At 44.2% G+C, this 69,961-nt stretch overlaps 5 protein-coding genes across 9 annotated transcripts in view; 2 read left to right on the top strand and 3 right to left on the bottom strand.

The window, feature by feature from the left end:
* LOC129815582 (prolyl 3-hydroxylase 1-like) overlaps positions 1 to 2,290 on the bottom strand; it is a 12,796-nt gene extending 10,506 nt beyond the window's left edge. Inside the window, exons 1-2 of the mRNA XM_055869524.1 lie at positions 1,738 to 2,290; positions 500 to 652 (exon numbers count right to left, since the gene is read on the bottom strand). Of these exons, the coding sequence (XP_055725499.1) occupies positions 500 to 652; positions 1,738 to 2,202 (618 nt within the window). The 5' untranslated portion in view covers positions 2,203 to 2,290. The remainder of the gene's footprint in view (positions 1 to 499; positions 653 to 1,737) is intronic.
* A 3,732-nt stretch (positions 2,291 to 6,022) lies between these two features.
* On the top strand, positions 6,023 to 10,604 carry LOC129815581 (adaptin ear-binding coat-associated protein 2-like). Of its 2 annotated transcripts, none has more exons than XM_055869522.1 (8): positions 6,023 to 6,187; positions 7,833 to 7,933; positions 8,082 to 8,186; positions 8,372 to 8,453; positions 8,572 to 8,680; positions 8,799 to 8,940; positions 9,061 to 9,145; positions 9,412 to 10,604. In XM_055869522.1, the coding sequence occupies exons 1-8, from the start codon at positions 6,087 to 6,089 to the stop codon at positions 9,449 to 9,451; spliced, it is 765 nt and encodes a 254-aa protein (XP_055725497.1). In that variant the 5' UTR covers positions 6,023 to 6,086; the 3' UTR covers positions 9,452 to 10,604. The 2 variants fall into 2 exon arrangements, with proteins under 2 accessions (XP_055725497.1, XP_055725498.1); XM_055869523.1 differs by lacking the exon at positions 6,023 to 6,187 and adding an exon at positions 6,374 to 6,890.
* Positions 10,605 to 18,046: 7,442 nt separating this feature from the next.
* Positions 18,047 to 44,394, top strand: LOC129815579 (rootletin-like). Of its 3 annotated transcripts, XM_055869516.1 has the most exons (38): positions 18,047 to 18,390; positions 18,807 to 18,933; positions 19,065 to 19,210; positions 25,878 to 26,069; positions 26,238 to 26,261; positions 26,471 to 26,554; positions 26,679 to 26,779; positions 26,875 to 27,040; positions 27,145 to 27,251; positions 27,379 to 27,606; positions 27,844 to 27,934; positions 28,022 to 28,108; positions 28,205 to 28,417; positions 28,665 to 28,864; positions 29,136 to 29,318; positions 29,427 to 29,571; positions 29,737 to 29,883; positions 30,110 to 30,340; positions 30,526 to 30,719; positions 30,793 to 30,920; positions 31,219 to 31,388; positions 31,680 to 31,859; positions 32,009 to 32,143; positions 32,268 to 32,411; positions 32,499 to 32,737; positions 32,899 to 33,058; positions 33,262 to 33,429; positions 33,594 to 34,029; positions 34,174 to 34,340; positions 34,593 to 34,713; positions 34,899 to 35,062; positions 36,013 to 36,228; positions 36,390 to 36,614; positions 36,748 to 36,897; positions 37,066 to 37,266; positions 38,529 to 38,660; positions 42,688 to 42,861; positions 42,939 to 44,394. In XM_055869516.1, the coding sequence occupies exons 1-38, from the start codon at positions 18,337 to 18,339 to the stop codon at positions 43,020 to 43,022; spliced, it is 6,114 nt and encodes a 2,037-aa protein (XP_055725491.1). In that variant the 5' UTR covers positions 18,047 to 18,336; the 3' UTR covers positions 43,023 to 44,394. The 3 variants fall into 3 exon arrangements, with proteins under 3 accessions (XP_055725491.1, XP_055725492.1, XP_055725493.1); XM_055869517.1 differs by lacking the exon at positions 26,238 to 26,261; XM_055869518.1 differs by lacking the exon at positions 37,066 to 37,266.
* A 104-nt stretch (positions 44,395 to 44,498) lies between these two features.
* LOC129815580 (microfibrillar-associated protein 2-like) lies at positions 44,499 to 50,853 on the bottom strand. Of its 2 annotated transcripts, XM_055869520.1 has the most exons (9): positions 50,587 to 50,850; positions 48,767 to 48,827; positions 48,528 to 48,578; positions 46,428 to 46,454; positions 46,201 to 46,284; positions 46,023 to 46,058; positions 45,787 to 45,874; positions 45,617 to 45,690; positions 44,499 to 45,446 (listed from the first exon to the last, which is right to left on the bottom strand). In XM_055869520.1, the coding sequence occupies exons 2-9, from the start codon at positions 48,795 to 48,797 to the stop codon at positions 45,343 to 45,345; spliced, it is 495 nt and encodes a 164-aa protein (XP_055725495.1). In that variant the 5' UTR covers positions 48,798 to 48,827; positions 50,587 to 50,850; the 3' UTR covers positions 44,499 to 45,342. The 2 variants fall into 2 exon arrangements, with proteins under 2 accessions (XP_055725495.1, XP_055725496.1); XM_055869521.1 differs by lacking the exon at positions 46,428 to 46,454 and having other exon boundaries at positions 50,587 to 50,853.
* Positions 50,854 to 51,200: 347 nt separating this feature from the next.
* LOC129815578 (succinate dehydrogenase [ubiquinone] iron-sulfur subunit, mitochondrial-like) lies at positions 51,201 to 68,291 on the bottom strand. The gene is made up of 8 exons (XM_055869515.1): positions 68,143 to 68,291; positions 56,056 to 56,189; positions 54,795 to 54,880; positions 54,278 to 54,414; positions 54,053 to 54,169; positions 53,854 to 53,955; positions 53,589 to 53,711; positions 51,201 to 53,475 (listed from the first exon to the last, which is right to left on the bottom strand). Exons 1-8 carry the CDS (start codon positions 68,212 to 68,214, stop codon positions 53,395 to 53,397), a joined length of 852 nt encoding a protein of 283 aa, XP_055725490.1. The 5' UTR covers positions 68,215 to 68,291; the 3' UTR covers positions 51,201 to 53,394.
* Between the last annotated feature and the right edge of the window lie 1,670 nt (positions 68,292 to 69,961).

Raw genomic sequence — 69,961 nt, 5'->3', positions numbered from 1 at the left:
TGTTTGTTTTCGTGTTTCGTCTTTGTGTTAATAAATCATTATGTATGCACAACCCGCTGCACCTTGGTCGAATCACTACTCCTCCTCTTCGTATGAAGAGGAGGAGGAACGCCGTTACAGGTGCATTGTTACTGTTACAACGGGTGCATTGTTACTGTTATAACGGGTGCATTGTTACTGTTATAACGGGTGCATTGTTACTGTTATAACGGGTGCATTGTTACTGTTATAACGGGTGCATTGTTACTGTTATAACAGGTGCATTGTTACTGTTATAACGGGTGCATTGTTACTGTCATAACGGGTGCATTGTTACTGTTATAACTGGTGCATTGTTACTGTTATAACGGGTGCATTGTTACTGTTATAACAGGTGCATTGTTACTGTTATAACGGGTGCATTGTTACTGTTATAACGGGTGCATTGTTACTGTTATAACGGGTGCATTGTTACTGTTATAACGGGTGCATTACTAGGGACGAGTGGTGTCAGTCTCACCATGTGCGGCCGGGACTCCAGGTCTTTGAAGTCCTCCTGCTGTACTCCGGCCATCATCCTGTAATAGTCCAGGTTCTGCTTCATCTCCATGTGGTCTGGGTTGGCCAGGAAAAACGTGTTTGCCGCCGCCACAGCTTTATCCAGCTTGTTGATCTACACAGGTAAGAGAGATACTTAGTACAACAAAACAATGACACTACATCATATGAATAACTCTCACACAACAAGCAAACAAAGAGAAGTAGCACATTGAGACTCCAAAGGCTTCCCTAAATGCTCAGAAGTCTTCTGTCATCTGGCTAGGAGCCAGGACCTCCTGGAATGATGTAACAAATGTGTGAGCTGCAATCACCAGCATGCTGTTTCAGGCAACTAGTCATTATCCTATAGGCTTACTATAGTATACACGAATCTCAGTGGAGGCTGCTGAGGGGATGATGGCATATAATAATGGCTGGAACAGAGCGAATGGAATGGCATCAAACTTTGAAAACATGTGTTTGATACCATTCCACTGATTCCGCTCCAGTCATTACCACAAGCCCGTTCTCCCCAATTAAGGTGCCACCAACCTCTTTTACAGATTTTTGTGTTTCTGTTTGTAAACCAGTACATATTTTGCTCATATCTATTGGCATTAGTAAATAGGCAACATGGATAAACAATTTATGACCTGCAACTCTCAGGAACTGCAGGCCTTATAGGTTGCATGTGTTTACTTTATTTAACTAGCTACTCTTACTACAATGTAGTAACCCGTTTATAAACAGACGTTTAAACGAAGTTTGGTTTAGGCCTATCCTGTTAATGTATAGGCCTATTCTAACAATAGCTAAAGAAACTCTTGAATGGCACGTATATAGCATGCAGAAGCTGAACGTAAGTGGTCTGTCTACATAGCTAGACTCCACCTAGAGACGTGGCACGGCCGGCTGGGGGGTTGGGGAAAGCTGAGCAGAGCACGTAGCCTACAGTTAACGAATTGCTTGAGGGAAGTTTGAATAAAATTGGACAAAATAAAGTGACATTACCTTTATTTTGTCATGGAAGTGTGATAAATGTGCACCGAGATTCAAACAACATGAACATGTTGTGGAATAAGATATGATGCTGGAGCATCTTACTCCACAACATGGGATAATGTCTGTGTGGAAGATACATTGTTGCAAGTATATGCAATATATAAAAATGTATAATGCATAACTTTATAGGGCCAATATGGTCAACTCTTTTTATACCTTGAAGTACGCGACTTGCAGGTAATTGTAGGGTGTTCTTTTCTTAAACTCAAGGTCCACATCTTCAGTGACTTTATGGATAGTTGGTGGTCCAATTTTCTCACTTTCGCAGGTATTTACACAATCAGCCCTTTTCATAATTTTCTGGAAAAAGCCAAGATCTTCCACGGAGCCAGCGCCTGGTACTGGCACAACCATGCTAGATAAAGGCTCCCCGAAAGCGCTCTGGTTGGCACAAGTTATCCGACAATGCGCCTTCACCCTGCGGATCGCAGCCTTGTTCCGAAGCGCTCTCTCCATGTTCAGAATGACCGTCATCCAGTCCCCCTTGTAGTAGGCTTCCACCGCCGTGTCGAACAGCAGATCATAAGGTTCCAGAATAACATTACTACTGAGCTGCACGTCCGAAAGGCAATATGGGATGAGGCAAACGCCTAAAATCGCTACTACAAAACGCCACAGCATTCTGGAAAATGGGACCTCTGCGTGGAAAGGAGCAGTCGTCTGCAGAGAAGTGACCTGGAAGTTTAGCCGGGGCCTGCAAACTTCTGTCGGTGGGTGGGGTTAACTGGGAGTCGCTGAGACGAACAGCCGCTGTGAGGTGCACCACCGTCTCACGACTCACAGTGCCGCTGTGGCCCAGTTCACTCTCTCCTCACAGGCCGGCCAGACAACATCAAGGTCCAATATAAAAATATATCAATAAGTATATAGGTCATATTTAGTTGTTAAATTGTCTATTTGAGTATGATAACATCCCAGAAAGACATGTGTCTCATAAATATTTTTTCTAAGATGTTATCACACTCTAAATAGCCTAGTCCATTTAACAATAGACCAACCAAGAGCTCTCTGATATAAAAAAAAACAACATATTTGGAGTCAGCAGGTGTTACAAAGGTTCTAGAGTCAGATCATGACCATTTTCTCTGAGACACAGAAGATATAGTATATACAGTAAAGCTTCATTCTATAGCTAGAGGACTCCTGATATCCCCAGGAGTGATAAGTATAATTGTTGTCTTTATCTGTTGTTGTCTGCATGTTGAATAGTACTGTCTTTTTTTTGCTAACTAGGGACCCCCGAATGTTGCTGGCCAGGACTCACTAGCCGTGTCTGAAAGGACCTCAGCCACCTGAGCCACGGCCTGTTCCCCCCGCTACCATCTAGAAGGCGGACACAGTACAAGTGCATCAAAGCTGAGACCGGGAGACTGGAAAACTGCTTCTATCTCCAGGCCATCAGACTTTTAAATAGACACCACTAGCCAGGCTCCGCCCAGTGCCCTGCCCTGAACCTTAGTCAGTGTTACTAGCCAGATATCACCCGGTACTCTACCCTGCACCTTAGAGACTGCTGCCCTATGTACATAGTCATTGAAAACTGGTCACTTTAATAATGTTTACATACTGTTTTACATACTTCATATATACAGTGCATTAGGGAATTATTCAGACCCCTTTACTTTTTCCACATTTTGTTATGTTACAGCCTTATTCTAAAATGGATACAATTATTTTTTTCATCATCAATCTACACACAATACCCCATAATGACAAAGCAAAAACAGGTTTTTAGACATTTTTACAAATGTATTACAAATTGAAAACAGAAACACCTTATTTACATGTGTATTCAGACCCTTCGCTATGACACTCTAAATTGAGCTCAGGTGCATCCTGTTTCCATTGATCATGCTTGAGATGTTTCTACAACTTGACTTGATTGGAGTCCACCTGTGGTAAATTCCATTTATTGGACATGATTTGGAAAGGCACACACATGTCTATATAAGGTCCCACAGTTGACAGTGCATGTCAGAGCAAAAACATGTCAGGCAGGTACCAAGATCGCCTGCATAACGCTCCGGAGGAGGTAAGCGGGGTTTTCGGGGAGCCAAGGTAGGTTGGACAAATCCACTAGTAGTAGAAAGGTTACTGGGAGGTCTCAGATGTGGCGTGCTGCCTATGACCTAATTCACGGATTTGCTCCATTATAGCCTTAAACCCTTGGTCATGGCGTTCCGTCAGGGAACGAAGCCCTTCCAAATGGTCTCGCAGTTGCTCCTCATGCCTCTCAACGGTGGCTCCCTACAGGGAGACAGCGTGATGGAGCTGCTCCAAGTCTGCTGGGTCTGTCATGGCCAGTTCGTACTATAATAAGATTAGAGAACCTTCTAGAAGGACAACCATCTCTGCAGCACTCCACCAGTCAGGCCTTTATGGTAGAGTAGCCAGACAGAAGCCACTCCTCAGTAAAAGGCACATGACAGCCTGCCTGGAATTTGCCAAAAGGCACCTAAAGGACTCTCAAGCCATGAGAAACAAAATTCTCTGGTCTGATGAAAACAAGATTGAACTCTTTGGCCTGAATGCCAAGTGTCACATCTGGAGGAAACCTGGCACCATCCCTACGAGAAGCATGGTGGAGGCAGCATCATGTTGTGGGAAAGTTTTTCAGCAGCAGGAACTGGGATACTAATCAGAATCGAGGGAGAGATGAACAGAGCAAAGTACAGAACGTGCTCCAGAGTGCTCAGGACCTCAGACTGGGGCTAAGGTTCACCTTCCAACAGGACAATGACCCTAAGCAAAGTCAACGCAGGAGTGGCTTTGGGACAAGTCTCTGCATGTCCTTGAGTGGCCCAGCCAGAGCCCGGACTTGAACCCGATTGAACATCTCTGAAGAGACCTGAAAATAGCTGTGCAGCAATGCTCCACATCCAACCTGTCAGAGCTTGAGAGGATCTGCAGAGAATAATGGGAAAAACTCTCCAAATACATGTGTGCCAAGCTTAAGCTTGTATCGTCATACCCAAGAACCTGAGTACTGAGTAAAGGGTCGGAATACTTATGTAACTGTGATATTTAAGTTTTTTTGTTTTTAATACATTTTCAAAAAATAATAACCTGTTTTTGCTTTCTCATTATGAGTTATTGTATGTAGATTGGTGAGGGAAAAAATGATTTAATCAATTTTAGAATAAGGCTGTAACGTAACAAAATGTGGAAAAAGTCAAGGGGTCTGAATACTTTCCGAATGCACTGTATATACTGTATACTAGTCAAGGCTCATCCTATTACACTCATTGTCAAGAGTGTGCAAAGCTGTCATCAAGGCAAAAGGTAGCTACTTTGAAGAATCTCAAATATAAAATAAATTTTGATTTGTTTAACACTTTTTATATTACCACTCTATGGAAAAATGAGACTCTCATGAACATGATTATTCTATTACCCCCACAAGCATCATTGGACTCTGAAGTTGATTCTGCCAACTTCTGTCTGTAGCGTCGGAACCGTTTGAGCTAAACACTAATAATAACTCTGGAAAGGTGAGACTCACGAACACGTACATGTTGCTACCAGTTAAACATTTTTTTTAAGTATACACTGAGTGTATAAAACATTAGGAACACCTGCTCTTTCCATGACATAGAACGACCAGGTGAAAGCTATGATCCCGTATTGATGCCACTTCAATCCGAGTAAATGAAGGGGAGGAGGGAGACAAGTCAAAGGATTTTTAAGCCTTGAGAATATTGAGACAGGGATTGTGTATGTGTGCCATTCAGAGGGTGAATGGGCAGGACAAATGATGTAAGTGCCTTTGAACGGGGTATGGTAGTAAGTGCCAGGCGCACGGGTTTGAGTGTCTCAAGAACTGCAACGCTGCTGGGTTTTTCACGCTCAACAGTTTCCCATGTATATCTAGAAAGGTCTACCACCCAAAATACATCCAGTCAATTTAACACAACTATGGGGGAAAACATGGCATGACAGGCCTGATGGAAACAACTTTTTTCCGGCTAACGTTCCATATGACAAAACAAAATATGCTAGACAATGTGGGATCTATTTGTGTCGGTAAAATTAATTATGCGAGAAATCTCGGGGCAATAACCATCATATCGAAGTAAACTTGGAGTCACGCAATGAAATGTTGTGTGGTACTCCCACTACGACTCGTCGGGAAAGCATTCAGTTTATTAAACTACATATTAAATAAATTATAATGAACTTCACAGGGTGGTGAAAGTGCAAGGTGATGAGCATGATGCGCCTTTCCAATAAATATCGAGGGTCTTATTCTTGTGACATGATAACACATCTCTGGTGTGAAAAGTCGCATATTGTTTTTATACGTATTTTAGAGTATTCGCCATGAAAATATTTCGCCAATTATTGGGTGGAAACGTAGCTTGTGTCATAGACAACTTTTATGGTGCTTGTCTTGGAAAGCTACTGTAGTAATCATCCTCTCCAAGAGAGTCGCTCTTGAGCTGTACAGGGCAGTCTGGTTCACCCTCCCCCATGGCAGTTAGAAGTTTGGAAGTTAACTTGCCAAAATGGCACTGGCAGACGACAGCGGTTACGAGTCAGTGATCTGTGTAAAGCCAGAGGTTCATGTGTACAAGATCCCACCCCGCGCCACTAACCGTGGATATCGGTGAGTTTTTTATCAGGCCCGCACTTTTGTTAAACTTTCTAGCTTACTACTCAAATGTCAACCTGAAGAAGTGGAGAGGATCCATCAAGGTTGTTGCTAGCTAACGTTAGCTAGACATGATTCAGTTATTGAATGCATAACATGGCGAGAAGATGATTACTTTGGGAATAACGTTTTTATTAATTTAGCTAGTTAACTTTCAGTGTGTTATAATGTGACACTGTTAGGATCTCTAGCTGATAGCTTCTAATGCTAGCCAGGTGAGTTACTACTAGTGAGCTAGCTAGGTAAGATAACAGTTAAAATAAGCATGTCAGCATTCTTTTCAAGCGGTGTGCAATGTTAAACACATCTGCTGTGTCAAATTATTTTCCAGGAAACGTTAGCAGGAGGCACGGGACATTCTACGGTGGCTCAAACGTTCAGTCAGTCATTGTACAGTTATGTCACAGAACAATGAGAGATATTTCACCGGATGTATAAATTTGAAGCATCCGCTTGGCGTTTCCACTCACTACATGGTAGTATATGTTAGTGAACTACTTGCTATATGGTAGTGAAAGGAAGCCAAGTGACCGGCAATGGGAGAAGATGAAAATGGATTTTGGCCGACATTCGGGACATTTTCTCATCGATTATATATTTGATTTCAATACAGTTTTCTGTTCCCAAAACTAGAACCAGTTACGAACAGTGGGCTAAGGTTTGTAGTCTTTCCCTAAGTTATTGCGTACTATACATTGTAGGAGTTCCCTAACGGAAATATGCAAATGTCCTGCTAGAACGCGCCGATAGGATCTCGCCAGCTCTTGCTTTGCTCTGCCCACTATTACTCATTTGTTCCCGTTTGACACGGCGGGCTGTGGTCTATTTATAAACGTATTTGGTTATGTACTGTAGCTTGCTAACATTAGAGGAAAAGTGTATCTAGAAAATCGATCCTGGTTCTTATGTAAAGATATGTAGCTAATACCATTTTATAGCTAGATCCAGGCTGCATCACATCCGGTCGTGATTGGGAGTCCCATAGGGCGGCACACAATTGGCTCAGCGTCGTCCGGGTTTGGCCGTGGTAGGCAGTCATTGTAAATAAGAATTTGTTCTTAATTAACTGACTTGCCTTTTTAAATAAAGGATAATCAAAATATATTGTAATGAAACAGGCAGGGTGCGGGTCTCGAACCCTCGACCTCCTAGCCCGAGGTCCGGCGCGCTATCAACTGTGCCGCAAAAGCGGCAGAGTCGATTTCCGCGCTTATAAACCCAGGGTCGTTACACTATATTATATTATCTAGAGAGTACACAACCAAAATGCTAATAATTGTAGTAGTCTGGTGGGGTGAAGGGTTATTTCTAATAAGAGAAATAAGGATATATCTGTACTTATGTCAATAATTGTATGCTCTTATATATCCAATATAAAAAATAATGCTTCTTCGGGCAACAAAAAAATATACAATTACTCCTGATTTGCTGGGTGAGTGTGATGTGATGTAGCATAAGACTTATTCTGTTGCATAATTTGAGATTGCACTAATTATTGCATTACACAGTTTGATTATGGGTGTTTATGTAGTAGGCCCAATAGCCCTGTAACATAGCGGAATCATGACATGCAGGTATGGTGCTTCTCTTTGTTTTTCAGAGCAGCTGACTGGAAGCTGGATGAGCCAGCATGGACCGGCAGGATGAAAATAATATCCATAGGAAAGCTTGCCTATATCAAGCTAGAGGACAAAAACTCAGGTAGGTTAACTACTAGATGTCCGACGGTCATGGCTACATCTGCCAGTACTGCTGTTGCGCTCATGTCTGTACTGGCTGTCACCTTGTCTGCTTCTGATGCATGCCATCATATCCAACTTTGAGGCAAACTGAATTCTGTATTTCTTAGGAGAGTTGTTTGCCCAAGCCCCAGTGGAGCAGTATCCTGGATGTGTGGTGGAGGCAGTCACAGATTCCAGCAGATATTTTGTGGTGCGGATAGAGGACGGCAGTGGTAAGGTGCCTTCACATCAGAAAGACAGCAGCAGAAATGCATCACCATGCAAACTGATATGCTATGCTGAAAATATATTTTAGCGGAAAACAGTACAGTCTGGTATGGAAGGTTACTTGCAGATTAGTCATTTAAATACAGTATGCTTGTACATCTGTCTTCTCATGCACTTCTGTTTTATATAGGACGACATGCATTTATCGGCCTGGGGTTTGCTGATCGTGGCGACTCCTTTGACTTCAATGTGGCTCTTCAAGACCACTTCAAGTGAGTCAACCTCTCATACCTGTCCTCCTTGGTCTGGTATCAATGTCCATTTTCAATATAGATCTTCACATTGGAGCATGAAATAAAATCAAACATATCTCTGTGTCCTTTTCTACAGGTGGGTAAAACAGGAAGGTGAGCTGGCGAAAGAGGAAGCGTCTCAGAGCACAGCACCCAAACTGGACCTAGGCTTTAAAGAGGGCCAGACGATCAAGATCAGCATTGGGGTGAGCATTTGAGGTTACAGAAATAGATGGGAAACATGTTGAAAGGAGAGGAGAAACAAAATGGGATGTGAAGAAAAAGTGAGGAAGACATTTAAAATGTAATTTTTCTTTGTCTTAGAACATAAAGAAGAAGGATCCAGGTGCCAAGTCTCGGCCCATGGGTAGTGGCCTTCTCCTTCCTCCACCAATGGCTAAGGGTGCAGTCCTTGTAGCCCCTCCTGGAGGCCAGCAATCACCGCCACCGACACACTCCAACACAGGTAACCTTTTTAGGCTATAGAGTTCAATGATCAAAATGTCCCATTATCACTGCCCTTTCACATCTTAACATGGATAACCTCCCTACATTCTAAATAATCTCTTTGTTTTTACTCCACCAGCTTCTCTTTTAGATTTCGGAGGCCGGGTCCCTGCCGCCCAGCCTACTGCAGACCTGTGGGGAGACTTCACAGCGGCTGGCGCCAGGTCAGTCTTAGAAGAGCTAATGGTTTAGACCAAAGAAGTTGGCAGGCCTTCGGAATGGTGTTGTGGCAAGGGAAACTGACTAGGGATCACAGGGTTACTAGCTCAAATCCCTGATGGGTTCAAGTCTCTCCCCCTTGAGTGAAGCTTTTCAACAGTTTGGTGATTATAGTGGTGTCTATATTAGCATTTTATTGTCATCCTTCCATGTTATTGACATTCTCACATTTGTCAATATCCTCATCCTCTGCATCTTCCCTTCTCCACAGCTCCAGTCAAGACACTGCTAAAGGATGGGTGCAGTTTTAGCTGTGAGATGGACCACATACACACACCCTCTCACACACTCAGGCTCCTTACATTCCCTGGACAGAATGATTGTGGCAACAGAAATGAGAGGTGGGGAGCTCTGTCAACTGACAGGTTGCTTGACACATGATGCTGTACGTTACCTAATACATTTTGCATACCAGATGTATAGATTCAAACTATCAAGTCAATGATTGACCAGCACATTATTTTTAGACACAAAGACAATATTACTATTTTTAGATATTTTAACTATGCAGTCAGAAGTGACACTTCATTTTGTTGTTGAAGTATTGATACCTATTTTGCTGTCACTCTGACCAGGTGAAAAGTATGTGCATTCCATGTTAATAACACCTTAAGGTGGCAGTCCGCTCATTATCTTTATATGTCCATCCCTCAAAATGTCTAAATTTTTACAAAAATATTGATGTCAACCTTTCCCCTTATCTCTGACCCATCACCTCATACTACTAACTCATGCCTTCATCATCTCATTGAATCATCCAACGTTTGGTGTAAAGTTTAGTATTTGTATGCCTTTTTTATTTGTGTTGGTGAGGATTTGTTTTCTTTTGTATGTTTTATGTTCAAGTATAACTTGTGTCCCTCACTTATTTGAGAGAAAATGAAGGACAGGTGTGTGTCTTTTCACAAGGTTGGGAGTTGACTCTGCTTCAATGTTGCTCCCCACCCTCCTTTAAACTGGCCTCTTGGTTAAGATAAAGTATATTATCTGTTCCGATCAGTCTGATATCTGATATCTTGGGCCTTTAAGTATAGCAACCAGATCATACCAATGTCTAGTTTGGATTTTGGTAAATATGAGGTAGGTCAGAGAAAGGCAACATTGACAGTGTTTTAGAAGTTAAGTAGAATTCTGGTAGATGTGTGTGATGAGTTTAGTATTTTTTGTTATTTGTTTACATATCATAAATCTTTAGAAACATTTTCTGTCCTTTTTGATGAGTTTCTCTGTCATTTATTTTACCCTAGGAGTGCCTTTTCAGCGAAATAGGGGAAGTTATTGAGGTTTTGGCTTTAATTTGCAACAAATATTTTGCTCCAAGTGACTTACGCAAATCAAAATCACCTGTATAAAATGTAAAGCAAAATTTTTACTGTAAATAAACCATTCGTCGTTCAGTTCTTTTATGTTTGCATTGTCAGGTTAATTCCCACTACACAGGCAATGCAGCAGTGGTATGCTTCTTTAACACGTAGTTAGTTTGACTTTAGCCATGGTCTCCATGACTGGTGTTTGTCTGAAGTATGACATACACAAGCCTCCACAACTGTTTTGCTTCAGTGAACAAGAGGGAACTATGCCAGTGTGTCATCTGACACCAGAATTCAGGATTATGATTGTCTTATTAAGGTGTCAAGACTGCCTGGACTAAAACTTGTCTGTCACAGTGGTAACTTTGGAGAAGGTGCAAGGGAGCGTAGAGTATTAAAAAATTAACTCATTTTATTTCCCGTTCTGCTATATTGCAACATACACAGTTCAAAAGTTTGGGGTCACTTAAATGTCTGTTTTGAAAGAAGAGCCCCCCCCCCCAAAAAATAAGTCCATTAAAATAACATCAAATTAATCAGATACAGTGTAGACATTGATAATGTTATAAAAATGGTAGATTTTTTTATGGAATAGCTACATAATTACAGCCCATTATCAGCAACCATCACTCCTCACTAATCTCGCAGCAGTTGGCCAGTCTGTTTTCAGGAAATCTCCTCACACCTAGTATGTTACGGAGTCAGTTGAGTTTGGCTCTTAACATCCATTCCTTTTGGGGATTGTGTGTGGAATTTCCTGAAATATATTCTGATATCCATACAATATTATTACTAAATTCACATTGCCCTGACAACACGACTACTTTATAATTATACCTCATACAGTATTAATGGGGTGTTATACAGATGATCTGTTCTATAAGACAAATCTGTGTTTCCACTTCTGTCTAGACAGGGAGAAGATCATCCATGCTACTGCAATAAACACAATTCTTGCTTGGCTTCGGTTGATGCCCATTCCACCTGTATGATGTGCCTAGGCTTAGAGCATACCATTCAGTCTGTGGATTCCCCCTTCAGCAGCATTTATTGTGCTACTTTTGGCACATGCCTAAGTGAAGCATAATTAGCTATGATGGAGACAAACTCTAGAGGCTCTGGGAGCGGCCTCAAGTGTAAACAGCCCTCAGCGGCGGGCCCGCCCACCAAGCAGTCCAAGAAAGACGGGACCTACTCTGGATGAGTTGGAGGCCCAGGCAGCCTCTGTCTTAGCAGCTCCGCTCTCTCAGCCCGAAAGGCTCAGCTGAAAACTTAAGACAGGATCTTGATGCTGTCTCCATCCTTGCTGGTAATGACCTAAACGAAGACACCTCTGAGGCCCGTTCTGGATCAGCAAACTATGGCTCAGAGAGAGCTGAGAGTGAAACGCCCTGTTCACCAGCTGATATGCAGGAGCTCCTCAATAGGGTTCTGAATGCTCCGGATGTTAAACCAGACCCTAACAGCAGTCTGGGCAGAGTACATTCCTCAGTGCCCCAAGTTCTCCAATGAACTGTGTCAAACTTGGGCTAAGGTGAACTCAAGGTTCCATCTCTCAAGCCAGTGCAAGCCTTTGACCTTCATGGCTTCCCCCGAGGTGTTGGGACTGGACCGGTACTCTGTTATGGACGCAATTGTTGTGGCCATGGTCCTCCCACACAACGAGATCATTGGTAGGTCTCCCCGCTGTCCTTCAGGACCTCAGGCTACTGACGACCACTTAAAAGAACACCTTCCTAAACTTGGCCATAGTTGCTTGCCTCCATGAATGTCATCTCATCACGTAGACAGCTTTGGCTCTCACAGACATAGATGTCAACTTCCGTGAAGAAACTCCAGGCCAAGTTTTTGTGTGGATGCCATTTTGAATCAAACGGCGAAACTGCGGAAGGACAGAGACCAAGCAGTTTTATCATCGGTCCCCCTGCCCCACGTTACCCTAGCCAGAGACCATTGCAGTCTAGACCTCCGCTCTCCCCTGCCTTGAAAGGCTGTGGGAGGCACTTGTGAAGTCCCCCTGGGTGTTGGATACAGTACTACAGGGGTACAAACTCCAGTTCCGATGCCAGCCACCACCTTTCAGATGGGTTTGGTCAACTACAACAGCCGACCCCCTGAAAGAGAAGCTCTCCAACCTGAGTTTGCCTCCCAGCTGGAGAAGAATGCAATCAGACAAATCAAACCAAGAGAACAGCACAGTGGGTTCCATCTTGGACTTGAGGCCTCTCAACCGGTGCTTGAAAACCCTCCTCTCAGTCCCACATCCTATCAGCCCAGGCCAGTGGTTCCCCACGGTTGACCTAAAAGATACCTACTTCCACGTACCGATCCACCCAGCTCACAGTAAGTTCCTGTGCTTTGCATTCAACGGCATAGCGTACAAGTACCAAGTGTAACCTTTTATGCTTCTCCCTGGCACCAAGAACATTCACAAAATGGATGTATTCCGCTCTAGCACCCCTAAGATCACAAGGGATGATAGTACTAAATTACCTAGACGATTGGCTAATCTGCGCTCAGTCACGAGAACAGTAGACACATCTCTACTGAAGCACATCTCAGAGCTAGGCCTCAGGTTGAACATGCAAAAAAAACACCTGGTCCCCACAGAAACTGATGTTCATGGGCATGCGGGTCGACTCGTCTCTAATGAGGGCTCACCTCACTGAAGAGCGAGATCGAAAATTGTAGATCACACCAGTCCTTTTGTCCAAGACCAGAAGGGGACTGGTCTTCAGTGTCAGAGACTGATGCGTCCCTTCGCCGCAGCCTCTCTTTTGTCCCTATTGGGTATTCTACACTTGATACCCCTGCAGGAATTCCAAGGAACACAGGTATTGTCTCTTGACTGTGTCTAAGGAATGCATGCGAGCACTGGCAAGATGGCAATCCCTGAAATTCCTTTCATGCAGGATATGCCTGGGCAGAATCCATCGGCGCGAACTGGTTCAAACAGTTCATCACAATACTGTCACTCCTAGCGGGGACAGCATGGGAACTACCAACTGTCACAGGCGGAGGACACATTGTGGCATCCGAATTCCTGCAGCTTAGTGCCTGGCTGCTGAACAGCAAAAATGGTCTGGTTTAGATATTGAGCCCTCTGTTAACATCGTAGAGTGCCAGGGCGCGTCCACCATGTCAACCTATGGCACGAGGTGGCGTGTGTTCTGCCAGTGGTGTGGGGAGCAGAGGGTTGCTCCAGAATCATGCAGCATAAAAACTGTGCTCCAGTTCTTGAGGTTGTTGTTTGATGTTGGCAGGGCTGCATACACACTTAAGGAACAGTATATGCAGCAGCCATTTCAGCATGTCATGATGAAGATCAGGACGGTCCGCTTGGTAGCCATCGGCTCATGGCAAGATTTCTTAAGGGAGTCCGTCGATTACGCCTCTCAAGAGCCTACTCAGTTCCCAAATGGGATTTGGATCTGGTTCTTGGGAGTATAATCCAGACCTACCTTTAAACCATTAGAAGCTATAGACTTGAAACATCACTCTCTTAAGATTGCGTTTCTGGTGGCCATCGCTTCTACCAAGAGTGTTGGCGAGATCCATCTGTTATTAGTTAATGATGAGTGTTATCGTCTTATTCAAATCAAATTTATTGGTCACATACACATATTTAGCAGATGTTATTGTAGGTGTAGTGAAATTCTTGGGTTCCTAGCTCCAACAGTGCAGGAGTATCTAACAATTCACAACAATACACAAATCTAAAAGTAAAAGAATGGAATTAAGAAATATATAAATATTAGGACGAGCAATGTCGGAGTGGCATTGACTAAAATACAGTAGAATAAAATACAGTATACATATGAGATGAGTAAAGCAGTATGTAAACATTATTAATGTGTGGCCAGTGATTCCATGTCTATGTATATAGAGCAGCAGCCTCTAAGGTGCAGGGTTGAGTAACCGGGTGGTAGTCGGCTAGTAATGGCTATTTAACAGTCTGATGGCCTTGAGAAATAAGCTGTTTTTCAGTCTCTTGGTCCCAGGTTTGATGCACCTGTACTGACCTCGCCTTCTGGATGATAGCGGGGTGAACAGGCCGTGGCTCCGGTATTTGCTGTCGTTGATTATCATTTTGGCCTTCCTTTGACATCGGGTGCTCTCGCTATCCTGGAGGGCATGCAGTTTGTCCCCGGTGATGCGTTGGGCAGACCGTACCACTCTCTGGAGAGCCCTGCGCTTACAGCCCTTAATTGTAAAAGTTGCTCTTAATTGTAAAAGTTCCTGAGGGTTTTAGGGGCCAAGCCGAATTTCTTCAGCCTCCTGGGGTTGAAGAGGCTCTGTTGCGCTGCCTTCTCCACACTCTCTGTGTGGCCGGACCAATTCAGATTGTCAGTGATGTGTACACTGAGGAACTTGAAGCTTTCCACCTTCTCCACTGCGGTCCTGTCGATGTAGATAGGGAGGTGCTCCCTCTGCTGTTTCCTGAAGTCCACGATCAGCTCCTTCGTTTTGTTGTCGTTGAGGGAGATGTTATTTTCCTGGCACCACTCCACCAGGGCCCTCATCTCCTCCCTGTAGGCTGTCTCGTCATTGTTGGTAATCAGGCCTACTACTGTTGTGTCGTCTGCAAACTTGATGATTGAGTTGGATGCCACTCAGTCATGGGTGAACAGGTAGTACAGGAGGGGGCTGAGCATGCACTCTGGTGGGGCCCCTGTGTTGAGGATCAGTAAAGTGGAGGTGTTGTTTCCTACCTTCACCACCTGGGGACGGCCCGTCAGGAAGTCCAGGACCCAGTTGCAGAAGGTGGGGTTCAGACCCAGGGCCCTGAGCTTAATGATGAGCTTGGAGGGTACTATGGTGTTGAATGCTGAGCTATAGTCAATGAACAGCATTTTGACATCGGTATTCCTCTTGCCCAGATGGGATAGAGCAGTGTGCAGTGCGATTGCATCGTTTGTGGATCTATTGGGGTGGTAAGCAAATTGAAGTGGGTTTAGGGTGTCAGGTAAGGTAGAGGTGATATGATCAGAGGCTACCCAGAACATATCCCAGTCCGGGTGATCTAAACAATCTTGAAGCATGGACTCTGATTGGTCAGACCAGCGTTGAATAGACCTTAGCACCTTAGTACTTCCTGTTTGAGTTTCTGCATATAGGAATGGAGAAGAAAAATGGAGTCATGATCTGATTTGCCGAAGGAGGGCGGGGGAGGGCCTTGTAGACATCTCGAAAAAGCGAGTAGCATTGGTCTAGTGTTTTTCCTAAGCGAGTACTACACTCAATGTGTTGATAGAAATTCCGTAGCGTTTTCCTCAAATTTGCTTTGTTAAAATCCCCAGCTACAATAAATGCGACCTCAGGATATGTGATTTCCAGTTTGCATAAAGTCCAGTGTAGTTCCTTGAGGGCCGTTGTGGTATCGGAAAACCGATGAGTGGTCGAGGAGTGTGTCAGTTCGTTAGTAGGCAAACGGAGGACGGTCCTCCCCTCCTTGATAGCCTACTTTTGGCAAGGAAGCATAAGTGTATCCTACCGCGGAAGAGTTTTGATATCTGCCACAACCCCTTTGAATCAGTTGTTGTGTTGTCGTCATCGTCGGAAACCATGCACACGTTTTAAAACGATAGCCAGCATATTGTTTTTATCTATAAATTGTCTTGCAAAACTAACTTCATTTGTTTTTAGTCACACTACACATTTATTTTGAGAGCCACCTCTGTAAATGTTATTTCTCTGAGTGGAGAAGGACTGACTCATTTTATACAAGCTCATTTTTGTCCACATTCCATCTCCTCGCTACCATTGACCTTTTTTAAAAGGAGACGAAAAGAGGTTTGAGGACAGAGACGGAGGAGTTAGCAAATCTAATTGATAAAAGGCCCTTGAGGTAAATTTGTCACTTGTGGCGAGAGGGGCCTATCTATATACAGATTTTCAGGGCTCTAGTTCAAATGGGGTGAGGGGCATGAAATTTCAAAGGTTTGCATTTTCAATCACTTGTTATAGGCCAGAACATGATTATAATAATTTCTACATTGCTGTTGCCGACCCCTGTTCTAGGTCTTACCAACTCACAGGAATTTACATTTTTTTCACTAAATCGTCAGAAGGAAAATAATAATAATCAACTTCAACAAATACAATAGGGTTTCACTCAGCTTCGCTGCTTGAACCCCTAATTAGTCATTTATAATACTAACATAGTTTATTTAACCTTATAGCATACGTTTTTGTAATGCAAGGACTCTCTAAGTTTGGATACCACTGGTACAGATTTACATAGACATTTCAGGGATACAGCAGAGAGTTTGGCTAAAACTGCCAAATGTATTAATCCTAATAGCCCACACATGCTTTACCAGCTAGTAGAACACTGCCCCACACCCAGATGCATTACCCAGGTTAAACTTGTTTGACCTGTAATAGGCTGTAGGCCTACCCCAGAACCAGGTAGACCTAGCTGGTTAAAGTGCTTATTAGAACAGTAGGTCTACTGGTAGTTGCTTAGTAATAAAGGACCACTTAAGGCCAAAAGTTTTTACTCTCTGCATGACCTGACAAGGAAAAATGCTGCACCCTTAGTTGTAGGCCATAATATATTTGTTATGATTAACCTAATACTATGTTTCCAAGTTCATGTTTTCACAAAGACTAACATTCTGATCATGCTCAATATAGCATCTAGTACCCTTGAATGTAGTATCTAGTACCCTTGCCTCCATACAATGCAGCACTGCCGGGAAACCACAAGAGGGCCCTTAACCCCCCAAAAACGCCAGAGTAAGACATGAGAAATTGAATGATGTGTGATATATAACATTGTCCAAATATACAATCGTTTTGCGGCAGAATATAATGGCTGAATATTTGACATCTCCTTTCAAAATGAGAACATGCTGAAAGTTGTGGGCCTGTGGTTAAGGCTGAGCTTTGTGAATAGAGGGGTCTGGTTTTGGCATTCTGAGTCCTTCTCTTTTGTGGGCATGTCTGTTACCATGGTATTACAAGCGTTGAAGTGATGTGGCAGGGAAGGTGTTCGACCTGGGCCACCAGATACTGTAAAGTGGATCAAATTGTTTGTTTTTTCCATTCTTGTTGATTATGGTGTGTGTTTAATTATTGCAACATTATTAACACTGGCTGACTTTTCGCATTCACAGAAGGGTGGATCATACATGCCCCTTAACGTGCCATCATCATCTTTATTCTGTGTAGCCTAACTCTTCTTTGGCACATATTCTATAATATGACTGAAGAAACTATATCATTGATAGGAATGATGAATGGACACAGACAGCATTGTTAAAAAACTGCAGAGCTCATCGCGCAGGGCCTGTGAATAAATTATATTGTGTGCCCTACAAATATCCTACATTGATTTAGTTGATATCATCAACATTTGCAGCTAATTTTTAATCCAATAATACTGTGTATTTTGTTTCATTGTAATTGAGTGTAACTATTTTATGAAGGACGTGGCTATCTAATTTAACTGCAAGGGTGGCCAGGCGAAGAATGCGAATTGAAAGCTCTCCTCGTGGAGGAGGGAGGGGGAATTTACAGTCTGCTAATCCCCTTGTCCTCAATCTTTCTCCGACAGTCCTGTAGAGGATGGAGCAGGACGCACCTGTGGGACGTGGGAGGAATCCTGAGATTCCAACAAACTCACAACTTTCTGAACTATCTGTACAGCAGATAGTGTGTCGTTCATTTAGATACGCATTTAACCGCGTGCATCCGTTAATTTAGATATAAATCGAACGGTTAATCCTATTTGATAACGCTACCAACGCACGGGACTGGAGCGAAACGTTTATTTTTCGTTTCTTTCTTGCTGTTTGTGGATTAAAATCAACCGTTTCTCAATGAGCGACACGGAAAATTACAGCTCGGATTCCAAATTGGAATCTGTTATACAGGTCATGTCATGGCTCGTGCACGATTGCACTTCTATTTATCGTTGTTTTTAGCATGTATTGATATTCTTCTGTAAATAATTTATTGTAAAGCTTTATAGAAATATCAATAGGCTACCCAATATGTTATAATTATGTAGCCTAGTTGTAATTACAATAGATGTCTTCACTGAGGGTGCTGATGGTTTGACACTTCGACAGAGATGCCATGAAATCTGCTCTCTGTGTTATGAAAGTGTATGTATGCGTGCTCTGCAGAGTGTGAGGTCAGTGTTCTATTCTGAACCCAGCTCTCTGGTAGACAGGAGTGACTGCTGAGAAGCCAACTGTCCTCATGGCACTGTGATCTGCAGGGCCCTTAGTTTTAGTCTGTCTCTGAGGAGATTAACTATAACTATGTGTCTTTGTCTCCCTGCCAGAGGGTGGAGGAGAGTGTGCTGTCTGAGGAGAAGAGGCTGACTGTCCGAGGCGCCTCCCCAGAAAACCCAACTATGTGTCTACCTGCACGGGTCCGAGAGATTGTCACCAAGAACCTCAACGAGAGCTGTGAGTAGCCAACCATCTGATTACTCTACTTTGAATGCATCTGTGATATTTTAGTGTCCTGAATATTGAACAAAGCGCTGTGCTCTTCATTAACACGATTGATTGTCTGGCACTCTCTCTCCCCACCCCAGCACCAGGAGCCATGTTCTCAGTGATGTCTGTCCAAGAGGAGAACCGGGTGCTGCAGGTAGAGCTGGGAAGGATGGAAGACCTGCTAGCCCATAGCAAGGCGGACCGCGATGAGTTGGCTATCAAATACAGCGCAATCAGCGAGAGGGTAAGAGACAGAGAAGAGGAGGAAGAAGATCAGTAAGTAAAATATATACAATTAGATTATCCAGGAAAAGACAACAGCATGTGAAGCACATAACAAAATGGAGGTTGAGAGAGAGAGAATTAAGGCATTTTGTGGGGATTAGTTAGTTCTCTTTTTAATTATTAGTTTGGACTGGTTGTAGTACTACACTAACCTGGCTTCGAGAGGCCATATATGTGGTGGGTTTAAATGCTTGTCCCCTCGTTATTTTCTTTGTCTGCTCTGGAGAATTTTGTCCGTCTCCTTGGTTACAGGGACAGGAATGAAGTGAAGTGGCATGTTGCTATGGCGTTTGTCACCCCTGGTGATTGTAAACAGGGGTTTTAGTGGGGAACAGAGGGGGCTCAGGCTAGAGGGGGGGGACTCATTAGTATGGCGTTAGAATTTAGCCTTACTAAATGCGGGTGAACATCAAAGATTATTAGCCAAAACACAAACAGGAAATATCTACCATGTTATCTTTAATCAGTTTTCTTCATGGTGACACTGATTCGGCTAGCCTGCAGTTAAAATGCAGAAATAAAGGTTAAATAAAGGTTAAATGAAAATAAATTAATGTTAAATGAGTGACTCTTCTGACAAATGAGACTAATGTAAATGTACCTCTACTATATCATGAATACACGTCACTGCTCAATGGCTAAATGTAGAATACAGAGAGGCTTATCTGTATAGATACAGTTGTTGGGACCTACAGAGGTTCCTATGGAGACAGGTTTGTGTTTACTACCGAACTGGGGTGTTCTCCATGGAGAGGCCATCATAAACATAACAAATGGTATATGAATTACCATGCCTGGTTTTGCCAATGCAGCAAAACTGGGCCTGCCATAAGGAATCAGGTGGCTGCCAAAAGGTTGAATGTACATATAGTTTGAATCGTAAAAAAATGCATGCGTAAATTGTTAGGAACGTAAAAAAAGCTATGCATGAAACGTAATTAGTTCTTTAAACGTACAAACCCTATGCTACGACTATGAATGAACATTTACACGTTCGATTCTTACTTTACGTCTCCCTTTACTCGGTTACAGATATACGTACAAACTTTTGTCAGGAATGTGGCATCTGCAAAGGACATGAACCGAACGTAGCTAGTCGAAGTTAGATAGTCAATCAAGTAATTCCAGCCCAGATGTTTGAGTTGCTTTACAGCTTCCGGTTTCATTTCCAAAATAAAAGTTTAGAACTTGTTTTAGAACGACATTCGATAACACTGTTATACCAGTAGATGACCTAGTATAGGCTTGGACCTTCAGAAAAGGACTTGTGAGAGAATGAAACTATACAGCTACAGAAGAGCCTTGTCTAGAATGACCGCCTGAGCTGCATAATAGGAAGTAAATATGATTTAGGATAGGCCTATTCCACTATCTAAATATGCCATGCTGTTGTGTGTTATTTAATGGCCATATAATTGTATAATTAATTTTTATAGCAGCGTGGGGCTACTGTGGTGATCATGAAACCTAATGAATCTCACTTTTTCCAGTATTTGGGAGCACGGACTGTAGGACTTATATTAGGCTTGTTATAGCCATTTGCATTGCACAACCCCATCACGCAGAGGCTATATCCATATCAATAAATGAGACAAAACAAAATATGGATAAAGTCTTGGCTATAACCTGTCCTGAGCGAAATAGCCAAGGGGTCCCAAATGGTCAAGACTATCTATAGCCTATTCTTATTGCCAGATCTCTTTTCCCTATTAGCCACTGTATGTGCTTCTTCGACTATTTGGTTGAACATTTATTTAGAGGCGTTTTAAGGGTAGGCCTATAATAAAAAGTTATAAAACACAAATAGAGTTCTAAAATTATTCCGCAAGACACCAGCTGCACACATCATGCATGCTCTGCACTTTATTTGGCTAGTAGGCAAATAGGCCTACATTGGGGTATAATGACTCTATGACTGCCTGCCTCCAGAAGGGCATCTTCTGAGACTGAGGGGTGCTCTTCCAAAGGCGCATGGTGCTGTGGTGCTGCATGGAGATCACACGCTCCAACTGAGCAGCAGTGTCGCGATGGAGGGAATAGCCTATATGGATACTACCTAAGACCACTGCAACAGAGTTATCGTAAAGTGTGGGAATAAGCTTGTCAGTCTTACAGTACCCTACGTTTAACCTCTCCCTTGTTCATGACCCGATTCATATAAATCCTGTCAAATTATTTTAAGCTAATATTAACCCTTCCTACAGAATATGCTTTGGCAAGATTTTGAGTGATGAAAGAAAAGTGAAAATATTCTATAAAAACATATTTTGAGTGGCAACGACACCAGTGGTCATACATAATTTATAGATTCACCAAACATCTATTATTGTTAATATATGATTCATTATTCCTGGTAGATACTACTCGTTATGATAAATTATTCCTGGTAGATGCTACTGGTTATGATTGCAGACAGAGCCCAGAGAATGGGATGATGCAGTATTGAATTAGTCATATTTTGATAAGGTGGATGCATGGGGATGTCCACGTCACCCAGAGATATGCCCATGCGGTAAAGATACACCTAGTGGACTGAAACTTCACTGTTGTAGGCATAATACAGCTAGTGCTATCTAGACTTGCACTGGCAAACTAATCCATTACATTAGCTACCTAAATGTGAAGTAAACTGAGGAGTAATAGACAATGGAGACTTTTAACTTGAAAACGTGCAGGATACCTCTTTCCAGTTTCCCTGACTTAAAAAAAAAACTGTGTTATGTTTGGGCCGAGTCATTTATTTATTTTTTCTCACAGAGAGGGAAAAAGGTTGTTTACTTTTGCAGACAGCTAGCTTTGTTAAGTTTTTGTAGTGGTGCACTGACTGAATAATTATAGCTAATTGGCTAAGCTTCGATCAGCATGGATATCCAAAAATGGCTAGGCACTGCCAAGAGCAAAACAACTGAGGACTGATGCCGAGCTCAACGAGCACCCTGCTAGCTCAACCACTGAGGTTGAGGAGTCTAGCAGCAAATGCAATATCCGACCATCCCCCACGCCACCTGCTGACCAACAAGACAGAGAAAAGCCGTGGCCTAGCACCAGCAACATGAGGGTAACATCACAACAAGCACCTGCACTGCCGTTACCCCATCCACTAGCATCTGACGACCTCGGTGATGATGAGCCAGCACAGGTTTGTCTTACCCGAGCTGCATTTTCAGTGGGAAAAAGCGGGCCTTTTGAAGTACCTGGCTGTCACGGCCATCAAAGGAAGTGGACCAAAGTGCAGCGTGGTGAGCGTACATTATCCTTTATTTTGGAATGACGCCAACAAAACAATAAACAAAATAAACAACCGTGAAGCTTACGAGGGCATAGTGCCACAAACACAAGTCAACTTTGAAAGGAGGGAAAAAGGGCTACCTAAGTATGGTTCCCAATCAGAGACAACGATAGACAGCTGTCCCTGATTGAAAACCATACCCGGCCAAAACATAGAAATAAAGAAACATAGAAAACAAAACATAGAATGCCCACCTCAAATCACACCCTGACCAAACCAAATAGAGACATAAAAAGTCTCTCTGAGGTCAGGGCGTGACACTGGCTCAAGGTCTATTTGGTTGTGGTGCACGTTATGTCATCTGAGGAGGCAATAGAGGACTTTTTCAATGTGTGTAGCTTCCTGTACAATTTCTTTAGGAAACCCACGGTGGCTGCACAGTACAATGGGGGAAAACTGGAAAGACTTATTGATCAGAGATGGACTGGCAACCTCACCACGGTGTTGTAGTTTTTAAATCAAGTGACAACATCACAGAGATGCTCGGTGAAATTGAATCTACTCACGCATATGGCACACATGCTTATTGAAAGTGATAGAGCCGAGCATTAAATGTATTGCTAACATGACTCACAAAATCCTGGGGCTTCTCGACCCTCCTAACAAGTTACTGCAGTCTGAAGCAACTGATCTGCACACCGGTGTCAAACTTATCTGCAGTACATATGGGCGCGTTGACAAACAGATGTGATGCTGAATTCAAAACGCTTTGGGAGGCATGCCAGGAGGGCACGAGCACACCAGCTCCAAGCAAACGACGGAGACTCGTGCTTAAAACGAGTATGTAGTTGAATGCAAAGTGTGTCAGTATGATGGTGGAGACGAGAGGGTGTGTAAACAACAGTTTTTTTCAGCACAAAGTCTTCTAAATGGTAAGCTACAACCATTATGGCCCTGGCCGCCATGCCAGAATGATTCATTCATTGGTTTTCCCTCATGTACAGTAAGCCTGGTTGTTTTTTAAATGTAATGTATAGTTACTTTAGGCCTTTGCTTTTTACTTCAATGCAGGTTAGATTTATCTGTGATTCTTACATTTAGGTTACATTTATTCGTTTTTGTGGGACTAATTGCTATTGATATATATATACAGATTTGTGTTATTTTATGTGTATAGGGACAATGACCAATGTAACCTATTGGTTGTCCTCTGAGGTGAGCCCTGGTGCGGTGCTCATATTGTCCTGGCTGTCCACTTCAGTGGTGCTGAAATTGGCAGCGCATCCTTTCATCGAGCTGACTGGCGGTAGCCTTCTCCCCATGGTCCTGAATCGATGGTTACGATGTGTGCTGTTTTAATGAGCTCATCTTGGGCTACCAGTCTTCATATGGATTCTCTTCAACATTGCATGCTTTCTTGTTTGCAAAAGGACAGTTGTTGTTTATATGGCAGCATTTCAGATAGGCCTACATCACAGGAGGTTGGTGGCACCTTAATTGGGGAGAACGGGCTCGTGGTAATGACTGGAGCGGAATCAGTGGAATGTTATCAAACACATGTTTTCCATGTGTTTGATGCCATTCCATTAGCGCCGTTCCAGCCATTATTATGAGCCATTATTATGAGCCATTCTCCCCTCAGCAGCATCCACTGGACATGTTTTTACATTTTGTATGTTGCAGTAGTATAGGACCAATACCGTGTGTAGTCTACTAAAAGAGGTAGACAAACGTTCACTCTGTTATCATTAATTTACATTACACACAGTTGTTGTGTGATAGGCTATTGTAAAAGTGATGTCAACACTATGAAGGCACGCAGCTTACTTTATTGCCCCTCCCTGCTCTCTTGCTATAACGTGTGTGTGTGTTGCTCTCTGTTACGAATCCCTTTGGCCCTGCAGTCTAGGGGGGATGGAAACGAGACCCGTAACATATTTCATGCAAATCATAACAGTGAAAAGGAACAATGAGAACTAATAACAACAGACAACCTAAATCTATCGTCAAACACTTAAGGTTTATTGTTCATACACACAGTAATGGGGGGGGGGGGGGGGGGCTGAGCTGGACCCAAGGAAAGAACTAATAAATATTTTTTTTAAACCTTAAGCTAGTCTAGCTGTCACGTTCCTGACCTATTTCTGTTAGTTTGTTATATGTGTTAGTTGGTCAGGACGTGAGTTTGGGTGGGCATTCTATGTTTTCTGTTTCTATGTTGGTTTATGGGTTGCCTGGTATGGCTCTTAATTAGAGGCAGGTGTTTGGCGTTCCTCTAATTAAGAGTCATATTTAGGTAGGTGTTTTCACAGTGTTCGTTGTGGGTGACTGTCTCCTGTGTTTGTGTATGTCTTTACGCCACACGGGACTGGTTTCGGTTTGTTTGTTCAGTGTTTTTTATGTGTAGGCTTTTTTCCCTGTTCGTGCGTTCTCGTGTGTTATGTGAGTCCGTCGTTCAGATCTGTCTACACCGTTTATTTGTTTTGTTAGTTTATTAGTCAAGTTCGTTTTTTTCTTTAATAAATCATGTCTACAAACTCAGCTGCATTTTGGTTCGATCCCTGCTCAAAGCCGTTACACTAGCCTGCTTCATGAACAGCTAGCTAACTAACCAATAAAATACAGTGGGTGGTCCGCTCAGTTTTAACTAGGGTACTTAGACAAAGTTGTCCTACGAGTAATGTATGGCCATGGGCGACTTGGCTTTGTATCCCCTTTTCCCACCAATAAACAAACAGTCATACTCCACAACAATACCTTCTCACATAATAAAGGACAAATGTGACATGTAGGCGCAAAAACAAAAGAGAAATACCTGGAGAAGTGGAGGCTTGGCTTACTGTAGATTATGCTCATTGCGTAGTGTCACAAATTCGAGTAATGTAGCCTATAGTTGTAGTAATTGAATCTTTGATGTCCTACTGGTGCTCATTCTGTTAGGTGTAGGTCTACAGCAGCAATGGCTGCATTTCGGATACACTTGTATGTCATAGTAGGACCAATCTCTTGTTTTATTAAGACTCTATAAAGCAATAGTAGTTGTGCCCCCCATGGATTTAAAATGCCCCCTCAGGCATTTCATCCTGGAGCCGTGCCTGGAGGCCAGGAACATTCATTACTGCTACTTACAACCCGTCAATCACAGAGCCCTCTAAGAAACCATTTTGTTCAGATAGGGTTAGGTAGATGCAAATGGAATTGCCTTGCGCCATGCAATAATTAATTATGCATTTAAAACAGAGAATTATGGTAAAACATTTCAGCATATCTTATTTGACTTTCTAGGTCTGACCACATAGCATACCTTGCAATCCCGAAGAAAAACAGATTACAGTGTGACTCCTCCTGTGCCACAGCACCCCCTCAACCTCTCTGTTATGTGTTTTAATCTACGTAGCTAGAGCATGCGCTCTGCCTGGAGACGGGTGACGGGGAGCACGATTCACCAGAGTCTCGCAGCTTGGCTCAGCAGAATGTGGACCTGCGCCGACGTCTGGATGAGGAGCAGGCGGCCTACAAGCGTAAACTCACAGCCTACCAGGAGGGCCAGCAGAGACAGGCTCAGCTGGTGCAGAAGCTGCAGGCCAAGGTATCACACTATGATGCGTTTGTTTCCGTTCACCTCCATTTCATTTGGAGGGTAAAGGGTGTTTTACTAGTTCATTTGTAAGTCTGTAATTGTCTGCCAACCTTGTTAACAGGTTGAGCCTAATGGCGTGTTTTTTTGTGTTTTTTATTTACTTTATTTTTATTGAAGAACACACAAATGAACACAAAACAGGTAATGGCTGTGTTTTTTTAATGGTTTTAATCTGGGAAGTGAGTTCATGAACCTCATAGATGTCTTCCTGTATGACATCACTGCCTTACATACTCTCCTACTAAGAATTAAACATTTTATGATGACAAATAGGAACTGATGCTGATTATCTAATGTAATCTATATTATGTCACCAGTCAGAGAGCAGATCACTGTGTCCTCCCCTCCAGGTCCTGCAGTACAAGAAGAGGTGTGGAGACCTGGAGCAGACTCTAGTGGAGAAGTCCTCGGAGCTGGAGCAGCACAGACTGAGTGTTCGTACTGCTCTACACCACTATGGAGACAATCTGAAACAACTAACCATGCCATTTAGTAACAGCATTGAGTTAATCTACAAGTCACATCAGATGCGTAACTGTGATTCTTATTTCCCTTTAGGGTCGTTGTGATATGTCCAGCAACAGTCACCATGGAGAAGAGGTGGATCCATGCGGCGACCTGGAAAATGCTCTGATTCGGTTGGAGGAGGAGCAGCAAAGGTTAGTGATTGTAATCTGCCTGGGCCAATCAGTAATGAAACTAATGGCATACAGAATTCAATGCAATTGATGCAATGCCGTGTTATGCTCCACAGGAGCAGCAGTCTGTCTGCAGTGAACGCCATGCTGAGAGAGCAGTTGGAGCAGGCAGGACTGGCCAATGAGGCACTCAGCCAGGACATACGCAGGCTCACTGCTGATTGGTCCAAATCCAGGGAGGAGCTGGAGCAGAGGGAGTCTGATTGGAGGAGGGAGGAGGAGGTTGGTATTAGAAATTAGTTTTTGTGGATGGCTGTTTTCATTTTTTACATAAGAAACACTTTTCTTATTTTCTGTCACATGCCATTTCACAATTTCTCTCTTAGTCTTTCCACAGTTATTTCAGCAGTGAGCACAGTCGTCTATTGTCCCTATGGCGACAGGTGGTGGGCTTCTGTAGGCAGGTGTCTGAGCTGAAGAGCGTTACAGAGAGGTCAGAACAACTAACTGCATAACAAACTGCATGAATGCACCTCATTTTATATTGTGAAGTTGCCACTATATTTGTGCTCTATTTTTATTCTTTCATATTTCGCCCTCGGCCCCTTTCCCCCTGCCAGAGACCTGTCTGACATGCGTAACGAGCTGGTACAGACCTCCCACTCTATCCAGTCATCCTGCTCCGGCCTGTCCTCCACGATGCGCAACCGGGAGGGAGGGGCGGCCCTGGCTCTGAAGCGGGAGGTAGCACTGCGGGGGCAGCTGGAGCTGCAGCTCAGAGAACGGGTGGCCGAGATGATGAGCCTGCAGACCAGGACAGACGTAGAGAGGGCCGAGCTCAACGCCAGGTCAGGGACAGAGTTGAACACTCTGCTCAGTCATTGGCTTGTGTGTAAATCTGGAGGGTGAAGTGTAATGTGCATCTTAGAGATTCAATGGTGTGCTAAGTAATTGTGTGTGTGTGTGTGTGTGTGTGTGTGTGTGTGTGTGTGTGTGTGTGTGTGTGTGTGTGTGTGTGTGTGTGTGTGTGTGTGTGTGTGTGTGTGTGTGTGTGTGTGTGTGTGTGTGTGTGTGTGTGTGGTCAGACTGTCAGATGCAGTGCAAGAGTGGGAGAGGCTGAAGGGGCAGACTGAGGACAGAGACAGAGAAATGGCCTCTCTGACCAGGAGACTGGAGGTGAGATTGGCCTGTGTGACCCCAGCATGGAAACTTCCTGTAGCCATTAACAATCATACCCCTCACTATGGTTCTATCCTCCTACAGGAGCAGAATGGTAACGATGAGACAGACATGCAGGTGATGAGAGCTCATACTGAAACACTGCTGGACACACTGAGAGACATTGCACAGGTACAGCAGTCTCACTTATACACACGTACGTGCACACACACACATACACACACACAGCAAACTTTGACCAACCTCCACATTTAAACCCCTCCCTAGACTGTCCTGTCTGATGGGGACTCATCATCAGAGGCAGACCAGGAGAACACCGGAGCTCCTCTATTGGCTCTGCTCCGTGGCTCCTCCCCTCACCGCTCCTTGTCACCACAGCGATCCACCTCTCCCAGACGCTACTCCTCGTTGGCACCCGTCCCAGAAGCCAGCCTGTCTGCCCTGCGCTCTGTTGTCAACAGCAGACATCTCCAGCTGCAGGTACCCTGTCCCTCTGCTGCAACTGGACACATTAACACATCTTCTACTATCTAAGTGGTTTTACTGTAGTCATTCCCTGGGATTGGGAATTGAAGCTTCTACTAGCCTGCTTTATCACAATGTTACATTGTCCAACTTTCCTATACAAACATTTCCTATAAAAGTTGTCTTGTCTCTTAATTCCTCTGTATCACTTTCAGTATCCAGTGTTCAGTGTCCCACTCTGTCCTCTCTCTCTGGTCCACAGGAGGTCCGGGGGTGTCTGTCCTCTGCCCATTCATCATTGCAGACACTGCGCAGACAGCTCGCAGAGGCGGAGTCAGCCAAGCGAGAGGCAGAGCAGCGCAGTCGGACCCTGCAGGGAGAGAGGGATGGAGTTCAGATAGAAAAAGACACCACGCAGAGAGAGAGAGACCGTCTGAAACAAGACAGAGACACACTGGCTAGGTACAACCAGGAGAGTCCGCAGGCAGACTTATAAAACAACTTGGGTGATGGAAAACCCTTTAGGACCAGGAACTGTCTTCCCTCAGTGCACTGGTTAAAGAACAGGCCTTGGTATGCATGGAGAGAGGAGTAGCTAATGCTACATACATTATAAGCACTAGCAGTTCACTTTATTTTGAGGAAGCGCACATCTATCCTTTCATACAGTTTTACAGAAATCTCTAATCACCATGTCCTGTTGTCCTCTGTGTCTGTGTGTCTGTCCTCTCAGTGAGAAGATGACTGTAGAGAAGGCAGACCAGACAGCTCTGATCAAGGCCCAGATCCTGCAAATGAACTGTGAAAAGCTTCAGCAGGCCGTGACGTCGGCCCAGAGAGAGAGGGATCACGAGAGAGAGGAGAAGGAGGCCGTACTGCAGGAGAGAGACCGAGCCAAGGCTGAGACCGAACGAGTGTGAGTGAGAGAAGAGATCAGTGAAACCAATTGTCATTGATAGGGTGTGTGAATGGAAAACAAACCCCGTGGTCATGTCTCTGTCTAACGCTGTCCCTGTCCCCACAGTCAGAAGCAGTGGGAGCAGAGTGAGAGCCGGGCGTCTGTCCAGCGAGGGGAGCTGTCTGTAGTGAGAGAGACCCACCACCAGGCAGAGGTAGAGAAGCAGCTGCTGGAGGGGGAGAAGGACCAGCTCACTGAGGCTCTGACCCGGGTAAGACACACAGACAGACACGGAGGATATCACTCCAACTCTCTGGATCCTCTTGTTTGGATGGTACTATTTGTTCCTCCTTTGACCTCCACTCCTTGAAAGTTCATCTCTTAAAATTTCACCCATCCTCTCTCTGTCCTGTATGTTTTCTCCTCTCTACCACAGGCTGAGAGCAGTAATGCAGAGCTCTCTCTGCTGGTCAATAAGCTTCACTCTGAGGAGGCTGCCCTCCAAGACTCTCTGGCCAAGATGGGCAGCATGAACGAGGGCCTGGCCCAGGACAAGTCTGACCTCAACTCCATCATCTGCCAGGTGAGACACAGTGGGACCAACACCTTGATCAACATGTGACTAACACTTGTGGGTGAAGTCATATAGGACTTATGCAAGAGTAACCATCAAAACAAAACATCGCTCTGGCCTATTCTATAGGATAGGTATCATGATATTCCTTCCTGGACCTCTTCAATTTAGGCCTTCCTCACCCGTTCACTCTCTCATACGTGTCCATGTTTCTCTCTCTCTGTCTATTTCTCAGCTGGAGGAGGAGAAGGCCCATCTGCAGGCCCAGAAGCGTGAGGCGGAGCAGGAGAAGCTGACCATCAGAGATGAGCTGGTCCGAGTGGAGCAGGACAGACTAGAGCTGGACACCGCCCGCCTCGCACTCCACCAATCACTGCAAGAGTCCGAGCTGAGCAGGGTGGGAATGGAGGCGGAGCTTCAGAGTCTCCGGGCAGATAGAGTGAAGCTGCAGGACAAAGTCACTCAGGTAAATGACGAGTCTCCACTCTGAATGGGAAAGTGGCATATGATAATGTGTCTTCTCAGCAAGAAAGAGCTTCAGTAATTAACAAAGCATGATCATCACTGAGTTCTGAAACCTCATTGTTCCAGTGAATATGTCTGTAAATGTGTACAGTTTTACTGCATGTACCTGTGTATCTCTGCTGACAGTTGTGTGGCGAGGTGAGCTCTCTGGGGGCGGAGTTGTGCATGGCCCGGGGTGAGGAACAGAGACAGGGCGTGGCCCTGGAGGAAGTAGGGCGGGGCAGGGTGGAGCTGGCTAGAGAGAGGGCGGGGCTGGTGGTCCAGCTGACTGCGTCAGAGAGAGAGAACACCAACCTGACTGAGGAGCTGGCCGCATTCAGGTGAGATCTGTGTGTGTGCACGTGTGTGTGTGTTGAAGAATTGGTCCCTAATGTGTGTGTTGTGCCCCTGCAGGTCGGAGCGGGAGGCCCTGGAGACCAGCCTGTTTGAGGTGCAGCAACAGCTGGTGCAGCTGGAGTCTGGCAGAGAGCAGCTGGAGACAGAGATCCAGAGCCTGCGGCTGCGCTGTGAGACAACCACTGGTGAGAAATGGAGAGAGAGAGAGGACAGGAGGAGGAACCAAATGAGTGAAAACAAGATGGTAGTGGCAGTGTGGCAGAGAGAGCATCAACAAGGAAGACGGGAGTATTGATATGTTAGAATTAAATATTGAGGAGCATTGATGAAGCCATTGAACATCAAAAGAAAGAGGGGAAACCAGATCAAGTGTTAGTAAAAAGGAGTTGAGGAGATTGATGGAGAAATGATGCTATAGCCATTACATGACTGTCTGAACACCGGTGTGAAACTGCTCATCATGTCCCCTATTGTCTTGTGTAGCGGAGCTGAGGCGTGTGCGTGCTGACGGGGAGAATGCACTGGCACAGAGTGAGCGGGAGAAAGAGGCTCTGAGCCGGGCCCTGAGCAGCACCCAGCAGGAGTCCCAGCAGGCCCTATGCACCGCCATCACTGACCACCAGGAGGAGGCAGAGAGACTGACCGCTGAGAAGGTGCGGGGAATGGGGGTTCTCAGACTGTAGAATTCTTATTTACAGTGACGGCCTACAGTAGTTCTACTAAACTGTCTAGGTCTGTTTGGAGAGGTTACTGCTCTAGTAGTAGGAATATTGTAAGGGTGGTTTTACTTGTATCCAGTACTATTAGGATTATAGTTATTTTCCTTTCTTTTGCCGAAGGTGTCTCAATGTGTGTCTTGATTCTACTCAGTTGTTCATGTTCTTTATTTGGGCTGGTTAGGGCCTTACAATGAACATCAACAGCGGAGTGTGTTTGTTCTCCAGGAGGCCCTGCGTCACAGTCTGGAGTCTGAACAGGAGGGGGCACTACGACGAGTCAGACAGGAGGCCGAAGAGCAGCTCCTCAGAGCCGAGAGAGACCGGGAAGACCTGAGAGATGAAATGAGGAGTCTGCAGCACCACAGAGACCAGAGTCTGCTACAGGCAGAGACAGAGAAACAACAGGTCAGTCACATCTGAGAGACCAGACAGACACCATGTAATAGAGATCAGACTTTGTAATGAAGTGCAGAGCAAATAGTGATAAGAGATAGCTACCTTCATTGTGATCCATATGCCCAGTTCTAGAGGCTCTTTCTATTGCCCTCTCTTAGATGCTGTCCCAGAAGGAAGCAGAGAAGGCTGTGCTGTCTGAGAGAGTGTCCATCCTGCTAGCAGAGCTGGGTACTGCAGCCCTGGAGCTGGACAGACTAGCCAGGGAGGCAGCTCATTACAAAGACCAGGAGAGGGTAATTCTAGACCGCTTTAGAACTCTGTGCCCGTTCTGTACTATCATGAATTGTTATAAAATACATTAAAAGGCTAAACATGTATGTGTCCAAACTCTAACGTCTCCCTGACTTTTGTCTATAGGCCTCAGTGGGAGCTCTGACCATTGAGTTACTGGAGCTTCGCTCTCAGCTGGAGGACGCTGACAGTGTTCATGATCGGGAGCTACACAGGCTGCAGGAGAACTGCACTGACCTACAGACACACACTGACATTGCACTCAAAGAGGTAAGGGATGGTTAGAGTCAGGGATGGAGCCGGTGACCATTTCTGGTTCAACATTTCTTCACCACTCTCCCTAACTTCCTCCTCCAGTTGGAGGAGTGCAGAGCTTCTCTCTCAGCCAGTGAGGAGAGCCGAGACCAGGTGAGGCGGGACATGCTGGAGATGGAAAGGCGCCTCAACCAAACCCGGGACACTGGAGAGGGGTACAGAAGGGACGGGGTGGAGCTACGGCGCACCCTCGGTGATGTCACCAAGGAAAGAGACACTCTCAGCCTATCAAATGCCCAGCTGAGAGAGACACTGAGAAGTGCAGATACTGAAAGAATCAGGTAGAGCTTGGCTGCACACCTCCCACATGTTCAGTTCTAGTGTCACTGTTGGGTCGTAAATCCTAAAAAAGGATCTATACAAAAGTGTGTAATGTTTGACATTTTAGTTTGACTGAACTCTCACTGCAGTAGTTGCAATACTAATATTGTGTGTGTGTCAGTGTAAAGCGTCAATGTGAGGAGAAGGAGCAGCGGCTGGCTGTTCTGGAGGAGAGCCTGTCGTCTGCCCAGAGAGAGGTGGCAGAACTCCGCAGCTGTTTGAGAGAGGTCGAGGGGTCAAGACTGGAGGCCCGGAGAGAGCTGCAGGAGCTACGCAGACAGGTCCATCACACACACGGTCACATCTCTGAAATAATCTGTTTTATAATTTTACATTTATCGGTTTACTTTAAGTGCAGTGGAACACTCTAAATAACTTGACTAGGCATTGAGTTTTTGCTATCCACGTGATTTTACCAGGAAAAACTCCAGACTTTGGCTTAGACATAGTCTATAACTTGTCCTCCATCCGATCACTCCATCAGGTGAAGGTGCTTGATGGAGAGAAGGAACTGAAAGGGAATGAGGTGGCTGAGCTGCAGACGCGTCTCTCCCTGGAGGAGCAGAGAGAGGAGGAGAGAGGGAGGGCGATGTTCTCTCTCAAACAGAAGCTGGTCGAGGCTGACACAGCCAGGACCACAATCAAAAAAGAGGTGAGGATGGTGGAAGACATTGAAAAGGGTGTAGAGTGAGAGTTTAGGCTTGGTTAAACATAAAACTTAATCAACCTCCCTCTACACATCCCTTTCTGCTGTACCTCTCTTTCCATTTCTATCCTTCCCTCTTTGCTCCCCCCCTCTCTTTCTCCTCCCTCCAGCTGTCCATCCTCCAGAGGTGTCTGACAGAGTCAGAGTCAGGCTGTCGGGGTTGTGAGAGGGAGCTGACGGCCCAGCTGCAGGAGGCCCGGGGCTGTGAGAAGAAGCTCCAGGATGAGGCCAGGAACCTGTCCCTGCGGGCCCAGACAGCCCAGGACTCCCTCGCCCTGTCTAGCCTGCAGCTCAGCGAGGCCCAGGGCCGCCTGGCAGCCACCGAGGCAGAGCTGGCCCGGTCCGAGGCCGGACGCAGGGGGCTGGAGTTCCGCCTGGGCAGCCTGCATTCAGCGCTGACCCGTACACTGGGCATCGGAGTGGGGGGCCGGAGCAGTGCCAGCTGGGGCAGGAGCCCCAGGGGGAGCTCCCCAGCAGCATCCCACAGCAGCATCACACGTCACCGTAGCCTCTCGCCCCTACGCTGCTCACTGTCGCCCCCCAAAGGTGAGGGTGAACCCTTGCCAAACATCAATGTGAAAGCAGGATGTAATGTATTGTATTTACAGAGACAAACTAAATCCTGTAGAATACTTGATAGGATTGGAGTTATACTTGAGGAATTACACTGATTGTAATTTTTTATTCCAGATTTTGGAGGTTCGACCCCTGACAACACGTTGGGCTGCTCCAGGCCGATCTCCCCAGAACGGGGTGACACCCCCCTCCCCATGCCCCTGCCTGAGCTGGACCCTGAGACGCTGCGCTGTGGCCTTCGAGACTTCCTCCAGGAGCTCCGAGACTCTCGGAGAGACAGGGTACTGTAGACATGATGCATGTCAGTCCAGTATCATATAACCATATAGATTCTACATTTTATTTACCATTCCGTCAGACACATTTATTAACAGACTGAAGACTTTTTTTTTCGAACTAAGTGATTTCTCTCAGTATTGTGCTAAACAATTGTACAATAAATCTCTGTAGCACTGAAATGTGAATTTCTATGATAGAAATGGTCTGTCAGTGCATGACGGGGTTGTTGAACTGTGTTTCATGTTGTTTTTTAGGACGAGGCTCGCTGCCAGTTGGGGGCGCTACAGAGTGAGCTGGAGGAGATGACGGGGGAGAGAGACTCCGCCCAGAACCACCTTTCTCAGCTACACAACACACTACAGGAGTGCCAGGAGGGTGAGCCACACACACATGCACACGGGCACACACACAAACCATAAGAGGGCCAAGAGAGTAATTTACACAGTGAAGTCATTCACAGCCATCCAATGACCCAGGAAGGGCTCACATTATGCACACATTGGCATATAGACCTTGTCTGTGAATGCTCCAGTGTTGTGACTGTCTGTGTTTCCGTCCAGGTAAGCGTGGTGTTGACGGGCGTCTGAGCTCCACCCAGGCTATGCTTCAGCAGCAGGAGGAGACGGTGAGGAGGGGAGAGAGGGAGAGGAGGGCCCTCACTGACAGAGTCAAGATTCTGGAGAGAGCCCTGCAGACTGCAGAGACGGAGAGGAAACACACACAGGTACACACATTGCAGAGACTGAAACACACATAGAGTAAACATACTCTCACACAAACACATACTTACTGTATGTAGAAGAACTTCTCTGACTGAGAAGTTCTCTGACCTGCCAACACTGTCATATGGTGACCCTGCAGGGAGCATTAGGTGGGAGCAGAAAACTGACGGTGACTGTCATAACAACAGATGCCACAGAACACTGAGTAATTAAACACAACTTCATGTCATATCTCTGGCCAAAGCAACTCCATATGTCCAGCCCTCACACAACCCTAGGAAACACAAGAAAAGTGCTCTCTGCTTATGAGAGAGAGAATTTATGATTATAGTTAGGGGGTTAGAAAAAGAGGGGGGATTTGAGCATTAGAGGGAGTTGAGAGAAGGAGGGAGGGATGTGGCCATCTGTGGATCAAAAGTGTGTTAATGTCTGTCTGGCCTCTCTGTGAGAGTGTTTGTGGAGTGTCTGTGTTTGCCCCTCATGTCTAGTTCTATAGCTCTCTACAGCAGGGGTACTCAACTACTGTTTGAGAAAGTCCAGTCACACAAATTCCATAAATGGCATCGGTCTGGATAGATATTGTCATTACTTGGCTTAGTAACAAACTCCCACATCGTGACCCATGCAACCCCCAAACTGTTCACACCTCTCTTGTTGGTGGAGAAACATTTTTGCAGTTTTAAAGCAAATTTCCTGCAATTCTACAGACTTTGCCATGTCTTATGTGTACCTGAGTGACTCAACAAAATCAATGTAGTCGTTGAGTATGGCTGCTCTAGTCTCTAGCCCTCTCATTAGACAAGCAGCCTTTCTGCTGTCAGACTGTCACATACTGTATCTGTATGGACTGGCTGGCTTTGACATGTGACTGCCAGTTTCAGATCTTTCTCTCTCACATTGTCTCTCTCTCTCCTTCTCTTTCTGTCACTCTTTCTCCCCCTCCTCCCTCTAGGACCAGTTGAGTAAGCAGCGTGCGGGAGAGATGCGTCTGGAGGCTGAGCGGAGGCGACTGCAGGAGGCCCTGGAGGCTGCCGAGGCCCGGGGGACCAGGGTGGAGCTGGGGAGACGCAGCCTGGAGGGGGAGCTGCATAGACTCAAACTGAGCCTCGGGGACAGGGAGGCTGAGAGCCAGGCCACCCAGGAGCGCCATGACCTACTACTCAAACAGGTAACACACTGGACGAACACTCTTACCCACATGTCTATGAACAGATACACCCCTGATAGAGGCAGGTTATGCTGAGATTTAACCAGAATCAAATGGGAATACACTTAAACCGTATACAAACTCAAAGCACGAATACACACTGTGTTGTGCATCTGTCCCAGGTGGCGGAGGGGGAGAGCCGTGTGACGTCGCTCCAGAGAGAGGTGGACAGGCTGAGCCAAGCTCTGTCTAAAGTCCATGAAGGAGAGGCCTGTCTCAGAGAGAAGACCCAGAACCTTTCACAGAGCCTCCAGGAGGCCATGGCTGCCCACAGCACCACCCAGGGGCGCCTGGTCGCACTGCAGAAGACCCTGGGGCTGGCCGAGCAGGACCGCAGGCATCTACAGGTGGGCTGAGAGGAACCATTGATGGGACAGTAGGGCTGAATTTCAAGTGTTTGTTGTCAAGGTTCATCCCTGTAATTTAAATACGATTACAGCAAATTGTAATGAGCAGTGAATGGAGTGTTGCTGTTTTCAGGAACGAGTGGATGGAGCGCGGGCCTCCCTGGCGGAGGGGAAGAGAGGCATGGTGGCCCTCACTGAGCGAGTGCAGAGCCTTCAGACTGAGCTGACCCAGAGCGAGCTGAGACGAGGAGAGCTGGAGGCAGAGCTGGCCCACACACAGGAGGTGTGTGAGAGAGACTTTTACCCATACATAATCATTAGCTAAAGGATAGGGGTAAAGACATAGCGGGGGCATGTGAAGAATTGAAATGGAGAAAAAGAGCGAGAGAGAAAGAGACATAGGCCTGTATCTCATCTGTATAGCTGTTCCTTCACCCTGTCCGTCCTGTAGGCCCTGCGTCAACGGTCCACAAGTCTGACAGAGGCCCAGCACAGTGCCCAGTCTGCCCAGGCAGAGAGAGCGACTGCAGAGGAGAGGCTGCGGGGGCTGCAGAGGGCCGTGGCCGTGCTGGAGACCGAGAAGAAAGATGCGGAGAGACAGGCTGTCCGTCTGGAGAAGGACAAAAATGCATTGAGAAATACACTGGACAAGGTGAGACGAAGACAAGACCGTGAGATAAACATCAAACACAACAGCCATCAGGAATATACACAGAGTCTGGAAATATTAAGAACACCTTCCTAATATTGACTTGCAACCACCCCCCTGTCGTTCTCTGTAAACATCATCAAAACATTGATTCACTCCTGTAGTTTCATGCTTTACAATATCTGGAAGTGGTGCAGGTCCTAATCCAGGCACTTGTCATCTCCTGTGAAGACTACTGCAACTGGCTGTTGGCTGTGTTCCACGCTTGTGCCATCAAACCACTACAACTTATCCCGAATGCCGCAGCCCGCCTGGTGTTCAACCTTCCCAAGTTGTCCCATGTCACCGCACTCCTCGCACACTCCACTGGCTTCCAGTCGAAGCTCACATCCACTTCAAAACCCTGGTGCTTGCCTAAGGAACAGCAAGGCAAACTGCCCCTTCCTACCTTTAGGCTATGCTCAAACCCTACAACCCAACCGAGCGCTCCGTTCTGCCACCTCTGGTCTCTAGGCCCGCCCGCCCCTACAGGGGGTCAACTCCCACTCAGCACAGTCAAGGCTATTTTTTGTCCTGGCACCCCAATTGTGGAACGAGCTTCCCACTAACGTCAGGACAGCGGAGTCCCTACCCATTTTTCGAAAACGTCTGAAACCCTACCTCTTCAAAGAGTATCTGAAATAAATCCCACGGCACTTGTCTTTTTTTACTAGTGTAACCGATGTGAAATGGCTAGCTAGTTAGCGGTGGTGCGCGCTAATAGCGTTTCAATCGGTGACGTCACTCGCTCTGAGACCTTAAAGTAGTTGTTCCCCTTGCTTTGTAAAGGCCGTGGCTTTTGTGGCGCGATGGGTAACGATGCTTCTAGGGTGGCTGTTGTTGATGTGTGCAGAGGGTCCCTGGTTCGAGCCCAGGTAGGGGCGAGGAGAGGGACGGAAGCTATACTGTTACACTAGCACTGACTTTATTGAGGGAAAATGTAACTACTTTATTGAGGGAAAATGTAACTACTTTATTGAGGGGAAAATGTAACTACTTTATTGAGGGGAAAATGTACTTCCTACGACTGTAATAGATGGTTTTCTCACTATCTTGAGATTAACTCACTAATTGTAAGTTGCTCTGGATAAGAGTGTCTGCTAAGTGACTAAAATGGCAAATCTAATTTTCTATTAAAATGCGGAATTGATTGAATTAAATATGAAATGGACCCTAACCTTTGAGTTGTACTGAGGTTGTGACCGTTTGTGACTGTCTCTTGTCAGGTGGAGCATCAGAAGCTGAAGACTGAGGAGGGTAGCATGCGTCTGTCTGCAGAGAAGGGCCGCCTGGATCGCTCCCTCACCACCGCCGAGCAGGAGCTGCAGAACGCACAGAGACAGATAGCACTGCTACAGGTGGGCAGGGACTAGTAGGGAGAATGTAAACCGAAGAGAAAGGACTAGCAAACTTTACTTTAGGGGGTAGCAGTAAGGTGACAGTGACTGTCATGAGATGTGGCTGAGTGTTTCCTCAACATGTGGATCATCTTATTTCCCCTGCTAAATTAGCAGAATTAATGATGGAGTCAGGCATTAGTCATTCATTTGACCTTTATTTAGTCGGTTGGTTCTGTGTGGGTCAGTGTGGTAATGAAACAATCATTTACATTACGTTTTTCCTAGGCGCACACATTAGTATTTTACTGGGGTCAAACTCAATTTGATAATGCAAAGCATAAAAATCAACCCCTCCCCCAACCACCAGTAAACCCCTAATTTACTGACGCGATTGGCTGATGTTGGTGTACATGTTTTATTTGGCTGCTTTGTGGAAGGAGAAGTTGGTGGATGTAAGGAAGAAAATAACATTTTCTATGGCGAGTGTCTCAATGTCCGGTGTTTGTCTAGTCATTGCTATAATACAATACCTGGCTAATTTCTACTTTGTAGTTTGTCTGAAATTCTCTGTACAGATAAGTGAGGGGTTAGTCAGGTGAGATGGTGCTTTTGTTGCAGATTATTGTACTTTCCTCTTCATTAGTTTGACCCTCCCAGAGCGCCTGTCTGTTATTCCCTGAGCTCCGGGGGTCGTGTTCACTTTAAAGCCAGCCAAATGAAACCCCATGCAGGCGTGAGTTGGAATCACTACAAAATGGCTGAAGCCCCAGGCCCTCTGGATCTAGCAGCATCTGCTGCTAGTTAGATGTCTAATGTTGAGCAGTTAAGCAGAATTGTTAGACTTGTTTGTTCTTGGTCTGGACCCTGATGGTGTCTGTTACGACTGAAGTTTTATAAGAACGTGCACATCATCCTTGACATACATTTTGTACATAAATTACATGATGTAGCCTAGCTAGTAGGCCACTGTTGAATAGTATTTTACTGTGGAGACTTTGTTAAATAGTTGCAATTGTAAGAGTTGTTTCCCAGTCCCTTTCTCTGTGATTGTCATTCTAATGGAATACAGAAATACCTGTCCTCAAACATTTACATCAAAAGTTGCAAAGTTATGGGCAAAGACACAAAACATCCACATCAAATTAAATATTTTTCTTGATCAAATAACAACCACTATAACAATCTGGAAAACAATCACTTTTTGTGCAGTATTAATTTAATATCCTTATAAACCACTTTTATACAATGTAAATGTACATTAGTGTATTGTACATAGGCTGGTCATCTAGGTTTGTACCTGTAGACTTTCCATCACCATGAAGAAAAACAGTACAGTAATGGAGTACATCAATTGGTTTGTGATGATGTGGCTAGAGCATGGTGCTTGCAATGTGGCTAGAGCATGGTGCTTGCAATGTGGCTAGAGCATGGTGCTTGCAATGTGGCTAGAGCATGGTGCTTGCAATGTGGCTAGAGCATGGTGCTTGCAATGTGGCTAGAGCATGGTGCTTGCAATGTGGCTAGAGCATGGTGCTTGCAATGTGGCTAGAGCATGGTGCTTGCAATGCTAGTGTTGTGGGTTCGATTCCCACGGTGGACAAGTACAAAAACTATGAAAATGTATGCACTCACTGCTAAGTTTCTAGATAAGAGTGTCTACTAAAATGGAAAAGGAATGAATAGACTATTTCAGTTTTCACATAGAAATAAGTTGCATTTGCAAAGTATTTCAAGAAACTGGAAAACATATATCAAGTATAATCAGATTAACTTTATTTGTACAGATAATTATCAGACTCAAGATACAAATGCTAGTAAATACTCAAATACATTTAGTTAAAAATGTTCTGTACTGGGGTCCTGTATTATTGGACCTATATAGACGTCTGTAACACTGGACCTGTACTAGTCCTGTATTAGTGGACCTATATAGACGTCTGTAACACTGGACCTTTACTAGTCCTGTATTAGTGGACCTATATAGACGTCTGTAACACTGGACCTGTACTAGTCCTGTATTAGTGGACCTATATAGACGTCTGTAACACTGGACCTTTACTAGTCCTGTATTAGTGGATCTGTATAGACGTCTGTAACACTGGACCTTTACTAGTCCTGTATTAAAAGACCTATATAGACGTCTGTAACACTGGACCTTTACTAGTCCTGTATTAGTGGACCTATATAGACGTCTGTAACACTGGACCTTTACTAGTCCTGTATTAGTGGACCTGTATAGACGTCTGTAACACTGGGCCTTTACTAGTCCTGTATTAGTGGACCTATATAGACGTCTGTAACACTGGACCTTTACTAGTCCTGTATTAGTGGACTTATATAGACGTCTGTAACACTGGACCTTTACTAGTCCTGTATTAGTGGACCTATATAGACGTCTGTAACACTGGACCTTTACTAGTCCTGTATTAGTGGACTTAAATAGACGTCTGTAACACTGGACCTTTACTAGTCCTGTATTAGTGGACCTATATAGACGTCTGTAACACTGGACCTTTACTAGTCCTGTATTAGTGGACATATATAGACGTCTGTAACACTGGGCCTTTACTAGTTCTGTATTAGTGGACCTATATAGACGTCTGTAACACTGGGCCTTTACTAGTCCTGTATTAGTGGACCTATATCGACGTCTGTAACACTGGGCCTTTACTAGTTCTGTATTAGTGGACCTATATAGACGTCTGTAACACTGGGCCTTTACTAGTCCTGTATTAGTGGACCTATATAGACGTCTGTAACACTGGGCCTTTACTAGTTCTGTATTAGTGGACCTATATAGACGTCTGTAACACTGGACCTTTACTAGTCCTGTATTAGTGGACCTATATAGGCGTCTGTAACACTGGGCCTTTACTAGTCCTGTATTAGTGGACCTATATAGACGTCTGTAACACTGGACCTTTACTAGTCCTGTATTAGTGGACCTATATAGACGTCTGTAACACTGGGCCTTTACTAGTCCTGTATTAGTGGACCTAAATAGACGTCTGTAACACTGGGCCTTTACTAGTCCTGTATTAACGGACCTATATAGACGTCTGTAACACTGGGCCTTTACTAGTCCTGTATTAGTGGACCTAAATAGACGTCTGTAACACTGGGCCTTTACTAGTCCTGTATTAGTGGACCTATATAGACGTCTGCAACACTGGGCCTTTACTAGTCCTGTATTAAAAGACCTATATAGACGTCTGTAACACTGGGCCTTTACTAGTTCTGTATTAGTGAACCTATATAGACGTCTGTAACACTGGGCCTTTACTAGTCCTGTATTAGTGGACCTATATAGATGTCTGTAACACTGGGCCTTTACTAGTCCTGTATTAGTGGACCTATATAGAAGTCTGTAACACTGGGCCTTTACTAGTCCTGTATTAGTGGACCTATATCGACGTCTGTAACACTGGGCCTTTACTAGTTCTGTATTAGTGGACCTATATAGACGTCTGTAACACTGGGCCTTTACTAGTCCTGTATTAGTGGACCTATATCGACGTCTGTAACACTAGGCCTTTACTAGTTCTGTATTAGTGGACCTATATAGACGTCTGTAACACTGGGCCTTTACTAGTCCTGTATTAGCTGACCTATATAGACGTCTGTAACACTGGGCCTTTACTAGTCCTGTATTAGTGGACCTATATAGACGTCCGTAACACAGGGCCTTTACTAGTTCTGTATTAACTGACCTATATAGATGTCCGTTACACTGGGCCTTTACTTGTCCTGTATTAGTGGACCTATATAGACGTCTGTAACACTGGGCCTTTACTGGTCCGATAGACAGCTACTAGTCAACGATAGACACCTACCTCTGATTGAGATCCACACCCGGCCAAACACACAGAAATAGAAAACATAGAACACAAAACATAGAATGCCCACCCCAACCCACGCCCTGACCAACCAAAATAGAGACATAAAAAGGATCTCTAAGGTCAGGGCGTGACACTGACTTAGTGTTTCTGTGGCTCAGTGATTAACACTCCTCTCTATCTGTGTCTATGTCTCTCTCTGTATCCAGGCCCAGCTGGCTGAGATGGAGCAGTCCCACAGTGAGAGTGAGAGCTCTGTCCTCCAGCGTGACGAGGTGCTGCGTGAGGCGGAGAAGCTGAGGGTCGCCCACAGGGGGTCAGAAAGGATTCTGGCTGCCCGGGACAGAGCCCACCGCCACCGGGTCAAAGGCCTGGAGGAGCAGGTATGTACAGCCTCAGGTCAGAGGTTAAAGGGCTGTGTCTGTGTGTCCGTCCCTGACCCTCTCTGTCCGTCCCACAGGTGTCCACTCTGAAGGAGCAGCTACAGCAGGAGATGAGTCGTAGACAGCCCTCTCTACCCACCCTCATATCTGGGGGGAACTGAGCACTGAGCAGCGCTCCCTGTGTCCCTCCATGGGTACTACAGCCCACTTACAGCTCCGGAACCAGCATCACATCATCCGCTCCTCTGTTTTGACACACGCCTCTCCTCCTACTCAGGGAGAAAGTCAGCGACACCACGGGAGGAGACTGTGGGGGATAGAAGTGTCATCCAGTACAACAGGAATGAGATCTTAATCTCTGCCAGTATATACAGTTGACCAGGGTTCCCTTCCACACACACACCAGCATACAAAGGGAGAACAGTCTGAGTCACTGTTTGAGCACTAGGCAACAAATTGATCAGTCTTATGAAGAAACTACTGTGCCGTCCATCTTGCTACTATTTGGTTGAGATTGACCCAACTAGTTTGCCTGGACCAATAGATGGACACTATTATATGTAGAGCACATGATGGGACCACATGAGATGAAGTATTTATGCACTATATGTGTGTACTGTTTGTGATTTTAGATGTGTGTGTACTGAACAAAAATATTCATGCAACAATTTCAAAGATTTTATTGGGTAACAGTTCATAGAAGGAAATCAGTCAATTGTACTAAATTCATTGGGTCTTAATCTATGGATTTCACATGACTGGGCAGGTGCACAGGCCAAGCCCAGCCAATCAGAATGAGTTTTCCCCACAAAAAAAAGCTTTATTACAGACAGAAATAATCCTCAGCACCCCCCATCCCCCTCCTCAGACAATCCCGCAGGTGAAGAAGCTAGATGTGGAGGTCCTGGGTTGCACGTGGTCTGCAGTTGTGAGGCCAGTTGGATGTACTGCCAAATTCTCTAAAACAATGTTGGAGGCAGATTATGGTATAGAAATTAACATTGAATTATTTGGCAACAGCTCTGTTTTTTTCAGTCAGCATGCCAATTGCACACTCCCTCAGAACTTGAGACACCTGTGGCATTGTGTTGTGTGTTAAACTCTACATTTTAGTGGCCTTTTATTGTCCCCAGCACAAGGTGCACCTGTGTAATGACCATGCTGTTTAATCAGATCCTTGATATGCCACAACTGTCAGGTGGATGGATTATCTTGGCAAAGGGGAAATGCTCAGTAACAGGGATGTAAACAAATGTGTGCCCAATTTGAGAGAAATAAGCTTTTTGTGCGTATGGAACATTTCTGGGATCTTTTATTTCAGCTCATGGGACCAACACTTTACATGTTGTGTTTTATTTTTGTTCAGTATACTTGTAACAAACTAGAAATAGCACATATCGGAGTGCATTATTGATAACTATTAGGATTATGTATAGGGTTGAATGCACATGCATCAATCATGTGGATTTGAAAATGAGGGAACAGTTGTGTATCTGGAAGAAATGAATGTTGATAAACGATCTTTAACGACAATGCCTGTTTGTTTGAGTCCATGACAACCAGCTCAACAGGGCAGAATGATCCATATAAAGTGCCAACAAACAAACTCATCACAATAAAATCACTCCAAGCTGAAGTTGTAGTAAAAAAAACATTTATTTTCTTCTCCATTATAGTGAAAGGGTTTTACAAAGCAGTAGTACAGTAACAATTTATGAGCCGCCACTTCTTGCCACTGATATGTGAAACTATGCACTCACTGCAAGGTCACCAGCCACCGTAGCTCTAGTCACATGACCGACCGTGTTACACAAAAACACTTTCAGGAGAGATCAGGCGTCAGGTCAGAATCCGTCTCTTCAAGTCTGATTGTGGATGTTCGCCACCCAGGAAGTGCAGAGGCAGTGGGATGATGATTGAGTGTTTATAATGCCTCTGTTGTTGAGGTCAGTGCACAGTGGCTGCCACTCTTGCTGTTCCCTCACTACTATGACTGATTTCAACAAAGGTACAGTAAACAACAACAAACACCACTCAATGATGTAGAATATAGGATACAGTAAGGCAAAAAAACAAGATCAAGATTGTTTTATGTGCATCTCTTGAGTGCTGATTTCAATTCCTTAGCACCATTATGTTAGTGATTTTATAGCACCAGTTATGTTACGTTATACAGTCATCAATGTTCTGTTGAATATGAAATAATATGTTTAGACAGACACACGTTCTACTGATCCCACTTTGCATTCTGTATAATTCTGAAAGAGAGATGAAAAAAGGGAATGACAGGGAAAGTCACTAGAGAAGTAGAGAAAATAAACAAATAGGAGTTTTTTGGAACCAAAGACTATGTGGAATACAGTTGAAGATTAAACAGGAAAAGAGATGGGACAGAGGAAGAGAAGGGTGTAGGGGGTGGGATGTGGACCCTAGAGATGTGGCAGTATTTGGGCTGGGGTTCTCTCTGATTTGTCCATGTTCTCAACAGCCTCCACAGCTCTTCCCACAGCTGCTCCCCAGTGACCCACACTGGCCACTCACCGCCGCTACACCACAACGAGAGAACTGGTCACGGCACATGTCAGCTACAGAGAGAGAGAGAGAAGGGTTACAAGTTTGCTCCTGTACTGTCCGCGTCCACGTCTGAGTGTGTCCGTCTGCGTGTGGGTGTACGTGTGTGTGCTTTTGTTTATTAGGGACAGTGGGTTGTGCACAATGAACCAGACAATGAGGCACAAGTGTAGGCTGACCTCACCTCTTAGCAGCTCTTCATGCGCACACACGGTCCTGACACACACCTCCTTGTTGATCACATACACCCGTCGCAAGCTGAGGAGAGAGGAACGGGGTTACAGTGTGATATTGAACACTATATAAATCCACTGTCAATACCCTCATGGTAAAAACGAAGGTGCAGTAGCATACCTGTAGAAACAGAGGCTATTCAGACACTGTTTGCATGGCTTGTGAATAGAGTAGAGTCTGGTGCAGGGGTACTGCTCCTCTCGGCAATCTACACAACACAAAACAAGTGAGCCATGCAAGAAAATACATACAACCCTATAGATATCACAAAAATACTTCAACACAAAGCCAATCATTCATCAATCACTTTACACACGGGCCCTCACTTCCCCTCTCTCTTTCCTTATGTTTCTTACCTAGGGGGCCAGGTTCTGTAGGCTCTGTCTCTGGCTCTGGAAAACAAAACAGAAACTCAACTCCCATTGAAATGGAATACTTCTGTTAATGTGACAAAAGAACATGGCAGTGGGTGTAGATGTTGAACTGTAGATAATACATGTTGAAGAGTAGATAATGAGAGGTGGGCGTACGTACCAGATGGACCAGGGCGTTCTGGCTCAGGGAATGGTCGAGGACCATGTAACAAGACCTGCTGCTGGACATCCGTGTCAGGATTCTCTGACAGGGAGAGAAAGAGAGTTTTCACTACATCATCAAAGGGCAGAGAAGCTTTCTACATCAGTTTATCAAAACTACGTTTTTATCAAAACTGATGATACTACCAGAGTAATATAGGTAACAAGCTCACACAAGTATCTTACCAGGAAAATAATCAAGGCCAAACTCCTCTGTGAAGCAAAATGAACAACAGTACAGTATGAGATATGCTTTTGTTACATTGACTGGTAACATATTGTGAAAAACTTACAGACAGACAGACAGACAGACAGACAGACAGACAGACAGACAGACAGACAGACAGACAGACAGACAGACCTTCATGACAGATGACTAACAGAGATCTACTCAAGCACAGTGGGGATTTCACATAAAACGTTGCAAGTGTTGAGCGTATAACATTGACCACCTGCTTTCAAAATTGAGAGGAAATGTATAGGAGATTGTCTTTATGCATTACTTCATATTCAAGATGTTAGCAAATGATGAAATAGTAAGCGGTATTTACAAAAGACTAGTGACATTATTTACACTACATGACCATTATTTACACTACATTTACACTACATGGCCTGCTTGTCGAACATCTCATTCCAAAATCATGGGCATTAATATAGAGTTGGTCCCCCCTTTGATGCTATAACAGCCTCCACTCTTCTGGGAAGGCTTTCCACTAGATGTTGGAACATTGCTGCGGGGACTTGCCTCCATTCAGCTACAAGAGCATTAGCGAGGTCGGGCACTGATGCTGGCTCGCAGTCGACATTCCAATTCATCCCAAAGGCTTTCGATGGGGTTGAGGTCAGAGCTCTGTGCAGGCCAGTCAAGTTCTTCCATACCGGTCTCGACAAACCATTTCTGTATGGACCTCGCTTTGTGCACGGGGGCATTGACATGCTGAAACATGAAAGAGCCTTCCCCGAACTGTTGCCACAAAGTTGGAAGCACAGAATCGTCTACAATGTCAATGTATGCTGTAGCGTTAAGATTTCCCTTCAATGGAACTAAGGGGCCTAGCCTGAACCATTATTCCTTCTCCACCAAACTTTACAGTTGGCACTATGCATTGGTGCAGGTAGCGTTCTACTGGCATCCACAAAACCCAGATTTATCCGTCGGACTGTCAGATGGTGAAGCGTGATTCATCACTCCAGAGAACGCGTTTCCACTGCTCCAGAGTCCAATGGCGGCGAGCTTTACACCGCTCTAGCCGATGCCTAGCATTGCGCATAGTGATCTTAGGCTTGTGTGCGGCTGCTTGGCCATGAAAACCCATTTCATGAAGCTCCTGATGAACTGTTCTTGTGCTGACGTTGCTTCCAGAGGCAGTTTGGAACTCGGTAGTGAGTGTTGCAACCAAGGACAGACCATTTTCACGAGCTACACACTTCATCAGTCGTTGGCCCCGTTCTGTGAGCTTGTGTGGCCTACCACTTTGCGTCTGAGCCTAGACGTTTCCACTACACAAAACAGCACTTACAGTTCACCAGGGCAGCTCTAACTGGGCAGAAATTTTACAAACTGACTTGTTGGAAAGGTGGCATCCGATGACGCTGCAACGTTGAAAGTCACTGAGCTCTTCAGTAAGGCCATTCTACTGCCAATGTTTGTCTATGGAGATTGCATGGCTGTATGCTCAAATGTATACACCTGTTAGCAACAGGTGTTGCTGAACCCACTAATTTGAATGGGTTTCCAAATACTTTTGTATATATAGTGTATTTATTTGTATTTGACTTATTTTATCCTCATTTTACCAGGTAAGTTGACTGAGAACACATTCTCATTTACAGCAACAACCTGGGTAATAGTTACAGAGGAGAGATGGGGGATGAATGAGCCAATTGGAAATGTATAAGGTTTTCTCTCTCCTCCTCACTGTCAGTCTACCTCCACACAGAACCCATGGCCCAGCGTCGTCCGGGTTGGGCCGGTGTAGGCCATCATTGTAAATAAGAATTTGTTCTTAACTGACTTGCCTAATTAAATAAAGGTTACATTTAAAAATGTAATTTAAAATAGGGAGCAAACATGAGAGTCTTCCTACTGCTCTCCATACCACACACAGGACATGAAATGTTTCAATCTACCTGGTCAAATTGAACATTTGACATGGTATACCCTCAGGGCAGGTAGACAGAAGATGTGGGGGCAAAAATGACCAAATGTGGTGAGACTGTACTGAGTCACGGTGTGTTTGTACATATGGACAGATAGTGTAATAATGACAGGGATGAACTCACCCAGGAAAGGAAAGGGTTCTTGGTAGAGTGGGGGCTGGGCTAGCAGAAGGACTGTTGAGGCAAAGTTAGCTAAATGTTTAGGCAAAGGTGCTGGACAAGTGTTTTGTGGTGGTGCTAAGCACAATGTGAAAAACAGTATTGTATAGAATGAGTATTAGGTTGGTCTATTGTTGTGTGTACACTACAGTAGAGTTGTGTATGTTGTGTATATTATGTAGTGTGCAGTGTGCTAGACTCACCTGGCATGGAGAGCAGTAGGAAGAGTCTCATGGTCGCTTTCTGTGTGGAGGTAGACTGACACTGAGGAAGAGAGAGAAGACCTTATACATTGTCAAATGAGTTACTGATTCCAAGTGATATAGAGAGATCTGTCACATAGTGTTTACGTGCCATAGATGTATTTCTATGTCACTTTTCAGAATCTTTACCCATGGGCCTCTTGTCTTTTCCCTTCCATCTCTCCTGTCTTGCATTCTAGCCTCACCTCTTCCCTTTCCCTGGACTCACCTCTCCTCCACCTCCTCCACTCTCTCCTTCATTCTGCCCTCCCCTGGCCCCATAAAGTCAGGGGGAAAAAGGAAAACTTGGACAGAAAGAATGTGGCACGTCTGTCTTTCTTAACAATCCCTCTGTTTTTCTCCTTTTCTCTGTTCCACTGCGAAATGCTCTAAAGCAGACAGACCAGTGGCTAAATTCCAGGAAAATAACCACTGAGCCCCTCTACCCCACCCTCCCCCATCTTCCATATCCCTCTCTCCACGTCTCTCATTTTCCCTCTGTCACCCTCTGTCATTTCCCTTAACTACTCCCCCCCACCTCTCTCTCTTTCTCAAGCAGAGAGCACTTTTCTTGTAGAATGAGCAAATACTCCTCTGCTTCTGCTTAACTGTACTGCACACAATCAGACAGTCCAGCTTATGTGGGTTTTGTGCACTTATCGTGTGATCATCAGTGTGTGTGTATGTGTGAGTGTCATCACATATAATGTTTCATATTATGAGATGTGGAGGTGTGTGGCATACATGTGCATATGATTGGCTGTAATGTGTGAGTGTATATGTATGTATGAAGGTATATGTCACCAAAAGTTTGTGTGTGTTCAGACATTCCTCTTGTGCATCACCGTGGCTATTGGAAACCATATGTTTTCACAGCACACATCTGGGAGCTATTACACCCCCCTCCTCAACCCCATTTCATTCCCCCCCCCCCAGCCCTCCCTGACCCCCTCCCCCAAAGCATAAGGACTTGGGAACAATGCCACCGTGAAAGGGGAGAGCCCTGTCTCTCCTTATCCTTCCTCTCATTCCTACTAAACACAGTTTGTTTGTTTTGAAGCGCTATGTAAAAAGAAAAGTGGATATAATTTCCCTCCATCTTTTGGCTCTAATCCCCTCCCCTCTCCCTCTAATACTCTTTAATAGCCCTCATTCATTTTCTCCTTTTCCTCTGTTTTATTTATGTTGGCCAGCCCCTCTCCATTGTATTGTCATGGCCCCCAGCAATAACCCCACCCCTGGAGTGTAGATAGCCCCATCCAGTATAAACAGAAGACCAATAAACAACCTCAAGTCAGTTTAGAACAATCTTCAAATAAAGTACTATTCTGAATAAATTAAATTATTAAAATACTTGTCAAATAACTACATTCCATTAGACCCAACCATGTCGTGAATTGCAAGGAAAATACCAGTTTATAGAGTTGACAGGTCACCACTGCTTGAATTGACCATACTATTGTTGAACTTGGAGAGTTTGCGTGATTTGATCAAAGTTGTAGAGGTAGGCTATAACTTCCAGTACTGATGATGGATACATACTGTATATGCATATTTCAAATAATTGATAAGTGATTCATATCGCACACCACAATGACAAATGGTTAAAAACTCCACAACTCTGTAGCCTACCTACTACTCCCTTGACCCTTGAAGTCAAATATTAAAATTAATTTAAAAAATGCACACATGATTACAAATACATTTATGCTATGTTTTTGCAATTATTTAATATTTGGACATATTCATTTTAATAACTTGTATCAACGTGTAGCTCTTACCTCTCGTTATTTCTCTTTTCTCCGGCGATCCGCAAGTCTCATGCGTCCGTCTTCAGCACTGTCTGACCGAGCGCCACATTGTAACGCCCCGCCTTCAAGCCCCCTTTCCCCGCCTCTGTCTGTCCCATCGCCCACTCCCGCCAATCACAGTCAGGAGACCATGGCACTGACTGACTGCACATAAACCCCCTAACCTTCAGGATGGATAAATAGGTTTGAACGCAGTAGACATGATTGATTCTAGTGGCCCATTTTGTTCTCCCTTTTCACTACGAGTGTGCATGTCTCTCTACTCCAGGATTAGTCTGTGAAAGGCTGACACCTAGAGGACATGGATTGAAATTCCACATACGTGTATGACACAGTGCACAAGCCTAGTTGTTCAATTTCTGCAACAACTAAAAGCAATGAAGCACGAGTGCTCTACTGTTTTGGTTCCCTGGTTACCACGCTGTATACAGCGTAAATCGAACCCGTGCACATGTGCAGTACTGTGTGACAGCAAAGTGGTGCATCTCGCTCATCTCAATATCTCTGGTGCTGCCCATGGCAACGTAATTTTGCAGAGATCACCTTTAAAAAGCTAAATACAAACTGCAGGACTGACAACCAGATCATGAAAAGTTTAATAAGCAAAGCAGGGCTTTATTGTTGTGTTGAGCTGATCTTAAAACCCATCAACATTTTAATGTTTTACATGATTCTTCAGCACTCCACAATTAATGTGATGTTAAAAATTACTTTTAACAAAATAGTATAGGCACGTTTGATCACAAGCAGGCATAATAACCAGGGATACAACGGCAGGCATTAAAGCATTATATTTATTACACATTAAAACAAAGACTCCCGTTATGTATATTTATATATACACACAGTTGAAGTCGGAAGTTTATATACACTTAGGTTGGAGTCAATTAAACTCGTTTTTCAACCACTCCACAAATGTCTTGTTAACAAACTATAGTTAAAGCAAGTCAGTTCGGACATCTACTTTGTGCATGACAAGTAATTTTTCCAACAATTGTTTACAGATTATTTCACTTAAATCACAATTCCAGTGGGTCAGTCATACACTAAATTGACACTAAGTTGACTGTGCCTTTAAACAGCTTGGAAAATTCCAGAAAATTATGTCATGTCTTTAGAAGCTTCTGATTGGCTAATTGACATCATTTGAGTCAATTGGAGGTGTACCTGTGGATGTATTTCAAGGCCTACCTTCAAACTCAGTGCCTCTTTGCTTGACATCATGGGAAAATCAAAAGAAACGAGCCAAGAATTTTTTATTTATTTATTGTAGACCTACACAAGTCTGGAACATCCTTGGGAGCAATTTCCAAATGCCTGAAGTCACCACGTTCATCTGTACAAACAGTAGTACGGAAGTATAAACACCATGGGACCACGCAGCCGTCATACCGCTCAGGAAGGAGACGCGTTCTGTTTCCTAGAGATGAACGTACTTTGGTTCGAAAAGTGCAAATCAATCCCAGAACACAGCAAATGACCTTGTGAAGATGCTGGAGGAAACAGGTACAAAAGTATCTATATCCACAGTAACACGTCCTATATCGACATAACCTCAAAGGCCGCACAGCAAGGAAGAAGCCACTGCTCCAAAACAGCATAAAAAAGACAGGCTACGGTTTGCAACTGCACATGGGAACAAAGATCGTACTTTTTGGACAAATGTCCTAAGGTCTGATGAAACAAAAACAGAACTGTTTGACCATAATGACCATTGTTATGTTTGGAGGAAAAAGGGGGAGGCTTGCAAGCCGGAGAACCCCATCCCAAACGTTAAGCACGGGGGTGGCAGCATCATGTTGTGGGGGTGCTTTGCTGCAGGAGGGACTGGTGAACTTCACAAAATAGATGGCATTATGAGGTAGGAAAGTTGTGTGGATATATTTAAGCAACATCTCAAGACATTAGTCAAGAAGTTAAAGCTTGGTCACAAATGGGTCTTCCAAATGAACAATGACCCCAAGCATACTTCCAAAGTTGTGGTAAAATGGCTTAAGGACAACAAAGTCAAGGTATTGTAGTGGCCATCACAAAGCCCTGACCTCAATCCTATAGAAAATTTGTGGGCAGAACTGAAAAAGCGTGTGCGAGCAAGGCCTACAAACCTGACTCAGTTACACCAGCTCTGTCAGGAGGAATGGGCCAAAATTCACCCAATGTATTGTAGGAAGCTTGATGAAGGCTACCTGAAATGTTTGACCCAAATTAAACAATTTAAAGGCAATGCTACCAAATACTAATTGAGTGTATGTAAACTTCTGACCCACTGGGAATGTGATGAAAGACATGAAAGCTGAAATAAATCACTACTATTATTCTAACATTTCACATTCTTAAAATAAAGTGGCTAACTGACCTAAGACAGGGAATTTTTACTAGGATTAAATGTCAGGATGTGAAAAACTGAGTTTAAATGTATTTGACTAAGGTGTATGTTAACTTCCGACTTCAACTGTATATAGTTATGATGGACGAGCAAGGGATCACATACATATTTCTTGTGTGTGAATCCGTCACCCTCTGAACTCAAACCCACCCACACCAGACCAAACAATGGGAATGAACCAAGGAAAGCACCATCATTCTAGTGAAGTTAGCAGGTCATGTCTCACATCTCTCCCTCCCAACCGTTCCCTTGGAGTCCAATGTAGTGCTGGAGTGTGGAGTTGGTGTAGTTCACATGTGTGCAAGCCCAGCAGACCTCACTGGTAGGGCATCTTAATTGTAGATTCATTTAAGGGGGGAAGGGGGGGGGGTCAAGGGTCATGACCCCAGAGTTCAAGCAACAGCTGATTTCTTCTCCTTGTAAGTGGCCATCATCTTCTTAATCTCTGCAATCGCCTTCCCTGGGTTCAGGCCCTGTAAGAGTAGGAGGTGATGAATTTGACAACAATGGGAGTAGAAGTGAGTGCTAGTGAGCAGTGAAGTTTACCCTTAGAAGGCAGGAGTAATGTTTATTAGACAGAGGTTACCTTGGGGCAGGTCTTAGTGCAGTTCATGATGGTGTGACAGCGGTAGAGAGAGAAAGGATCCTGCAGCTTGGAGAGACGCTCCTCTGTGAACTCGTCTCTCGAGTCGATCATCCAACGGTAGGCCTGGAGAAGGACAGACATGTGAGCTCACAAACAGTCCAAGGTGCATACGCACATTCACTCATCAGTGTCCCGTTGATCAAAATATAACAACTCTGAATCAAACTAGTCAGACGAGTCTAAACTCATACACAAAAGCACAGGCCTGCATAAGGACAGCAGTTCCACGGTACTTGTCTCCATTCCACCAGTAGCTGGGGCAGCTGGTGCTGCAGCACGCACACAGGATACATTCATACAGCCCGTCCTGACAGGGAGAGACAGGACAGTAAGAAAGAGAGCACAGAAGACATTTTGACAAAATGGACACAGTTGCCAATGAATCAGAAGTAATTTGGGAGTACCAGTTTTTGTCTGTCCTCCACAGTCTGATGGTACTGTTCCTTTCCCTCATTTGTCTCATCCTTCTTCTTCAGGTAGGGCTCGATCGACTTGTACTGAGCATAGAAATTACTCATGTCCTGCAACCAAAAGAACGCCATCAAACTCACTCAAATTTTAATGTGGGATTGACAATTAAAATAATACAGCCAGTGTGTGACAAGCTTGTATGGAATGATGATACTCACAGGGACCAGATCTTTGACCACATACATGTGTGGCAGAGGGTAGATCTTGGTAGCCTTGCTGGTGTTGGTGTCAATCTTGTTCAGACAGGCCAGTGTGTTGCCTCCATTGATGTTCATTGCACAGGATCCACAGATACCTGCACCATAGCAAACGCATACAAACACTGCCTTACTCACATTATATGAAGTTGCAAAAGGAACGGATCCGTGTTATTTTTCCTTGACTGGGGCATATCCATTGGAGGATAGTGAGTCACTAGAATAAACCTAGCTGATCTGGTATCACCCCTGGACAACCTGTTCTAAGATAATTCCATCCTGGACACACTTTCCAAACTTGACGACATCTAAATCCCTAACGTAACAAAAACACAGTAAACCAACATTTAAGAACACTAATCCCAGCTCTTCTCTCACTCCCCAAAGAACATTAGTGATTCACCACTAGAATCATCTCAACCATTTCCTCTATTCATCACTATCCCCAAAATAACCCTACTTCCCTCCACACACTGACCCTCTCTGCAGGAGCGACGGAAGGTCAGAGTGCCGTCCATCTCATTCTTTATCTTGATGAGGGCGTCCAATACCATGGGGCCACAGCTATGGAAAGGAGGGAAGCAGACAGTCCAATTATTGTTAAGAACCACATCTGTACACTGAAGATGTATGAGAACAGGATTGACACCTATATACTGAACAAAAATAGACCCACCCACTTGGGAGCAAGGCCCAGCCAACCAGAATTTGTTTTTCCCCACAAAAGGCCTTTATTACAGACAGAAATACAGCTAAGCACCCCCTCAGACGATCCCACAGGTGAAGAAGTCGGAAGTGGAGGTCGTGGTTATACGTCGTCTGCGGTTGTGAGGCCGTTTGGACGTACTGCCAAATTCTCTAAAACAACGTTGGAGGTGGGTTATGGTATAGACATGAAGATTCAATTATCTGGCAACAGCTCTTGTGGAAATCCCTCCAGATGGCATGCCAATTGCACACTCACTCAAAACTTGAGATATCTGTGGTATTGTGTTGTGTGACAAAACTGCACATTTTAGAGTGGCCTTTTATTGTCCCCAGCACAAGGTGCACCTGTGTAATGATCATGCTGTTAATCAGCTTCTTGATATGCCACACCTGATTATCTTGGCAAATGCTCACTATCAGGGATGTAAACAAATTAGTGCAAAAACATTTAGAGAAATAAGCTTTTTGTGTGTATGGACAATTTCTTGGATCTTTTATTTCAGCTTATGAAACATGGGAGAAAGACTTAACATGTTGCGTTTATATTTTTTGTTCAGTATACTATACAAATCCATACTATGATCGTACTCCAGGGTATTTTTGTCACAATGCCTCATTGCCAGAACTGAGCCAACAGGATTGGACAGATGGAGAAAGAACAGGAAGGGAACCTGGGAACCTGTCCAAAGTATCAGGATTATCCTCCTTAATTCCATATGAAGGGTGCTCATGATTACCTCTCGAACAAATCCAATTTTATTTGTCACATGCGCCGAATACAACAGGTGTATACTTTACCTTGAAATGCTTACTTACAAGCCCTTCCCCAATCACACTGAGTAAAAAAAAATGTATAAAAGGAAATAGCACAGTAAAATAACAATAACGAGTCTATATACAAGGAGTACTCCATCACCACCAAACACAAGGGGAGGTCTGTACTAACAAGATCTGAAACTGTGATAAATTACAAAGTGCCTGTTCCAATAACCAAATGGAAGTGTTCAACTGATAAGGCGGGCTGTACTCACGTGTTGAGATCAATCTCAAAGGTCTGCATGCGGGGCTTGTCCCCCACCGTGTCTGGGTCCCAGCGGTACACTTGGAACTTCTTGACTCTGGGCTGGGTTGCTGTGGCCGCCGCTGTCTGGGCGTACCGAACCGCCTGAAGTAACAGAGGAGAGAGAATGAGGACAGCTTAGCCTGTCTGTCATGAACCACATTGCAAGCTGTGGGATAGAACAACTTCTTCATGAATGACGACTCAATGCTCCTGGTAGAAGAATGTGTATTGGCAGTGTCGAGTGTATACACAACATTAAGAACACCTGCTCAACCAGAAGAAAGCTATGATCCTTTATTGATGTCACTTGTTAAATCCACTTCAATCACTGTAGATGAAGGGGAGGAAACAGGTTCAAGAAGGATTTTTAAGCCTTGAGACATGTGTATGTGTGACATTCAGAGGATGAATGGGCAAGACAAAAAAGTTAAATGCCTTTGAACAGGGTATGGTAGTAGGCGCCAGGCGCACCAGTTTGTGTCAAGAACTGCAACCTGCTGGGCTTTTAATGCTCAACAAATCCTTATTTAACCTCTCTCCTCCCCTTCATCTACACTGATTGAAGTGGCTCTAACAGATTATCCCTTATAGATGTCACAACTTTCACCTGGTCTGTCTGTCATGGAAAGAGCAGGTGTTCTTAATGTTTTGTATACTCTGATCATATACAAATGTAAACAGGGTTTGAAATTATTATGTTTAGTTAAATATATCTGTTTGGGCTTTTTGCAGTCTACAAATTATTTGTAATTATGTTCCGGCCCCCTGATTATATGCTAAAGAAAAGATCTTCAGCCCATGGCTAAATCTAGTTGATGAGCCCTGGTATATAACCTATACTGGGGTATTTTGAAATACCCATGGTTTGTTTCTCAATACCGTTTATATATATTTTTTAATTGCTTCATGACGATCCACTCGAGCAGCACAAGAGGTGATCAAGTTACACTTGAAGTTCACTACTGTTTGTCAGCTAAATATCTTATCACTATAAATGTCACTCAGTGGTGACCCATCATTCAGGGCATTTTTAGTGGGGGGCTTGCCTGTTTTGCATGTTATTTTAGCATTAATACATGTCACATAACAGTTTGCAAACAATGTAATTATAGCTAAAACATAGCGGTGCTCATCGGCCACAAACATTACACAATAAGTTGGAAATCGCAAATTCAATAATGAGTGGTTTGGAAGGAATCAGTGACAGTGGCTAACTGCAAGCGTTGCAAAGCAATCACTAGCCTGCTATTCAGTGGAGTGGTTGTGTGGTCCCAAATCTGGGATTAAGGGGCTCTTTTCCAAGTTTAAAATGATAAACATTCAACATTGGCCATGCTGTTAATGAAGCATGATTTGTGCCACGCTCAAAACAACTTAACTCGGAACTGCAAAAACTTGACTTCAGTGAGTTAAAGACAACTGGGAAGTCAGGAATAAACGAGCTCCAACTAGGAAAATACGTTTTGAACTGTCATCCAACGCGGAACTGTAAATCCATCCTCTTTCTAGAGCAACGATCTGAAGATCAATGACGTCATCATGATTCAACCTTGTTTTTTCCCCCCCGAGTTCCCAGTTGTTTTGAAAGCACCATAAATCCAGAGAATGCCAGACTTTCATGACAAAATTTGCCCACGAAGGACCACCGCACCCCTTTCCTGTTCAAGTGAGCACAGGACAACAAAGGTGAGTCCAAAAATGTATTGCATGCTGCAGCACAAATGATGTAATACGCTATGGAAATATTTATACTGTAGATAAGAAATAATATTAAGTGTATGTTGTGTAGTAAGATGTTAGTAGTCCATGTGCCTCACCCTAATAATTTGGTCTATTAACCCCTCTTAATTTCACCTACTGTACTGACTTGGTGGTGCACATGTAGCCTACAGTATAACCTGTTTTAGAGAAATGTAATAATCGAATATTGTGAGAGCTTTCATTGTCTGCTTATATGCCCCCTTTAATTTATCCTACGGTTCTAACTTGATGTACAGGGAGAACACTAAGAACGGCCTATGTTCTGAATTCTGTCGCTGTTCATTTCAAAAGTGCTGAACAAATAGTTATATTGACTACATCCGTCCTAGCTCGCTCGTCTTAATCGAAATTACAGATGGCCTCTTATTCGCTCGTCGTCCCCTTATGCCATAGTTTGTACATCTCAATTGTCATTAGAAACCACATTTGTTTAAGCAAGTCAGCCAGTAAAGGCAGTAATTGAGGCTGAATGAACTGTTTCGCTGCCAGACAAGGCTCCGCTGATAGCCAGGTGTAGCAGTGGTAAGGTGTTGGGACTGCTGTTGGGACACATTTATGTAGGCCCTAACAGTTTGTGGTCACCGTTATAGGGAAATTAATGTATTGTGTTTTGTAGTGGCTTTGCTGGCATGCATTCCACTTTTTAGTTTTTTTGCCCCACCAAGATTTAAATGCTAAAATCACCACTAGTTTCACTAAGGTCAAATAATTTCGCTCAAGCACAGGGCTCCAGCTATGCATTTGGTTTGCTAACTTGCTCACTAAGTGTCTAGCTTGCAAGATCAAGCTTCTTGGTTACAGCAGAAACAATCAATCCCGAGTCATAGATCAAGATCCCTGCTCTCTAATACTTGTTTTGTGCGTGCAGCAAACTGCGACCTCTGCCAAGTGAGCCGTTGTTTGATAAACGGAGAAGGAGCAACCCTGTCATAGCACGGAACATTTTTTTCATTTTGGCAGGGGAAACAGAGTGAATTTTTTTAATAAAATCTATAGATTCCAACTCTATAACAAATCAGGACAAGCACAGGTACACAGTAAGCGTTAAATAATTGACATTTATAGAAGTATCTAGTGGTAGTGCATATTTGAAGTCACTAATTTCATACACCATTGGAAAACAGTGGATTACGTTGCGCAATTTGGCAGAGGTCACATAGAATTACATTTTTATAAAAAACGACAGATTGCAGCACCAAAAGAAAACACCTTTACAGAGGACAAACATAGGTACAATGTGGTGCACATTAAAGAAGGGATATTTTTTGAAGTATCGAATACCACTGACTCGATATAGTCGGAGGCACACTACTCCGCCAAACCTCATCACCACTGAAGGTGGTGGAGTTGAGAATTCCCAGCTAGACAGGGGAAGGATAAGCTGATCCTAGATCAGAAGAAATATACCTGGTGGAGCAAGGTCTGTAACCCCATTCAGACCTACATTACATGACCAAAAGTATGTGGAAAAACTTCAAATTTGTCTATTTGGCCATTTCAACCAAACCCGTTGCTGAGAGGTGTATAAAAATTGATAGCACATAACCATGCAATCTCCATAGACAAACATTGGCAGTAGAATGGCCTGTACTGAAGAGCTCAATGACTTTCAACACTGCACCTTTCCAACAAGTCAGTTCGTAACATGTCTGCCCTGCTAGAGCTGCCCTGGTCAACTGTAAGTGTGGTTATTGTGTAGTGGAAACCTCTAGGAGCAACAACGGCTCAGCCGCAAGGTTGTAGGCCACACAAGCTCACAAAACAGACCAGCGAGTGCTGAAGCGCATAAAAACGATTTTAATTAAAACGCCTGTCCTCGGTTGCAACACTCACTACCAAGCTCCAAACTTCCTCCGGAAGCAACATCAGCACAAGAACTGTTCATCTGGAACTTCATGAAATTAGTTTCCATGGCCAAACAGCCACACACAAGCCTAAGATCACCATGTGCAATGCTAAGCGTAGTGTAAAGCTCACCACCATTGGACTCTGGAGCAGTGTAAACACGTTCTCTGGAGTGATGAATCCCACTTCAACATCTGGCAGTCTGACGGATTAATCTGGGTTTGGCGGATGCCAGGAGAACACTACCTGCCTGAATGCATAGTGCCAACTGTAACGTTTGGTGGAGGAGGAATAATGGTCTGGGGCTGTTTTTCATGGTTCGTGCTAGGCCCCTTAGTTCCATACAGTAATGGTTTGTCAAGATCGGTGTGGAAGAACTTGACTGGCCTACACAGGGCCCTGACCTCAAACCCATCGAACACCTTTGCGATGAATTAGAACACAGACTGCGAGCCAGGCCTAATCGCCCAACATCAGTATCCGACCTCACTAATGCTCTTGTTGCCGAATGGAAGCAAGTCCTCGCAGGAATGTTCCAACATCTAGTTGAAAGCCATCCCAGAAGACTGGAGGCTAGACGTTTCCACTTCAAAATAACAGCACTTACAGTTGACCAGGGCAGCTCTAACAGGGCAGAAATTAGTTGGAAAGGTGGCATAGTGTATTTTGTGGCATTGCCATAACAGTCCCCCTAAAGGTCACATTACCTTACACTACTTATCCAGCCCATATTTACTTAATTTTAAACTTGTGAACAAAACCTCCATATGAAGTATTGACAAGCAGATTAATCAAGATCAAACAACATTCTAACACATTACACTGAAACTGTCCAGTGTGTGTGACAATAAGTATTTTTATATTTTTTACTCTATTGTTTACTTTACTAGCTAGGTAATGTAATATAAGCTAACAACTACTAAGTACTGTGCCTAGATACACTGATGAAAGGTAGCTAATTAAATACTCAAATGACAGCACTGATAACAAACATTAGTACCTAGGGAGGACAGGTGTAGCTTTTAGTGTTCCTGAGTTTACGGTGGCAGTGACAAAAAGAGCAATGGAAAATGTATATGTTTACACAATGGAGTTGCTGGCCATACTTTTGGCTGCAGAGTGGGTGGAGGATTTGAGGACAAACAGGGTAGTCATCTTTTCTGAATCCAGTGCAGCACTGATGAGCTTAAATTAATTTGTGTCTCGGAGCAGACTGTATCATATGAGGTTTTGTCGTGCTTGACTAGGGTGAGAAAGATGGAGTTACTTGTGATGTTCCTCTGGGTACCAGCTCATGTGGGAGTAGAGGGGAAAGAGGAGGTGGATGTGAACACCAAGCAGGCTCTTAAACATCCTAATGTTGAGATGGAATTGTCAATTAGTAAAGCAGAACCCAAGGAGTTGATACAAAAAAGTGGTTAAAGACAAATGGAAAGATTTGTGGAACAGGGAGTGAAAGGGAAGACACCAGCAAAAGATGCAGGGAGGTCCTCAGGTCGAGGTGAGAAGGGAGGAAAGGGTAATCACAAGGCTCAAAAGTACATTGAAATTGGTAGGAAAACATCTGACTGGGAAGTGTGATCCTTGTCAGGAAGAGACGGAGACAGTGGAACACATATTTCAGTGCCAGCAATATGGGAGGGAAAGAGATTGTTATTCGATTTAAGGAGTAATGGGGTTGAAGAGCCAATATTAAGTTAACTGCTGGGGTTCATCTTCAGGGGATGTAGTATTTAATTATGCATTTTATTTCCTTAGACTTAGAGAATAATGGGTAGGATTCAGACCTTCCCTCAGTTCCGTCTCTGGTTCACACTCCAGTCCAGTTGGAGGCAGTAATGCACCTTAAAGTTGGTTGCCAACCGCCATATAAATTCCACAGAAGAAGCCAAAACAACCAAATACTCAATTTAAATGTGAATCGATTCTCATTTGCTGTAATATTACAGTTCTAGAAACATAAATCCCTCTACTTTAATATCACAAATAAGTTAACAAATTGAAAATATACAAGTACTGTACACTAACAGTTGCAACCATAGTATTTTTCAGTGACAACACGATTGTGGCGTACCTTCCATTTACACATAAGGATTGAATGTTCCAAGAAGGCGTAGCAGTCGGACGTGTGTTTGTCTTGTCTTGTCCCGCGTAAATAGTCCTCGTATTTTTTGTATACACTTCGTATATATTTTAATTTCACTTTCCATCTTGGAACTGAATATACATTCCCGCAACCCGCCTCACCCAATGTGGTACGGATCTGCTATTTTTTATACTTTTTATACGTAACCCCAATCAGAAGCTAGCCAGATAACTAGCTACTAGCTAGTAGTCAGTTAGCCACTGCTGCGGTCTTCGCCCTTAACTCGGACACCAGCCAGCTTCAGCTCGGGCAAATACCTGCCAGTCTGCAGGCGCGATATCAACCCAGAGAATATAGGACTGCTTTTTCTCTACCACATCACCGGATTCCTGACGCAAGCTCTGGACAATTACACCGGATCATCGTCGCTAGCTAGCTGCAACCAGGTGGCTACTACTGGCTAATACCTCTGTCCCGAAACAAGCACCAGTTAGCCTTGAGCTAGCCTCGAGCTAGGCCCATCTGCCGGCTAGCCGAAGAGGCCTACCAGCGAATTATTGGGCTACAATACCTCTTTTGCCAATTGGACTGGACCCTTTATTGCCGACACGGAGCCCCGCCGATCCATCACGACTGGTCTGCCGACGTAATTGTCCGAGGTGGTTTCAACAGGCTTTTCCATTGCGACGTTTCTGAATACCCATCTGCTAATTATTAGCTGTCTTATCGGCTGCTATCTAAATAAATATACCGGACAATTTTTTTTTTCTTTTTTCCTGGGTCACAATATCTATTTTGCCAATTGGATCGATCCCCTCTACCACACGGAACCCCACTAATCTACCGACAGAAACGAACGAGGTGACAAAAAAATAAAAAATAAATAAAATAAAAACAGACCTCCATCCTATGTTATCTTGCTACCGATAGCCAGCTACCCGGCCAGCTGTCTGGATCGCCGTGCCCCCAACCAACCTCTACTCACTGGACCCTTATGATCACTCGATTAAGCATGCCTCTCCTTAATGTAAATATGCCTTGTCCATTGCTGTTCTGGTTAGTGTTTATTGGCTTATTTCACTGTAGAGCCTCTAGCCCTGCTCACTATATATCCAACCTCTCAGTTCCACCACCCACATATGCGATGACATCACCTGGTTTCAATGATGTTTCTAGAGACTATATCTCTCTCATCATCACCCATTACCTAGGTTTACCTCCACTGTATTCACATCCTACCATACGTTTGTCTGTACATTATTCCTTGAAGCTATTTTATCGCCCCCAGAAACTTCCTTTTACTCTCTGTTCTAGATGTTCCAAACGACCAATTCTCATAGCTTTTAGCCGTACCCTTATCCTACTCCTCCTCTGTTCCTCTGGTGATGTAGAGGTGAATCCAGGCCCTGCAGTACCTAGCTCCACTATTCCCCAGGCGCTCTCTTTTGATGACTTCTGTAACCGTAATAGCCTTGGTTTCATGCATGTTAACATTAGAAGCCTCCTCCCTAAGTTTGTTTTGTTCACTGCTTTAGCACACTCTGCCAACCCAGATGTTTTAGCCGTGTCTGAATCCTGGCTTAGGAAGACCACCAAAAATTCTGACATTTTCATCCCTAACTACAAGATTTTCAGACAAGATAGAACGGCCAAAGGGGGCGGTGTTGCAATATACTGCAAGGATTGCCTGCAGAGTTCTGTTTTACTATCCAGGTCTGTTCCGAAACAATTTGAACTCCTACTTTTAAAAATCCACCTCTCTAAAAACAAGTCTCTCACTGTTGCCGCCTGCTATAGACCACCCTCTGCTCCCAGCTGTGCTCTGGACACCATATGTGAACTGATTGCCCCCCATCTATCTTCAGAGCTTGTGCTGCTAGGCGACCTAAATTGGAACATGCTTAACACCCCAGCCATCCTACAATCTAAGCTTGATGCCCTCAATCTCACACAAATTATCAATGAACCTACCAGGTATCACCCCAATTCCGTAAACACGGGTACCCTCATAGACATCATCCTAACCAACTTGCCCTCCAAATACACCTCTGCTGTTTTCAACCAAGATCTCAGCGATCACTGCCTCATTGCCTGTATCCGTAATGGGTCAGCGATCAAACGACCTCCACTCATCACTGTCAAACGCTCCCTGAAACACTTCAGCGAGCAGGCCTTTCTAATCGACCTGGCCGAGGTATCCTGGAAGGATATTGATCTCATCCCGTCAGTAGAGGATGCCTTGATATTTTTTAAAAATGCCTTCCTCACCATCTTGAATAAGCATGCCCCATTCAAGAAATTTAGAACCAGGAACAGATATAGCCCGTGGTTCTCTCCTGACCTGACTGCCCTTAACCAACAGAAAAACATCCTATGGCGTTCTGCATTAGCATCGAACAGCCCCCGTGATATGCAACTTTTCAGGGAAGCTAGAAACCAGTATACACAGGCAGTTAGAAAAGCCAAGGCTAGCTTTTTCAAGCAGAAATTTGCTTCCTGCAACACAAACTCAAAAAAGTTCTGGGACACTGTAAAGTCCATGGAGAATAAGAACTCTCCTCCCAGCTTCCAACTGCACTGAAGATAGGAAATACTGTCACCACCGACAAATCCATTATAATTGAGAATTTCAATAAGCATTTTTCTACGGCTGGCCATGCTTTCCACCTGGCTACCCCTACCCCGGTCAACAGCACTGCCCTCCCCTCTGCTACTCGCCCAAGCCTTCCCCATTTCTCTTTCTCCCAAATACAGTCAGCTGATGTTCTGAAAGAGCTGCAAAATCTGGACCCTTACAAATCAGCCGGGCTAGATAATCTGGACCCTTTCTTTCTAAAACTATCTGCTGAAATTGTTGCCGCCCCTATTACCAGCCTTTTCAACCTCTCATTCATGTCGTCTGAGATTCCCAAAGATTGGAAAGCAGCTGCGGTTATTCCCCTCCTCAAAGGGGGAGACACTCTAGACCCAAACTGCTACAGACCTATATCTATCCTAACCTGCCTTTCTAAGGTCTTCGAAAGCCAAGTCAACAAACAGATTACCGACCATCTCGAATCCCACCATACCTTCTCCGCTATGCAATCTGGTTTCAGAGCTGGTCATGGGTGCACCTCAGCCACGCTCAAGGTCATAAACGATATCTTAACCGCTATCGATAGGAAACAGTACTGTGCAGCCATATTCATTGACCTGGCCAAGGCTTTTGACTCTGTCAATCACCACATCCTCATCGGCAGACTCGACAGCCTTGGTTTCTCTAATGATTGCCTCGCCTGGTTCACCAACTACTTCTCTGATCGAGTTCAGTGTGTCAAATCGGAGGGTCTGTTGTCCGGACCTCTGGCAGTCTCTATGGGGGTGCCACAGGGTTCAATTCTTGGACCGACTCTCTTCTCTGTATACATCAATGATGTCGCTCTTGCTGCTGGTGAGTCTCTGATCCACCTCTACGCAGACGACACTATTCTGTATACTTCTGGCCCTTCTCTTGACACTGTGTTAACAACCCTCCAGGCGAGCTTCAATGCCATACAACTCTCCTTCCGTGGCCTCCAATTGCTCTTAAATACAAGTAAAACTAAATGCATGCTCTTCAACCGATCGCTGCCTGCACCTGCCCGCCTGTCCAGCATCACTACTCTGGACGGCTCTGACTTAGAATATGTGGACAACTACAAATACCTAGGTGTCTGGTTAGACTGTAAACTCTCCTTCCAGACTCACATCAAGCATCTCCAATCCAAAGTTAAATCTAGAATCGGCTTCCTATTCCGCAACAAAGCATCCTTCACTCATGCTGCCAAACATACCCTTGTAAAACTGACCATCCTACCAATCCTCGACTTCGGTGATGTCATTTACAAAATAGCCTCCAAAACCCTACTCAATAAATTGGATGCAGTCTATCACAGTGCCATCCGTTTTGTCACCAAAGCCCCATATACTACCCACCACTGCGACCTGTACGCTCTCGTTGGCTGGCCCTCGCTTCACACTCGTCGCCAAACCCACTGGCTCCAGGTCATCTACAAGACCCTGCTAGGTAAAGTCCCCCCTTATCTCAGCTCGCTGGTCACCATAGCAACGCCCACCCGTAGCACGCGCTCCAGCAGGTATATCTCTCTGGTCACCCCCAAAACCAATTCTTCCTTTGGCCGCCTCTCCTTCCAGTTCTCTGCTGCCAATGACTGGAACGAACTACAAAAATCTCTGAAACTGGAAACACTTATCTCCCTCACTAGCTTTAAGCACCAGCTGTCAGAGCAGCTCATAGATTACTGCACCTGTACATAGCCCATCTATAATTTAGCCCAAACAACTACCTCTTTACCTACTGTATTTATTTATTTTGCTCCTTTGCACCCCATTATTTCTATCTCTACTTTGCACCTTCTTCCACTGCAAACCAACCATTCCAGTGTTATTTTTTTTACTTGCTATATTGTATTTACTTCGCCACCATGGCCTTTTTATATATTTTTTTATTTATTTATATATATATTTTGTTTGCCTTCACCTCCCTTATCTCACCTCACTTGCTCATATTGTATATAGACTTATTTTCACTGTATTATTGACTGTATGTTTGTTTTACTCCATGTGTAACTATGTGTTGTTGTATGTGTAGAACTGCTTTGCTTTATCTTGGCCAGGTCGCAATTGTAAATGAGAACGTGTTCTCAATTTGCTTACCTGGTTAAATAAAGGTGAAATAAAAAAATAAATAAAAAATAAGTGTTAGGAGACACAAATAGCTAACGTAAAATCGTACATCGCCTTGGTCCGTACAATTGCCCTTATTTTAGCGCCCCAAAAACGTAATACTTCCAGATCAACTGTAATGTCAATACCACTGTAAAGCACAATTTCTCCCCTTTCCAACAGAATCAATTACATGACAAAAACGGTGCCCGTTTCTGCATAATTCAAGCAGGCAATGAGCCCCGTCAGGTCTTTTTAAAAATGGCGGGTGGGGAAGCGAAACTAATGAGTGATAGTGAGAAGGAGGGATGTTGTGTGGGAAAAAATGCTTTTTTTTCACTCAATCTGTCCAACTTATCACCTCTAAAATGTAAATAAAACACTATAAAGAGTTTATATAATGTGTCATTACATACCTATTTGAAGGTTTGTGTCGAATTTGAATCGAGTTTAGGGCGGTGCTAAAGTGATCTTAGAAGTAAACAGCTGCTTTGAGAATGATGATAGCATGCAATGATGATGCAAAAAAATGACTAGGTATCCCCCCTTAGCCCGTCACTGTCCATTTCTTGTTTTTAAACGATGAGAGAAGTGCTACACCTGTGGAGAGAGATTGTAAGGTAGAAATAGTTGCTTTATGCTTGCTGTACTTACGACATGACAAGTCACGATGTAACGGAGGGTCCGTTTTTTCAACTTTTCTCCAATATTATAGAGGCATTACCATGTCGATCAACGCTTGAATAGAAACCTAGTTCACACCCCCGATTTTGAAGTCAACACAGTCCCATTAGTTTTCTTTGTAGCCTCGTCTGAATGTTGCGGTTGCACACATTTATACGGAATGGGGTGAGTTTATGTTAATTAGCACAGGTAGTCCGTCTTCCGTAAACAAGCGCTGTAACATGGAAATGTGGCCTTGTGGGAACCCTAACCCTATAAAAAGGTGTGCAGTAATTGAACATTTTTTTCCCTCGCCGATATGAAAGATACATTCCTTATCATTCCAAAAACATACGGAATGCGATGGATGTTCATGTTTAGAGTAAGCGTCAGGGCTCTTAACAAAATATCCAAGATCAGAAGATATTATCGTCAAAAGAGACACAGATGTGCCAGATATTTTACCGGATGTATAAATGTAAAGCATCCGGTTGGCGTTCACACTCACTACCAATATGGTGATGAGAGGAAATTAAATGGGATAAATGGAGTGAGATGGATTTTGGCCAACATTCTGCTGATCTACACACTTTTCTGCTTCCAAAACTGTAATCTGTAACAAATAGTGTTCTGCATTTTGTAGACTAACCTTTGCCAAAGTTTCACAAAATTGCGTTGTTTAGGAGTGCAAGGGCGAATTGAGTTATTGCACACGGGCACATCATTCCCTAAATGAAATATGCTTGAACGCGCCAATAGGATTTCATTAGTTCGTGCTTGGCTCTGCACATCCCCTTGATTGTTCTGCCCACTATGATTAATTTGCTCCCATTGGAAACAACAGGCTCTGGTCGATATTGGGTTAGTTATACAAATCTTTGCTAAAGCAATTAGTGTCTATGGGTATGCTAGCTGACAACCAAGCGCACGTCGTTCGAAACGATCAACAACCCGCATTTATTTATTAGGCAATCGTTCAAATGGACACAGCCTTACCACCATTCCACTGGAAGAACGGAATGCCACATTGCTACAGCGACCCAAAGACGATAGACAATGGACCGACATCTTTCGCAATCTGTGTTTCTCTGACCTCTCTCTGGTATCTGCTATCCCTGTATGCACTGCGATATTTCCTTTAATAAAAACTGATCTGTGATCAGTGTTAAACGTCTGGTTTTACCAAACTATGCAGATTTGCACAAACTATGCACATGATATTCCACATGTACAGTTTATGCAAAACAGTTGTTAGTAAACTAACAGAGTTTTACTTGATGTTTTGCTCAATTAAATGTGGGACCACTACGCACTACCACTAAATTACAATTTAGGCAGATACTCTTTGAGAGCAACATTAAAGCAGTCGTCTCCTGTCCTATATTGTTAAAATAATATAATCCAGTGAGTTTGGCAAAGGGAAAAAGGACAGGATTGTAGCAAAAATCGTTAAAGGTGGTGTTTTTGACTTTATCTTGTTGTATCCGCAATCGTGGGCCTGATAGATATTAGAATGTTCAAGAAGTTCTCAGTAATGCACGGGTAAATTAGCACTGTAGCCATTTAGCTAGCTATTCTATTTAATTGACATTACATTATTTACTTTGTATGCAACATTTACTCACCGTAGTGACAGTTTCACACTACAGGTAACTCATCAATTGATGTTATAGTTAGTTATGAAGCTTGACTACAAGAAGCCCAAACAGATATAATATTTTACTAAAACATAATTTCAAATCTAGTTTACATTTGTATATGATCACATATACACTAGTATGTGGACACCTGGTCATTAATGATCTCATTTCAAAATCATGGGCATTCATATGGAGTTGGTCCCCCCTTTGCTGCTATGAAAACCTCCACTCTTCTGGGACTTGCTTCCTTTCAGCCACGAGCATTAGTGAGGTCAGGCACAGATGTTGGGCGATTAGGCCTGGCTCGCAGTCTGTGAGCTTGTGTGGCCAACTACTTGCTCCTAGACGTTTCCACTTCTCAATAACAGCACGAAAGGTGACATCCTAAGATGGTGCGACGTTGAAAGTTACTGAGCTCTTTAGTGCGGGCCATTCTACTGTCAATGTTTGTCTATGGAGATTGAATGGCTGTGTGCTTAATACACCTATCAGCAATGGGTGTGGCTGAAATAGCAGAATCCACTAATTTGAAGGGGTGGCCACATACTTTTATCCAGTTAGTGCATCTCATGTATAGTTGTGCATGCATGGGAATACTTTGGAACAGATTTCAAAAATGTAAATCACTTGGAGCTGATTTGCTGGTGTTTTTACAGCCTTTCATGTCCAACTAAAAAATGTAATAAAAGTTGGGGGACCAAATAAAATCTCCCACAGGCCACCAGTTGGAGAACCCTGGCCTACAATATGTCTTAACCTATTTACCACACTATCTCTCGGTTCCAGCTTGTGATATTTCAGTACAGCTCTGTAAGGCATTTTTGTTCCCAAGGTTTGATTTACAATGTTGCTCCAGCTCACAACCACATGTAATCAGAGCACAGAAGACACTTATCATAGAACAGAAAAACCTTAGCTGGAGGGGATTCACTGAAAATTGTAAATATTATTAACAAATATGGATGAATGGTACAAAGTGAATGTTTATAAACGATTGTATATACTGAACTGTAAAAACCCTCTCATCCCATTCCTTAGTCCTTACTGTTGTTACTCAGATCCTCTCTCACCCTTGTCCATCCCTCCTCTTCTCTCCTCTTACAGAGTAGTGTTCTGAGCGACCTTGCCATCACAGAGCCTAAGTCATTCCTGTCTCTTGCAAAGCTGGTCAGGGC

This window comes from Salvelinus fontinalis, chromosome 18 (genome assembly GCF_029448725.1).
Source record: "Salvelinus fontinalis isolate EN_2023a chromosome 18, ASM2944872v1, whole genome shotgun sequence".
NCBI lineage: Eukaryota > Metazoa > Chordata > Actinopteri > Salmoniformes > Salmonidae > Salvelinus > Salvelinus fontinalis.
Note: the sequence above shows the minus strand (reverse complement) of the source record. Positions and strands in the feature narration are given on the sequence as shown.

Coding starts and splice junctions, on each gene's coding strand:
- LOC129815581 (XM_055869522.1), top strand. CDS start 6,087: ATGGCACTGGCAGACGACAGCGGTTACGAGTCAGTGATCTGTGTAAAG. Junction 8,681..8,798: donor CGATCAAGATCAGCATTGGG/GTGAGCATTTGA, acceptor TCTTTGTCTTAG/AACATAAAGAAGAAGGATCC. Junction 8,941..9,060: donor ACCGACACACTCCAACACAG/GTAACCTTTTTA, acceptor TTACTCCACCAG/CTTCTCTTTTAGATTTCGGA.
- LOC129815579 (XM_055869516.1), top strand. CDS start 18,337: ATGAGCGACACGGAAAATTACAGCTCGGATTCCAAATTGGAATCTGTT. Junction 28,109..28,204: donor CACTGAGAGACATTGCACAG/GTACAGCAGTCT, acceptor ACCCCTCCCTAG/ACTGTCCTGTCTGATGGGGA. Junction 36,229..36,389: donor ATGACCTACTACTCAAACAG/GTAACACACTGG, acceptor CATCTGTCCCAG/GTGGCGGAGGGGGAGAGCCG.
- LOC129815580 (XM_055869520.1), bottom strand. CDS start 48,797: ATGAGACTCTTCCTACTGCTCTCCATGCCAG. Junction 46,285..46,427: donor TGGCCTTGATTATTTTCCTG/GTAAGATACTTG, acceptor TCTCCCTGTCAG/AGAATCCTGACACGGATGTC. Junction 45,447..45,616: donor GCATGAAGAGCTGCTAAGAG/GTGAGGTCAGCC, acceptor CTCTCTCTGTAG/CTGACATGTGCCGTGACCAG.
- LOC129815578 (XM_055869515.1), bottom strand. CDS start 68,214: ATGTCGGTCCATTGTCTATCGTCTTTGGGTCGCTGTAGCAATGTGGCA. Junction 56,190..68,142: donor GTTCTTCCAGTGGAATGGTG/GTAAGGCTGTGT, acceptor CTGTTACTTCAG/GCGGTTCGGTACGCCCAGAC. Junction 54,170..54,277: donor TGGTCAAAGATCTGGTCCCT/GTGAGTATCATC, acceptor TTTTGGTTGCAG/GACATGAGTAATTTCTATGC.